General features: G+C 31.1%; 1 protein-coding gene across 3 annotated transcripts; it reads right to left on the bottom strand.

The window, feature by feature from the left end:
* Positions 1 to 24,672: 24,672 nt before the first annotated feature.
* LOC143080084 (basement membrane-specific heparan sulfate proteoglycan core protein-like) lies at positions 24,673 to 60,038 on the bottom strand. Of its 3 annotated transcripts, none has more exons than XM_076255760.1 (18): positions 59,916 to 60,038; positions 57,886 to 58,185; positions 55,258 to 55,569; positions 52,056 to 52,358; positions 50,277 to 50,579; positions 48,494 to 48,796; positions 46,880 to 47,182; positions 45,094 to 45,396; positions 43,310 to 43,612; positions 41,697 to 41,999; positions 41,193 to 41,498; positions 38,645 to 38,947; positions 38,141 to 38,446; positions 36,831 to 36,866; positions 34,558 to 34,599; positions 31,536 to 31,577; positions 30,704 to 30,794; positions 24,673 to 27,301 (listed from the first exon to the last, which is right to left on the bottom strand). In XM_076255760.1, the coding sequence occupies exons 1-18, from the start codon at positions 59,962 to 59,964 to the stop codon at positions 27,028 to 27,030; spliced, it is 4,182 nt and encodes a 1,393-aa protein (XP_076111875.1). In that variant the 5' UTR covers positions 59,965 to 60,038; the 3' UTR covers positions 24,673 to 27,027. The 3 variants fall into 3 exon arrangements, with proteins under 3 accessions (XP_076111875.1, XP_076111876.1, XP_076111877.1); XM_076255761.1 differs by having other exon boundaries at positions 50,280 to 50,579; XM_076255762.1 differs by lacking the exon at positions 41,193 to 41,498.
* Between the last annotated feature and the right edge of the window lie 1,256 nt (positions 60,039 to 61,294).

The following is a 61,294-nucleotide window of genomic DNA, read 5'->3' as shown; positions in this document are numbered from 1 at the left end:
TGCAAAACAAAAAAAAAGCCAGTGTATTAATACTGCTGTTGATCATTCTAAATTCATATAAAGATATAACAGTTGGCACTCAATTTGAAACTTTACATTTTGTAAAATAAGCCATGTTGAGATTTAACATTAGATGGTGCATTCATAAAACACGCTAGACAAGAAACTTTCTATTGATAAGTTTATAAAATTTTGCCCGTATTAAGAGATATGAAATCTATAATGCATTGAACACTGGTCATGAAATGTATTTAGAGGCTGCCTCATAACCGAATGCTTTAAAATGACGCATAGACACAATACCTAACCAATAAACTCATCATATATACCAGGATGGACGCCAGACGCGCATTGTGTCTACAAAAATATCATCAGTGACACTCAAAACAAAAGAGTTAAACAGGTCGAAAAAATAAGTGAAGAGCAAATCAGTCATAAATACACTGATGGTGTCTTAAAAGGTGTCTTTATTCATATTTTGACTAATACATTTATGATATAAAGATTATTAGAAAGCAAAATTTAAAGTTATTTCACTTTGTATCAATTCGAGTGGAAGTGTTTACCAAAACATGAACATATACATAAATGTACAAAGGGGTTTGAAAATTATAACATTGTTAGCCACTTTTTATTATCTTTGATTTTTAATGATACGAAACGCTTCCCGTTTTTGACCTTTGGAGAACATAAAATGTTGCGGATATTTTAAACTATTTTGATATTTAAGATCTTCTATTCGGAAAAACTTAAACGACTTCAAGTATATTTTATCATAATTTTATTGTTAACGTACACCTCAATACAAATTACTTTTAAGTTTTCCCAATGAGAGTCAACGATTATAGTTTTTACAAATAGTCACATTGTTTTTATAGGATTGCTATCTATTTCTGTTTCTCCACGAACTTCTCATGTTATACAAGGCGATAGCTTCAAAATTAATTGCACCGTTACTGGAACACCATCTGCCACAAACATTACCTGGTTGTTCAAAGCAGCTGATAGGACACTACAATCGGTATTAAGTACAACCAACAGTAATAAATACACAGTTGGTACAACGCAGGATCCTTATTTGATTATTCTCAACTTTCAACTTGGTGATTCTGGTACTTATGTATGTAGAGCAAGAAATCTTGCTGGATCAACATCTAGTAATCCTGGTTCAAATTTGACTTATATAAGTAAGTACATATATATATCGTTTTATTTAGCCTTGCTGATAAGTTAATGCATAGTTTATAAGGGGTCCACAATAGTTTTCAAAGGTACCAGTCTTATAATTTAGTACGCCAGACGCGCGTTTCGTCTACATAAGACTCATCAGTGACGCTCATATCAAAATATTTATAAAACCAATCAAGTACAAAGTTGAAGAGCATTGAGGATTTAAAATTCCAAAAAGTTGTGCCGAATACGGCTAAGGTAATCTATGGCTGGGATAAGAAAATCCTTAGTTTTTATAAAAATTCAAAGTTTTGTAAACAGGAAATTTATAAAAATGACCACATTATTGATATTCATGTCAACACCGAAGTGTTGACTACTGGGCTGGTGATACCATCAGGGACGACACGTTCACCAGCAGTGGCATCGACCAAGTGGTCTAAATAGTTATTAAAGGTACCAGTCTTTTAATTTAGTACGCCAGACGCGCGTTTCGTCTACATAAGACTCATCAGTGGCGCTCATATCAAAGTATTTTATAAAACCAAACAAGAGCAAAGTTGAAGAGCATTGAGGATTTAAAATTCCAAAAAGTTGCGCAAAATACGGCTAAGGTAATCTATGCCTGGGATAAGAAAATCCTTAATTTTTCGAAAAATTCAATGTTTTGTAAACAGGAAATTTATAAAAATGACCAGATTATTGATATTCATGTCGACACCGAAGTGTTGACTACTGGTTTTTATACCGCTGTTCAATAGTCATAAATAGATTAAGCTTAAACAAGTACGGATAACAAACTAAAACCGTGATGTCGGCATATATTGTCATGCAGTGACCATCTATGTAGATCTACTTAAACAACTTTAACATATATATTAATAACTGGGGATCTCTTTGTATAGCAGATAACGGTCAAGATCCTTTATGGAATATGCAAAATTGTTTGAGTAGTCCTTCATATGTAAGACTTTCTATGATAATATGGAAAATCTAGTGTTTATCATACTAACGGCTGTATTTTACCAAAACGGAATAGTATTATTTGATTCATTTCTTTTAAAATTTGCCACATTACATTTAATTACAATGAGAGGTAGGCATTGTGATTTAAATTGGGAAATGCAGAAACTCGATGAATAATGAAAAAAGAATTATTTTCCATTAAGTATCATTACTATCTTTTAGGTATACCTAGCATATCAGTTGAACCAAGTCAATTTACTGCTACGGTTGGCGATATTAGTTTCATGATTCGATGTACAGTTACTGCAATTCCCGAAGCAATTACTTGGTACTGGACATTCCAACCTGTCGATGGCATTGTACAAACCATTCCCCAAGGATCAAATAATCAGCAATATACTATTGAAAGTTCTGGCATAAACCCTCACTTGACGATAAAGAACATCGCTTTTGAAGAGGCTGGAGTGTACACGTGTCATGCTACAAATGCAGCTGGAGCAAGTGATAGTGTAAATAATCGTACTGGAAATTCTCATCTCATTTTGACAGTCACTGGAGGTAAGAGTTATAATATTAAAGTACGCCCATTATGTTTGATATAAAAGTGGAAATGGCAAGAAGTAAAATTGCAAAAAATAATAAAATGTGCTACTATTGAAATGTAACACATATCCACCAAAGGCGAAGGGAATATATAAACTGATATCGTAAAACGCCAGACCATTTAAAAAGAAAAGAAACTGGCATCACGGCCTGATGTCAAATGAAGTTCAAAGGTTTTTTACTCATTTGTAATTCCATGCTGAGTATTTTGATGTCTAAAGTTTTATAATGAAAAAGAATGTTTGCATTTGATATATTGATAGAATGCAAAGTAAAGCGAACAAAACTATACTATTACCTTCATACAAGTGTGAAGTTCAACTTGCTTTAAAACCAGGTCTTATCTACCCTTTTCTACATAAGGAAATGTATATACCAAGTCAGGAATGAGACAGTTGCTATACATTCGTTTGCTGTTTTTGAGCTTTTGATTTTGTCATACGATATATTTGAGTTTTCATCGGAGTTCAGTTTTTTTGTGATTTAAATTCTTAATAGTATCGAATTAAGTTATTTTCCATTTCATTTGAATGAGAAGAATCTATAAATTGAAAAAAAAAAATACATATAGTATAAACAAAATTATCAAAGATACCGAGCTTATGAGTTGATACATCTGTATATGAAGTTCATGAGTATACGTGTCATTGCACAACTCATATGAGTGACAGTGAAACTTATGCTAATGTTTTATTTATTAAAGCATGATATCATCTAATTTCAGTTTGGTTTATCATTGTTTAAACAGTATAACATTTGTATAAATATGCACAACAATGGTCCGACTAGAGATAGTCACGTTTAATAAAACATAGTCAAGTATTGACTAACCAAATATGTACAACTATCATTTTGAACGTTAGGTGAATATATCCTCTCTAACTTCTTCAAATATTAACAAAACAACATGCATACAAACAAGAAAATAAAGATGTAATCATAAATAGCTGTTTGCATTAAAACTTTAGATCGTTGAATAATTTGTAAGCGTTCGGCATTCACTTTGCAATCATGCATTCACTCTCTTTGATACACACATCTTGACATTATGCCATTTTGTCAGTAAAAGTACATACCACCAATTTCATGACAGATCAGTATCTAATATAAATTTACTTTGTTCTGATTGTTGTTGCTTTATCTTGACTCATTGTATTTATTCCCACCATCTTCAAAAATATATACCTGGATTCAGATTTAGAAAGCAAAACATTGTCATAATTGATTGAAGTTATATTTTGTTAATGAATATCAAAAGAAATTCTTTTTTTTCTAGACCAGAATGTACAAGTTCATAATATGATCCAATATATCATCCAAACATTTGTGTCATATTTGGTTATAAGCAATCCAATTTTCATTTTGTAGATGGAAAAAACATCTGTGAAGAACATATGGACAGATTTAACACTAAATGGGGAAAAGCTTTAGAAAAAACTTTAGCTTCTGTCCCCTGCACTGGTGAATATAACGGTAGCGTTTCCAGATACTGCAATGATGGGGGAAAGTGGGATAATCCAGACTACAGTCAGTGTATACGTAAATCAATAGAATATCTCCAAGATCAGGTAAAAAGGAGCGACACATATGGTCATGTAGCTCATTTATACAATAATACAACCTTGGCTTTCAGATTTGTGTTTGTGAGTGTATTTTGGTAATCCACTAGAGCTCTACACGCTCACATGTAAACCGTTTTTATTAATAATGTGAAACGTAATAGTCAAATGACAATGTATAAAGGCCTAAAGAAAACAAACCTTTGAGATATAACTAATTAAATACGCTAACGAAGGAATCAACTGGCATACTATGAAAAAACAATGATTGTCGTAGTAATAATTTTGTCACTACACAGAATGAGATTTTCCGGAGCTTACAGGAAGCGTTATCGTAACGATATTGTTTTCTTTAATTATGCATTTTTCAAGTTAATTGATGGATTGATTCGAATGGTATAAATTGACATATTAGATATAAGAAAGAATAAATGGTGAGTAACATCTTCTTCTTGAAATAAAATTGTACGAACATCAGAAAGCATGTATAATAAAATATGTAAAACATATTTCTATTTTATTTAGTCCGCTAAACATTTATATGGAGAGAGTGTAGATACGATTTTCCTACTGGAGAATTTAGAAAACCTTACAAAGGAGAGCAATAAATTAAGATCTGGTGATTTGGTAGCTTCAGCAGATGTATTGAATGATATTGCACTATATGACAAATATCACGCAGATAGACTTTCAGTTGATCAACTAGAGGTTAGTAAATTTGTGACCTATTCAGAAAACTAAGTCAGTGTAGCCTTTGGTGAAACAAAATGAATGTGATTGCTATCTGGAATTGAATTTGAAAAACGTAAACCACTAAACAAGGTTATGCATTCCTTCTTTGCTATTTGCCTCATTCAAAAGGAATGAATTGGATTAGTAAAGATAAAAAAAGTCCCGACAATGACACACACAATATGTACATGATGTCGATGAAGAAATTTAAAATGTCCTGGACCAAAATGTTTTAGTTTTATTCTGAATATTAGGTAAATATAAAATAAGCAAATAGAACGTCACAGGCCTTGTCGATATTAATATATTACATATTAATAACATATAGATTTATTTTGATTCTAATAGGAAAAATACGGTACTTTAAAACACTGAGGCAAAGATTACCGTGAAGTCTCTGTTACGTTCACATTTTATCCCGTGTCTGACATGTAAAATAAAGCTAAAACATTCGAACGAATGTATGTCTCTCATTGATCCTCTTTCCAAACATTTGCAATTTCAATTTAAAAAATGTTTTATTGGCTACTATTAAGCGGAAAAAAACATTTGATATTTCATGGCTACAGAGTGAGTACCTTTTTCTAAAACTTGTATTTACACTGTACAGATCATACTGCCATAAGCTTGGAACATTATATTTTAACATTTAAAAAATGGAGAAAACTTAGGTTAAAAATCGAAAATTAAGGGCCATTTTAGACATTATTCATTATTCAGCAACATGTTTGATTCTCTATCTTAATGAAGTATATCAGGGTGAAATGACATGTTTTTATTTATATCCATTCATATGCCCGACACAAGCTAGATTTTTAGATGATGGGATGTTCACCAGCAAGGAATCAAGTACAATTATTTATTATCTTCCACTGAATTTCTGTACTATTTCAATTGGTATGCAGAGTATAAATGTTTTATATATTTCACAGTAAATACCATATTTATTTGATGAAATTTTCATATGTGCGATCCATTCAATGTAATCGGCAATGAAACCATACCCACTTCTGATTCTGCATTTAATTTAATGAATTACTTTCTAAATTTGAAACATGTATGTCACTAATTCACTTTCAGCTTGGGACAATTTACACTTTTGCCCAAACCCTAATGCATTAATACTTTTTGTTATGCATTATACAACGAATAATTTCAATTTCAATTTACAAAATCAAACCACACATAGTGTGTATTTATAAAACACAAATTGTGTAGATTCACAAGGAACAGTAACAGCAATGAGTCTATGCATTTTTTAATCTGAGATAAATATCGATATACAGAAAATCATAGGGATAAAGCATGATAACCGTCGTTATTTTGGTTATCGACGTAACAACAATCCCGTCCATATTTTCCCTAAATGTTATCTACCAAATTAAACTAACCATCTGCTCTGTGCTGACATGAATAACCCGACGCCACACAGTATGATCTGCTTACCCTTTCGAAGCACATGATATCATGATCCGTTTTTTGGTTATGTTAGTGTTGCTAAGACTTAAAGGGGCACTAGCCGTCAAATCAATATTCACCGATTTTAATCAGATTCTCATATTTGATTTATAACAATGTAAAACATTTATCCAAACTATTAAAAGTCTAAAATAAACAATTAACAGAGAACTAGCCTGATAATACGTAGCTTCGTTTTATGTGTATTTCAGTCTAAACGTCATATAATTAATTATGAAGTTGACCCCTGAAGTCATACGATGACCATATAAGCGATGTAAACATAAATATAGATATTAATAGATTTAGCAAACTCGTGCTGTTGGATTATTCAAGGTTTATTTAATTTCATATTATGGATGAAAAATAAGTGTTTATAATCTTTTTTACCTGAATAAAAATGAATTTTTGTGGATCGAATCAGTCCATCAAATAATTTACCTTTGTTTCAATTTCAATGTTGACATTCTTTTCCTTTAAATAACTATACACATACGACTCACGTGTTATCCATCTCAAGTTAAGGGGTAAAAAAGGAGTTCACATGAATACAGATTAAACGAGTTCAAATTATTCACTCATAATCAATGTTATTTTCCTCAAATTTGAAAAAATCTAACCATACTGGCTGCTAAAAGCGAATTCTTATTTGACTATTTGCATTTCATATTTGATTGAACAAAACAATGATATATACGATTTGTTTTATATATCTTGGAGCTAGTGCCCCTTTAATTATTTTATTTTTTATCATGTTATTTGTTATTGCGACTTTTTTTGTCTTGTTTTAAGTTTTCATTTTATTTTTGGCTCATGAATTTGAATATCACTTTGATAAAATCTTGCTATATCAACTTTTTATTTAAAAAAAAAATGGAATTCGTAACACATTACAAGTAATATTATTTTCAGTCTTTTATTTCTATCTGCAATGATTTACTTGACGAACGCAACCATCAGTCATGGGAAGAACTTAAGAATGAGGTAACCATTTATCAAAAAATATATACTGAGGAAAAGCTATGAAAATTACTAAATACTTGTTCAAACAATCATCACCTATAAGTACACACAAAACATCGCCTCTGTTTTAAAATTAAACATTGTAAATTTAGTGTATTGAACGATTATCATATTTAAATATGTCTGTGTTAAACGATAATCCATCAGACAAAACGTTGAAAAAACAAAAAAACAAAGTTCAATGTACAATTTAAAATATGAATATCTTTGTTATCCGATATTTGAAAATCTTGCGTAATCAATTTTTAATTTATATATGGAGCATTAGCTAAGTTATGGTACATGATAGTTATAATTATAACATTAAAAATGAACAATCTAAATATTCACAAAAAGTATCAACTGTTTTCAAGGAATGTTTGCTTGACATATTAATGTTAGAACTTGAAATCAGAGATATAAGAAGATGTGGCATGATTGCCAATGAGACAACACTCCATCCCAGTCACAATTTACAAAAGTTTGACATATTCACCATTTCATTTCTCTATTTTATATATTTATAAGAAGAGAGTTTTTTTTAAACATTTTAAAACGTTTGTCTTTATGTCTTTAGGAAAATAGTGTCACTAGAGTACTAAAAGCGGTTTCAGCGTACAACAGTATATTTTATGAGATGATTCACGGGGAATTCACAATAAGTCTCAAAAAGAAAAATATCGGTACGTTAAAAAAAAAAGTTTTGTTGCTCCTTATATCATTGCGACTGACTTTTGTGTGCAATGCTTCATGTGCTTTAACAAATCAAAAATGAATGTTGAAACATATTTTTAAGTTCCAAATCATAAGACTTTTTACTATATCTGCAGCAGTTACTATATGAATGTTTTCGATGAGTATATTTTTTCTTAGATAGATGTGTTGCCATTGAGTTTAGTTTTTTTTTTGTATTTTGATTCAAAAACAACAAAAAGGATGATGACACCAATGCTGCAAATACTTATAGTTAGTGTCACTAGAAAAGGGACAAAAGAAACCAGAGGGACAGTCAAACTCATAAATCAAAATAAATTGACAACGCCATGGCTAAAAAGGAAAAAGACAAACAGACAAACAATAGAACACATTACATAACATAGAAAACTAAAGAATAAGCAACACAAACCCCACAAAAACCTTAGGGTGATCTCTGGTGCTCTGGAAGGGTAAGCAGATCCTGCTCCACATGTAGCAACCGTCGTGTTGCTGATGTGATAACAAATCCGGTAAATAGTTTAAGTCGGTAGGTCACATTTATGAAAAGTGAAGGTGATTGAAGTTACAACGTAAAGGACATACCCGATATCATCTGTGAAACGGTTATCCATAATTGTCAACCAACTCGTGATAGCGTTCGTAAAAATTACGAAGGGATGATTACAACTTCACTATTTGAAACTCTTGGTAAATAGATTTCTTTTGAGCAGCAGCCCTCTATTAAGGAAATTGAAAGTTCACAATTGGGAAGCTGAAATCATCATTTTTGCCGTAAAGTTTTGTTTTCAACCGTCCCTCATCGTTAATTTCTAGATGAGTGTCAAGATATGAGGCTGACTTAACTGTAAATGTTGTTTCCTTTATCTCTTGTGCAACATAGTCACTAAATTTATAATTATTTATTGAGAGATCACCATCTATATAGCGGAAAGTAAAGTTTAAGGATATAGCTAACTTCTTATATTTCTTCCTACGAAGTCCTTATATGAAGTCATTTAATGTTACAAAAATGATTTTTATAGTATATCCTTTAACATTTTTTTCAGTAATCGAACTAGGGAAGACTAGGTCTGTTGAGATCACTGTTCCTGGATGTTCCCAAACATCAGACTGGCTAGGCAATTTAGCGACAGAAATCAAGCTAAAAAAGAACCAAAACAGCGGTATATAAACATATGATTTCGAAAGAAGTGCACGCACAAACAATTCATGAATTACTTATTGCTGGGACTCTAGATATCAATAGAAAGTATGAGGTCTCTTTACAAGCGGAAATTGCCATGTTAATTTTAAGATGACAAAATTACATCAAAATTGTTTTATTTTTCAGGTCGTGGCTTTTTCTAGCCGACTATACATGCTATACGCCATGTGTTTTTCTTATTGTTGAATGCCGTATGGTTGCATATTTAATCGCCTATATCCAATACTTTTTAACTTTGGTTAAATGTTATCTCATTGGGAATCATACCACATCTCCTTATTATTATAATTTAGTAATTCAAAAAGGTATCTTATCCTGATTTTATTGTCTCGCTTGACGGAGTCAAAGAGCGAGACATAGGTATGCTGTTTCCGGCGTTGGCGGTATTTGGTTTGCGTTGTATCCAATCATTGTCGCATCTCATTTCCATGGGGATTTTGAAGCCATGTATTTCAGTCATTGTTAATTCACATTAGATATTTTCAAATCTTACATGTTAAAGTGTTGCTATTTTAGTTTCAACATTTGCATAATTAAATTTCAAAAAAGCGAGACATATCTCTTTAACAACAGTTTATAAAATGTTAAAATCTAAAAACAAATTAACCAAAGCACTTGCGATTAATTGCAAGCTAAAGGGTAGGATTGATTTATATAAAACAATATTTCTAAGCAACTTGGAAATTTCCGTTATTTTCAATAAACATCGAAATTGTTGTCCCTTCAAATAAATCGAAACCAAGAAATCGAAATAAATTGCTTAAAATAAGCTGCGCTTAACATCGAAGATATTCTATAAAATTGAGAATGGAAACAGAGAATATGTCAAAGAGAAAACTGCCCGACCAAAGAGCCGATAACATCCGAAGGTACCAATGGGTCTATAACGCAGCGAAAAAAACACCCTCACACGGAGATAGACGTACCTCAGCTAGCATTAAATAAAAATGCGTACTAGTTCAGTAAAAATGGACGTCATACATAGCTTCAGAGTGAATAAATAATCAAAAACTCATATAAGACTAATAAAGGATAGAGGCTGACTTTGGACAGATTGAAAAATAGGGTGCAGTTAAACATGTTTTGTGTGATCTAATTTCGAAAATCTTTATTTGTGTCATGCATTGTCTTTACATTCGAAGACCAATGATAAAGGTGAAAAAAGATGAATATCACATCATTACATTTAATCCGTAAGATATTCACTGATTACTTATTCAGTCGGAGATAACTTAATGTTAATTTTATTTTTGTAATTTTCTTTGCACCAGCTTTCATGACTTGTTTTTATGTTTCTGGATGATCTGATAATTCCAATGTTTCCGATTGATTTTTAGAAACACGTTCTAATGTTGTGCAGTTATACAATTTACCTAGATAAGACCATAGGAGACGTGAAGGAATGAGTGATCACATGCCGAACCCCGCCAAATTCTGTATATGCATTTCCAAACTAAGGATCCTGAAATTCAGATGTTGTCACTTGTTGCTGCCTGTGATATTTTCTTTGTTTAATCTGTTCTGTTTTAGTGGAAGTAAGGCCGTGTATTTTTGTTGTTTCATTTGTTCTAGAGCTTAAGTTACGGTATCGGTATCGTTTATTGTTAAATTCTAATACATAAATGTTAACTAGTTATTTCTGGTGTATTTGAATTTTTTGTATTTATTTAATACATGTAAGTTCGTGTCGTTACATTCCTAAACTCACTTCCAATTTATCACTACTAAGAAAATCAGACAAAATGCATTTTAGTAAAATTTTAATCAACAACATTTCTATTTAGAATTGACAGGATATAGCAGTACATTCTATCGAAATATTTCAAGATTATTTCCAGAGTACTTTATACTTGATGGGTGAGTCACATTTTTTGTTTTACAGATTTAGTTATTTGAAGTTATTTGAAAATAAATGTTTTTATTAAATAAGGAATAGCGTCATGTTTTTCGGGGTTGTTTTCTTAGTTTGTAAAGAAATTTATAATTATCAGAATTAGAACATTATCTTATAATGTACATGGCGAAAATTGATACAGGTTAACCCCGTTATTATATTGGGCTTGATTTATATTTTGTTGGGTCACTCAAAGTTTTAATTGTTGATTTTTCGATTATTTGCCTCTTTCCTGATTTTAGGTATATATCAGGTCGTTTGGTTTATTTTATACCCTAAAGGATAAATGTACTAACGGTAATACATTTCATTTACAGGAAAGTTCAGTCATTCAATGAAAGCTACGATGTAAATTCTATAATAACTGATTTCACAGTAGGAACAACATCTTCTCCAGATTATATCTTAAATATAAAATTCGATCATTTATCAGTAAGTTGTGCTATATGAGTTTCTTGCAATGAATCTTTCATTCTTATCTTTATTTTTTTTTAAAACTGTTTGTGTGTAAACGGAATAACTTTTTATTTCTGAAAACCTTAATTTTGTAACATAAACATCTGCAAGTTTGCATATTCCTTAAACAAAAAAAGATAATGTACTATGTATAAATGACTGATTTGATGCTTCAGCCATTTTTCCTTTTCTTTTATACACTAACGTAGATAATCAAAATTTGTACATTATGGCCGAACAGCGATGCATACAAAATTGCAATAAATACTATAGGGAATAAATGAAAATATATCATAGTGATTTTATTATTACATTAATCATGACTTTATACCATTGCAAACAAAGGTAATTCAAATGATTGTGTTATGATTATGAAAATGCTGCAATCATACCCTACGCATAGTTTATTTTGATATTTTTTTCAAAGGAGAACTATTCAAGACCATTCTGCGCGTTTTGGGATTTCCATGTTTTGTAAGTAAAACGTAATGTTTAACAACAATGTCTTCCGAAGTAAAAAAGTGAAGTCGCTTTAAATCATATATTTTACAACTTATGGACAAAAATCAGTCTCACCATTTCAGAAATACAGATTGGTATGGAAAATATATAAAGATATAGTCATTTATCTTCTGTACACACATTTTTGTTGTCGTTTAGTATGACAATTTTGGTTTTATTTTGACATGCTAACTAACAATAGAACTAAGAGTTTATTTCTGTCTTGTGCATAGATTGCCGTTTCATTACAATGATTCGAAATATTTGTTTTATAAGCTCTACAACTTCGTTTTGAGTTAGTTTTCAATAGTTGTTATTCAGTGTGTCGTCTCAAATTATTCGCATGATGTGTGTGATGAGTATTTACGTATTTTCTAAATTTTCGCTCATGGAAATTAATTGTTAACAATGGTCTGTACATCCAGTGAATTTCTATTCGTCCCAATAAGTAACTAATTGTACACACCGCAAATATAACAATTGAGAAGATTAGAAATAATTATTTGCAATGTTTTAGATGGACAACTGGCGAAAAAAATTTATATTATACTATAGGTTTAATATTTTTCTCTTTATAATATTGTAGAAATGCTGTAAAAGGCGCATGGTCATCTTTTGGTTCACGAATTGTAAAATCAACAGATTCCTACACGATATGTGAATATAACCACACAACAAATTTTGCAATACTTATGAGCCCAGGAAAGATAGTATGCTTATTTATTTATGCTAGTTAATATAATTAAGTTATAATGTTTTAACTACGAAATCGTGAACACACATTTTCACCGCAAATTAAACTACATTTGTATTTCTTTTTAGTTATGTCAGTAAGGTTGTAAACACAGCTTTACCAAAATAGCAGTCGAAATGATGTGTTTACTTTTTTAAACGATGATCAGTAAATACATCATATTAAGATACATTATTTTAAAGGGGCACTGGCTGTCAAAATCATGGTCACAGATTTGTTTCAAATTCTCATATTTGATTTATAAGAATGTAAAACATTTATCCAAACTACCAAAAGTCCAAAAGAAACAGTTTACAGAGCGTGGGGTAGAGAATATGTAGGTTCGTTTCGTGTGAATTTTAGTCCAGACGCCATCTAATTAACTATCGATTTGACCTCAAATGACCATATAAGCGATGTAAACATAATAAAGATATGAATAGATTAAACCAACACGTGCAATTAGATTTTTATAGGTCTGTTTGATTTTATTTTATAGATTAAACATATATGTTTCTCATTGTTTTTAACCGTATAAGAATGATTTTATATGGATCGAATAAGTAATCAAATGGGTTACCGTAGTTTCACTTTCATTGTTGACCTTATTTTTCTTTAAAAATAACCAGTACACGTACAATGCATGCGTTGTCAATCTCTAGCTAGGGGTTAAACTGAAGTTCACATGAATACGGATTTAATGAGGTCGACAGATTCACTTGCAAGTAAATTAGCAAATATCAATGTTTCTTCGCTTAATTTGATAAAATTGAACTATTTTGGCTTCTAAAAGCGAATTATTATTTCACTATTTCACTTTCATTATTGATTTAACAAAAAAAATCTTACTTTAGATTTTTTATATATCTCGTAGCTAGTACCCCTTTAACAATCGTAAGCACAAGGCTTTTAAACATGGTCGACATGAAGAACGTTTTCATTTATTCAGCCAAGTATGGATCAACAGCTAATATGATAAAAAATTAGACACGAACTGGTAAGATACCAACGCGGTGTCTGTCAAATCATCCGTGTTTGCGACAATTGTATTAAGCTTTTTCTGGTTATATGTCTATACAAAATATGTATCTAATAAATTGCAATTTTCTACCAATATTTCACAAATAAAACTTTAGTTTGTTTTTGGTTTGAAACAACTGTAGTATGTTCCTTTAAAAACTCATATAGCGGATAGACAAAATTCATTACAGGAAAACCAGAAAAGGAAATTTAGTTAAGCTTTCGCAAAATGTCGTTGTTCTCATTTCTGACCATGGACCTTGATTAACGAAAATTGCTTCGTACGATTGTTTTTTTTATCACAACAGTGGAAACTTTATAAAACAGATAAATATTTAAAGACGAGAAATGATATAGCCGTATGTTACAATAATCCAGTGCTCGCATGTCTTTAAATAAGGATATTTTTTAAGAATGTCTTTCATCAATATGTTCTGATTAGAAACAGCCAAAGTAATACATACTAAAGCTTGCCTTCATTATCTATTGAAACGCATCAATAAATGTCTGATATAGATTTTTTTTAAAGATGTTGTAGGTAGTATGTTTAAATATTTATCGACTGTTCAAAACTCAAAGGTGTCCGCTATGAATCTTGTGGTTATTAGTAGAGAACATTTATATTTTCTGTTTTAGCCTATGTCTCACAATTTTGCATTAAGCCTTATATCAGCAGTGGGATGTGGAATATCCATTTTCTTTCTGGTCATCACAATTTTGATTCATTATGTACTTTGGGGGTAAGTTGAAAAATGAGTAGAAAAAAAATATGCATAGTTCTTATTAACATATTGACGTCCTTAAAGTGCATGTGATATGCATTTAGTATTATCTATTGGATTTAGATTATCAATCCACTATCTGGCATTATATTTTAAGGTGAATTTTTTTAACTTCGATTATCTGAACACAGTTGGTCTTTAATTGCAAGAATAAAAAAACATCGGCATTCCCATGGAGATAACAAAAGAAGAAATGATGTCAGCTTCTTGAATTTCTACTCCAAGACGCGCATGCATGCGGAGTACAACTTTAACAGACGCCATCACGAGTTAATTGATAGTTATGGAATATCTGTTTGACAGATGCTAGCGGATTTGTTTCTAACATTGTAACTATAATCCCGTCTCTTTTTTTTTTACCGAATATGAACAACCGAATAGAACTAATAACCGAGATTGTACTTACATAAGCAACTCGACGGTACCACAAGTAAAGCATGCTTACTTTTCCGGAGCACTAGTGGTGTTCGTGTTGCTTAGTCTTTAGATTTGATGTTGTGTTTTGTGTTCTAGTGTTTGTCTATTTGTCTTCTTCTTTTTTTTCCATGGTGTTGTCAGTTTCTTTTTCGATTCATGAGTTGTATGTCACTCTGATATCGTTCACTTCTCTTTCTCCAGAAGAACCTATCACATGCAACAGTATATCGAGACATATAAGCAAATTTTAAACACTTGATTTCTGGTAAAATAGTTTTATTTTGATACATAACGATCATATAAAAAAGAAGATGTGGTATGAATGCCAATGCGACAACTCTTCACAAGAGACCAAAATGACACAGAAAGTAATAGTAAGCTATTAATTATCTAGTTTATATACATAATAACACAGCATTAAACACCAACGAAACGTTTTGACTATTCTATTTATTATGTATGTTTAGTTCACGCATTATTGTGCATATAACGGAATTTGATGCGACTGTCAACACAGTGAGAGGTTTAGCGCTATAGACCGGGGGGTTTAATCCACCATTTTCTACATTTGAAAATGGTTGTACCAAGTCCGGAATATGACAGTTCTTGTCCACTCGTTTTTGATGTGTTTTGTTATTTGATTTTGCCATGTGGTTATGGACTTTCTGATTGGATTTTTCTCTGAGTTCAGTATATTTGTGATTTTACTTTTTATCATACAAATGAATGATTGAAACAGAACAAAAAACAAAGTCCTTGCGTTTGTTATAAATATCATTATTTGTACAAAAATATTAAGTCAAGCTCTTTTCAAATTATTTCAATGTTGGATCTTCAACAATGATTTCAGATGAACATTTTTTATTGGGTAATTTCAAAAGAAGTAAACAGCTGTCTCAAATAAGAAGGTTTCTAAAAAAGTAAGTACTATTTGTACGTGGCAATAACTCGAGAGAAACCAAAAAAAATTAAAACAAATAGGAATAATATTTTAGAATTTTGCGTTTTGTTATTCAAAGTGTGTTAAAAACTGTTAAATGCTTTTGTCTCTCATTATTTTTTGTAGATATGTGAAAAATGATAAAACAAAGATATTGATGAATTTATGTGTTGCTTTAATTCTGTCATATGTCATATTCCTAGCCGGCATAACACGCACAGAAATCAGGGTAAGAAATAATAAAAAAAGGGAATACAGATTTTTATAACTTACCTACATGAACATGATGTAGTAATTATTATGTTTCTATAATGAAAGTTTTGACAGTATCCTGAATATATCACAGTTAAATATAAGTAAATTGATCACGAACGTATCATTCTGATTTCGTTACAGACGAAATAGACTAAAATAACAATGAGCAAGAACGATTGAAAAATTAGCGCTTTATTAGAGACAACACTTTAAATATTCAATAATAAAATATCAAAACTAGAAAAAATTACAATTTCGATAATCGTTGTCATTTCTAAGGAGAATAAGGGTAGAACTGGCTGTTGAAGGAAATATATAAGAGAATGGCAAACATACCAATAAAACCCCTTTCAAACTCATAAGTCAATGCCATAACAAACAAAACCAAACATAACAAAAGACAAACTACAACACACAAAACACCAATGAATGTGTAATACGAACCCCACCGAAGCTGGTGGTGATCTCGTGTGCTCCCAAAGTGTAAGCCAAACATATTTACTTCTGCAACTTCACTATCACTTGAAAAGCCTTGATAAATCACATAAGGTATAATTAATAGAAATATAGTTTTAATGACGCCTTAAATATTCATCATTCAATTCTTTGATTACGTCAATGTGATTGTAAATTTAATGTATATATTTGTTTTGCTTCGAAAGCTAATTCTCTGACCATTATAATTTATTGTATGATATTCTTTTGGTAATTGGTTTATTTTATTCAAAGGAAGTCTGTACAGCGATTGCAGTAGCCTTACACTATATGTTCCTAACCGACTTTTGTTTGATGCTAGCTGAGGGAATTCAAATAGTGAGAATGGTTGTCATAGTATTTTCAACAAGATCTATTATTCATTGGTTGTTACCTCTTTGCTGGAGTTAGTATCCTGCTTTAGATATTCATTTACTTCGTCTACTTTTGACATTTAGTTCTTATTTGAATATTGCCAAAACGGTTTCAAAACAAGTATATACATAAGCAACCATTTTTCGTTTTTTCGTTTCTCACGATTATCAATAAATGTTTGTTAGAAAACTTTTTTAGAACAACGGTTGTACAATAAACAAACAAGTTTTTCTTCATGCTTTTGCACATACTATTGTGTCAAAACGATACAAGATTTGGTCGCAAAATTAAAAACAGTAGTTGAACAGATATTCTCAAATTGAATTAAAATCAGTAGGCAATACGTGTATTTCATGTGCAAAAGATTAAATTTCTTAAAAATACATGTATATAAATTCTACACAAAATTATGTTATTATAATGCAGTTGAAATAGACGTGATACTTCCTAGACATCACCGGGACAAGTAAATAAAATAACATTGGATATGTTTGAATAAAAACTTCTATATTTCTAGTTGCACCTGTTATTATTGTTGGAATTTCGGCCGGCGTGACCCAACTAGAAGGTTATGGCAACTTTCAGTTGTACGTATCTTATGAGTATTAATTAAAATTACAATCATGTATTTCAACCCAGAAATGTTGTTGAAAGGTTTTAATTGTTTTTGTATTTATCTAATTAAAAGGATAATTTAGTTATGTCAATGAGGAATCATTCCATACAAATATGATGAGAGTTGAGTTTTTCATAAAAATAGCTTGATCAATTATGGAAAATAAACAAGAAGAATTTTGCAGATGATGGGGCAAAAATTAAAAGTGCATCCCATCTCCATACATTTATTTCTGCAACAGCCTTATCTAAAAGCAGCATGGTCATCTGATATTCTATGATTAATTCTCCAAATATTGTATATGTTCCATTGAACAAGGGACTTATTAAACCAAGAATTCGAGATGGTGCAGTTGACATTATCCCTTCGTAAATTGTACGGACGCCATCACGTGTTGGTTGACTGTTATGGAATATCCCTTTCTCAGATGATAATGGATATGTTTCTTACGTCGTAACTACAATCAGTTCTCTTTTTACGAATGTGACCTACCGATTAGACAATTTACTGGGTTTATATTAACATGAGCAACACGACGGATGCCGCATGTGGAGCAGGATCTGCTTACTCTTCTGGAGCACTTGAGATTATTCCTCCTCTGTTGGGGTTCGTTTTGCTTAGTCGTTGGTTTTCTATGTTGTGTCGTGTGTACTATTGTTTGTCGGTTTGTCTTTTTCTTTTTTAGCCATGGAATTGTTAGTTTTTTTCGAACTTTGTGTTTGGATGTCCGTCTGGTATCTTCTGCACTCTTTCATTAACAAATTTACAATAAAAGTCCTCTATTGTTATTATATAATTTGTATGTTAAAAACAATACTTTTTTATATAATACTTCTGTCCTGAGAAGGAAAAATGCAGTTAGATAAAATAAAAATTTTGTAAAGTAAAGATAATATCAATGTCTTAATAAAATATTAAAAAAAAATATTTAAAAAACCAAGTCTCATTTATCATATATTTACACTTTGGTACATTGGTCGTAAAAGAGAAACACATTTTGGTTCAAACAACACATTTTTGAAATCAATTATTCAAAAAGTTCACTTGAAAGTATTTGGATTCAAATATTAATGACGATCTGCAAAAAAATCTGCATAATACTGAAACTCATCAAATTAAACCAAGCTTTCAAGTGGTCTAATTAATTCGAATATATGACTTAATTATTTTTATTATCAATTCAGTTGCTGGTTGAGCCTTGAAACAAATCTAATATGGGCATTTATAGGACCGGCATTGCTTGTAGTTTTGGTACGTATCGAAAGTAAAGGTAGGGATTATATCTATTCGAATTCAGTTCTACTAACTTATGAATATAATTTGTCACAAACAGTCTATACCGTAGACATAAACACCTGCTTTCATTCTGTATATTGCGGACACCAAGTGGCACTTTATCATTTGCCTATTGACTTCATATAATTGTGACAACAATGCCACCCGCCTTTCTTAGAATGTGAAATATCGAGTTAAACCATGCACCGGGTTTGTACTAGCATGTACACAGGACGGGTGCCCTTCTCGAGGACCTTGATATCAATCACAGTTTTTGTTTGTGTGTTGTGTTGCTCAGTCTTTAGTTTTATATGTTGTGCTTTGCGTATCGTTATTAGTATATTCATCGTTTTTCGTTTTATTGCCATATTGTCCGCTTATTTGGTTTGATGAGTTCAAATATTCTTTTGGTATCTTTTACCTCTCTACTCTTAAAAAAACCTTGCCATAAACATGTGTGCAGTACGTGATCTCATAAATTCGGACGAAACGTGCATATCCCAACAGTACACAGGTGCTGTGTTATCTTTTTTTTTTTTAACAAAATCATTGTGTATTGCAGATTAACGTTGTTATATTTGTTATAATGGTACATAAAATGTTGACTAGTAGGGGAATAGCTGGAAAAACACTTAAGGAGAAATCTAAGTAAGTTAATACATTACTTTTCATTTTAGAGTTGTTTTAAATATTTTATAAAACGTTCCCTGGAATGAAAACAAAATGTTAACAAACCCTGCACAATAATGATAAACAGCATAGCCTATATAATAAGGAAAGAAACTTAGGAATAAACACACATAACTCATACAATATGAATATTTATTTAATTCTTGTAGTCATAATCAGTTCACCCGAAAAGTGAAAGGAGTACAGAAAAGGCTAAGAAAATTTAATAGCAATCTAGCTACATTATGTATGACTAATATTAAGATATATCGAAGGAAATATATAGAAAACTAATATGAGAATGAAATTGATATCTGCTTTTAATCTTATATTCCAAATGTGTTTGAAATGCATCGCTACTATTCAATTCAATTTAAAAACTTTTATTTCGTCTGCTCCAGGATTGGTTTGAAAAGTATTTGCATTATTTTGCCATTGTTTGGAGTAACATGGGTACTTGGTGCGGTTTCTGTGAATGATGATTTGGTCATGTTCCAATACCTATTTGCAATTTTCAACTCTCTACAGGTATTATTTATTTATCTACAAGGGTATCTTTAACAACTGCATTTTTTGTCTATAATGTCAATTTCAATTAAAAGATATTGACATATATCCCAAAAGATACATTACGGTCGTACCTGAACATGCTTTAGAGACCTCGATAAAGAATATGATAATCTAAAATAATGAAAATAAACGACTCAAATCAACAATTCACTAGTTTTAATGTCACTGTAACAATTGTGTTGTATGATACGATTTAGCTGTGTTTTAACTAACTCGCAACATGCCTTGCGCAATAAGAATAGTCGTAAGATTAAACCGATTTCGTCCTGTGTCCAATCGTTTTATATTCACGGTTGTGACATTTCGACAAGTGTCGATTCGTATTGCAGGAGATCCACGGGTAGCAGGTAATGCTCTTTCGTCTCGCTCCTGTAAGAGTTAAAAGAATTACGTCAGTTTTTGTTGCTTTCCTTGATTTGTATCTGCTCGATCGATGATGAGATTTAGATATACACACAACTGTTGACAATTACAATTGATGTAACCTGCTAAAAATCCAACTCAATGTTAAACATCATTTTTGCTTTTGTATAATCATCAGTCATCGCGGAACATTTAAAGTTAGAATAATTATTTAATTCAGAATGAAAATAGATGTATTAAACGGAGATTTATATTTTTAAAACAGGGTTTCTTTATTTGTTTGTTCCACTGTTTTTATAATAAGCAGGTGAGTGTAACATAGAAGAAATACTTTAATGGAAAATAACTATTTAAGTTTTTTGTACCAATAGTCGAATGACCGCAATCAAAACAAGCTTATTCACATCATTATATCGTCGTGTTTGTAGCCTCATTTGTTAACTTCCCATTACTATTGATATACTTCGAAATGACGTGTTAAATCATTCATGAACAAGACACAAGACGAATCCGTGAAACTTGTATTAACATTGTACATGTGTTGTAATTTGTTTTATCTGTCACTCTTATCGGAGTAGTCAGGGATGAGGTACTGAAATGACGATGATTTCTTAAAAAGCAAGTGCAAATTAAATGTTAAAAAATTAGTATCACATCTTTATTTACGAACATAAAGTCTCACAACTACATAACAATTAAATAAAAGAAAAATACATTTGATTACACATATATCCTTATTTTACTATTACGTTTATACATAAGAGTGATCTCTAATTATAAGATTAATTGGCAAATGTCTTCAAATGGAAATGTTTGAATTAAAAAAAACCTGTACAAAAAAGAAAATAGAAAAATGACATAAATGATGATTAGCATTTAAAGTAAAGTATACTAAAACTTACAATAATGGTGAGTGTTTCTATTTCATATTGCACTTATCTCTTCTAAAGATAAATTTCTCTACGTGTGCATATATGTGTGTTAGTCAAGTTGTTGTTCACGTTTATTTGCAACCGAATGGTTGCTAACTGTAATGGTTCAACAACATTAACACTTACCATTTATGTATTGAATATTCGTCTGATATTAACATTGAACGATTATATTCCTTATTTTGAATATTTGAGTGATCCTGGATTTGAATGCAGATAGGGTGATGCATGCATTTAAGGACGCACTATTCATTTTGAAGTAAATTGAATCGTTTCTCTTGGAGTCATTGAATTAGTTTTATTTGGTTATTATACATGAACAAGAGCATTCAAGTGGATATTTCTGTGATCTAATTCTATTTGCGGACAAAATTAAAAATGGAATTCTCATTTATACCAAAAAGCAACGCCAAAAAAAATTGTTAAAAAAAAATTGGTTAAAAAACATTAATATTGCAGGCCTAGAAAATATCTTGATATTTATATATCATTGAAAAATGACAAAAATGCAATAATCTAATGAGCTTTCAGTAGATTTTTTTTAATGTTTTTATACTATCTTTTATTCTCATTGTTTCCATGTTGTACTTTGTGTAAATAAAATCTTTGCAAGCTTATATTCATTTAACACTTCAAATATTTTTATGTTATACTGTGCTTAGGTCAGACAAGGTTACAATCATTTTCAGAGACGTCGAAAATCAAACCGTCTGGATTCTAAACTATCTACCAATTTAACTAATACTGTGAGTATATGAATATCTGAATAAGCAAAATTTAAAAACAGACATGAAGATTTATGCTGATTCAATAACAAATCACCATACTATAATCAACAAGGATATTTTCACATATTCAAACAAAATTAAAAAAATGTTTTTTTTTGTCTGATTAATGCCATTTACGGTAAATAACGATTATATTTTTATCTTTTTTTCTCATTTATCACATGCAGATTTATTTTCGATTTATGAGTTTGACTGTCCCTTTGGTATCTTTCGTCCCTCTTTTCTCTCACTACACAAAAGATAATAAAAAGAAAAACCGAAAACCACGGTTAATTAAAAAAGAAGTCCATTTAAAGAGTGACGAAAGGTATCAGAGGGACAGGCAAACTCATTAATCGAAAATAAACTGACAACGTCATGGCTAAAAATGAATAAAGACAATCAGACAAACAATAGTACATATGACATAACATAGGAAACTAAAGAATAAGCAACACGAACCGCCACAAAAAAATCTAGGGGTGATCTCAGGTGCTCTGGAAGGGTAAGCAGATCCTGCTCCACATGTGGCACCCGTCGTGTTGCTTATGTGATTACAAATCCGGTAAATAGTCTTATTCCTTAAGATCACATTCATGAAAGGGAAGGGGAGTGTAAATACGACGTAAGGAACATATCCGATATCATTTGTGAAACGGTTATTCCATAACGGTCAACCAACTCGTGATGGCGTCCGTGAAATTTACGAAGAGGTGATTTCAACTTCACCACTTGAAATTCTTGGTTTAATAGCTTTCTTGTGAGCAGCAACCCTCTATCGAGAAAATCATGATAGAAACAGCAACCCTCTATTAAGAAAATCATGTAAGGAAAATGCAAGCACAATGTTTCACTATATCAACCAACGAAACGAACGAACAACAAATATCATATTCTTGACTTGGTCCGATATTTTCCGAAAACTGGGATAAACCCGGTAATATAACTTATGTACCTCTTACTTGTATGGCAGTTGTTTAAACTAAGTATGTTTGTTCTACCATTTAAATTCAGACATTGTCCAATTGTCAACTTAGGACATCCTTTGAAATAGTACGATCACAATTATGAAACACAAGTCTGCTCTGTTTTTTTCTCTCGTTTATATATTTATTTCCACTTGAAACGCATGAGGTTGAACATTTTCCAAAATAGTTCGGTATCGAGAATCACTGAAAATACATTATTTGTCAAAAATGCGGAACTGAGGAAGTGAATTGTTTTCCGATTAAAACGTCTTAGTATACGGATAATCGGAAATGATAAAAAAACTGCATTCTAAACTAGCAATAAGATTCAGGGATAATGTTCAATTAGAAAATAAAAAAATATTAGACATTTGATAACATGGGAAAGTGAGCATTGATATAAAACATCATTAAAAATGACATGAATGTTAATGTGCCTTCATGGGCTCCGGGAGTACCGATTTTTTTTTATCCTAGACCATTGTGCATCGTTATCCTGTCTTATAAGCTGTAACTTAGATAACCAAATTATAATAAAAGAAAGCGAATATTTAAATCTGCAACAGATCGTGTAAACTGTCAACCGAAAGCTGCGGAAACCGTTAGCTACATCAAAGAAATAAAAGAAGATAGAAAACAATTACTTAATGTATTACCAGTATACGTATGTCTGGCTTATTGAAAATATAGACACGTTTCTTCAATTTTTTGGTTTATTGTCTAAAAGTTTTTCATTCCGTCTTTTTGCTATCAATTATAATTTCTATGATTTTTTTTAATATAGGACAACACAAAAAGGACAACAAAATATTAACAACAATATATGTGCTCGAAGGAAGAATCACAGGAAAGAATGTAACAAACCATTTCAATCCCATCAGGTGCTACTTGGAAAGTACACACCAATTGTATTACATGTAATTCATACTTTGATGATTGAATTGGTTATTTGAATAAGTTGTACACTTCTGGTCGTTTTTTTAATATGCCTACTGTAATGTTGTTCATTTTTTATTATTGATAAGGGTGTGTTTATGTTTGTGTGTTTTGTGTATGTTGTGTGTTTGTGTGTGTGTTGTTTGAATCGTTTTATTTTCACACAAACTAATGAATAAGGGCAGCAGTAGAGTTATCACTGTTTGAAATTCATTAATCGATTGAGAAAAAGACCAAATCTAGGTTATCATATTATAAACCAAAACTGTGGGAAACACATCAAATATAAGAGAACTACTACACAACAGAAAAAAAAAAATAAAATGTAACACACACATATAAACGAACTTTAATATAACCATTGCCATTTTCTTGACTTGATACAGGACAATGTGATAAAACAAAATTGTGGATTGAACCTCGTTTTGTGGCATGCAAAACCTCCCGCTTTTATGGCAATGTTAAATATAACAATAAAATGACAACATTACATGATAGGACTACACTACATATGTATGGGAAAACATATAGGTCAGAGAAACACGTGAATAATAGCTAAAAAACATGCCAGGTTAACAATTTAACACGCCAAACGCGCGTTTCGTCCACCCAAGACTAACCAGTGACGCTCTGATAAAAAAGTTCAAAAACCCCCCAAAAAAGGGTACAAAGTTGAAGAGCATTGAGGACCTAAAGGCCCAAAATGTTGTGCCCAATACGGCTATGATTTTCTGCTTGGGATAAGAACATCTTTATTATTTGTTATTATCTTACTTTGGCAAAAATTTTTTTTTATAGAATTGACTGAATAACAGATATAAAGATATCTAAGTGTAAATATTGTATATGCATTTTAGATAGTCTCTCATAACTCTTTTGAGAGTGGCTCTTGTATGTTTTGTGCTGTTGTTTTATTAACTATTTGTATGTTTTATATAATAAAGAGGTGATACTTTAATGAAATATTGTCTTGTCTATAAATTATAAAACCGCTGACTAACTACAAAATGAAAACAGATAATGAAAACTTTTCATATATACATTCAATTATTCTTCTTATGATGCAATGGCGACAACTTGTTTTGAAATCCGGAGGCATCTAAAATCAGTACACCGTACACAAAGTAATCAGTACAACATGTAACGCCTAATTTACCTCAGCTTAAAGGAGAAGATATACATTTGATCACGATTGAATAGTTAAAACGGATTTTTTTTTATCTATATCAGTGCTTATCTGCTATATATTTTTAATTATTTTCCATAGTATTCGATAACAAACACGTTTTCAAATGCAAAAACATAACATCATTAATAGGATACAAAATGTATTGGTCGGTAAAGGTTTGTCTAAAGGAGTGGCAAATTTTAATAACGATTGCAACATTATACACATGTTTAGATTATACCAGTGCAAATCTGTACAAATATTGAATGGTTACTAGCTTCACAGGATGAAAGCAAGTACTTACTCCGTTCTGCCAAAATAATTAGCAGCAACTGTGAAACTAAATCTGTAAAATGTACACTTTGTGTCAAAAATCTGATGTTTTAACACGAAATTTCATTTTTATAAAATAAATACATTCTTTTTAATTATTCATTTTATAAACACTGTATAAAATGTTGTAAAACTTTTGATTTGAAATGATTATCTTATAAAAAAAATGTTAAGCATGCTTTTCTCAGTTTTTCACTATTTTTGACAAATTACTTGTCTTTAAATAATAAAGAGAGGCGACAAACAGTAGAATTATACTTAAACGCATTAATCAAAGTTTACGGCAACGCCATGGCGATAAACGAAAAACGACATCAAAGACAGACAACATTATATGAAACACAACACATGAAACTAAAGGCAGAGCAGCAAGAGTTCTACCTAAAACGGATAATACCATTTTGAAATTAATGTTGCGTTTAAATTGTTTTGTTACACTGTCCTTCCCTTGATTACGATACAAAAGTATAACAATAGATACTGTGTACAAAAATATATGTAAAAAGGAATGATTTCTCTTTTCAAATTATGCATTTTTAATGGACAGTGATATTAATTACTTTGGAACCGTGTTACAGCGTTTTCATATACAAAACTAATTAGCTACGTCTCTCTGTGTTGGTGTGTAGGTAAGCTAAGTACAATACAACATAATTGTAACCATGCCGGGCTTTGTTGTGTTATTATATATATTATACAGTCAATCACCCTCTGAAATGAAATATTGTAAATATACAATTTATAATCGTACCGTGGGTTCTTTAAATTCCGAAAACAGCAACATGAACAGAGCTTCCCACGATTAGAATATTTTCACTGGGAACATATCTAGCAATTTTATTTATGGCATTATGCAGTTAATACCTTCTGATTTACCCTTCATTTAATTATTTTAAAGCCAAACTTCAATGCGTTTAAACTAGATAAGTCCAAAAATTCAATGTCAGCTATAGAATACTAGTATTTAACTTGTAAATAACGAATTGTTGTAAAGCATTTGACAAATGTTGTCACCCTTTCTGATTATGTTTACATATTCTATTCCTATATAATTCTTGATTTATGATATAAGAAAAATAACATATACACTCGAAACAACACACACATATTACGAAACATAGAATGTAACACAAGTTTCCAAAATATATTGGTCCTTGAGTTCAATCGAGGCATCACACATTAAGGTCAGAAACTTTCCCGATAGGTAATAACTTTGGTCTGCCAAGTAAATATGTGTCGGTTGTAAATTGTCGGTTATCTATCGGTGGTAGCAATTGAAACTGTTTTGTTTCACCGCTTTCAAGCTCTCTGGGAAATGCATAACCCTCTTCGATGGTATCTTGCTCAACAGGAAGATTATTCATTTGTGTAACGTTCGATTCTTTCAACGTTGGATGGACCACACTAGAGCGTCTCGAAACTTTGTCAATTGATCGAGAATACCTTCTGTAAAAATCCAGGAGAATATATTATAATTTTTACAACATTATTGTCAATTACAATGTTAAAGAGAACAAGAACGATATATACGAATATCATCTGTTTTTGAATTAATCAGTTCTCTATAATTGTCCTCGGATCTCGGTACTTAAGTTATTTTACTTTAAAGTTATTCTAAAAACTATCCAAGTTCACTTTCTCGGTTCATAAAAATACACGTTTTCAACTGTAAATAAAACATAGCTTCAAAAGTACACAAATGGCACACACAACCGGAAATGTATGTGTGACCGTAGAATGCAAACAATTTACATGAAAGAATGCAAAAGAGTAAATGCGTGCTAATATTGGTCAATAAGTCGCAATATATAAAAATTGTAGTCTAGCTTCAAAACAAAATTGAGAATGGAAATGAGGAATGTGTCAAAGAAACAACAACCCGACGATAGAACAGACAACAGCAGCAGGTCAGGTATAAGTCTTCAATGCAGCGAAAAAATCCCGCATCCGGAGGCGTCCTTCATCCGGCCATCAAAACAAATATATATACTAGTTCAGTGATGATGAACGCGATTCTTAACTGCAAATTATACACAAGAAACTAAACTGAAAATAATAAAAGCATACCTGACGTCACGTATACCTAGTAACCTCCTCTTTTCATTCAAGCGTACTGCAATTCACTTGTTTAATCCACAAAGTGTTTGATATATTTTTGAAGAAATACTTAAACATTAAAATACTGACTATTGAACCGCAGCCTTTAATCTTGGAATTAAACTATGCTGAAACTAGCATGTCTGATGACAATCTAGACAAATCAGTTGTTACAACAATAGAATAAGCTACCAAGTTGAAATTAGACATGCTCATAAGGAAGTTGAAAATGACAACCCTTACGAAACCAAAACGAATTCTTCACAAAACGTATGTCGATAGTACGACCGACCAAAATCACCAAAACTTAAGAACATTTTTATAAAAATGCAAGTGGAAGGGCAGTAAACGAATATGAAACTTGCATTAACAACACTGAATGCGTACAGCAGCGACAACTCAAAAAGAAAAATCTGTCAACACTAGAAAGAACGCAACAACAAAAAAGTAACAGCAAAACCAAAAGAAGTAAAAAAAAATTGAACGTGAAAAGAAAATTGTTAGTCAGAAACATTCAAAACCAGGAATTACTACAGGTGTTTATGGGTCACTCGAAATTTAAGACAGCTGTAAACTAACTGATTTTGATGATGACGGGTATAACATTCCATGTTGCATCTGCAATCGAAGATATCAAAAAAAAGATCACTGGACAAATCCTCGCTTCAGTAACTGGAAAGTACATGATACATCGCTATTTATATAGGTATCCGATTCGACCCTGCTATTTGATACGTGAAAAATAAAATTGACTGGAATGATATAATTTTTAATCTTAACCATTATCCCATATTATTTATATATCAATTTAAATTATTTAATTCGTCGTTTATACGTCATACCGGCTTATGAATAGGACCTCGTAATTTTTGGACTATAGATGTCACCTCTATGTATAGATAGTTACAGCATATGTTTAAACTAATACTTCGTCCTTGTTCATACACCAACAATGTGAAACATGCCAACCATAGACTTTTGAAACCTATAGGGAACTGATGACGTAGTACTTAGCATTACATAAACGTGTAAAATTACAAAATGTAGGGTTTCAAGGGGACAGCAGGTTTTGGGAAAATGAAGTTTTAATAATCGACAATCGTATTCTTATTGAAGTTCTTTCTTTTTAATAGCAATGTCTACCATTATTTTTTGTTGTTCTATCTATTTCATTCTTTATAACTATAACGGAATTTTCATGGGGACTAACTGTGCACTACGAATTTTATCTGTAATTTTATGAGTTTTAAAACAATTAGCCAAGACCCATCTTAACAACATCTGATTCAACAATTAATAATTGATATTTAGATGATTTATTAGCTCTCAATAATGACGACTTTATTATGTACACTGAAGAGATTTATTCTGCAGAACTGACTTTAAATAAAGCTAGGACAATGTAGTAACAATGAACACTGCCCTTTCCTTTATCTTGATATCTATATCTTTGAGGTGAAGCTTTATACCAAAATTTTTGATAAAAAATATGATTTTTAGATGTAGACGTTCCTTTGTCACGATCGTATGGTGTTTATATATCTCAACTTGTACGAAAAATTCGTACACCTGGAGTTTAGATATCACAAACTAGTCTACACATTTAGTGAAAGTACAAGGACATTATTCGTAAATATAAATCAACATGCAGACATCTTATGCTTTCAGGTATTTCACATCCAAAATGTATGGTTATATTCTTTACAAAGCACAAACATTTCGGCATAAACTTCAAAAGCTTACCAAACCTTTAAACAGACTTATTCGGAAAGGAAAAAGTTACAATACTATGGTCAAATCATTCAAGATTGCATATTTTGGTATGTACATTGATTTAATCATAGGGTGTTTTCATCAGAAACAAACACATTTATTCTAAAGTGAGTTGTACGCATGAACTGGTTATGTTCTCAATTATGATATACTGGTATGATACTAAACCCCTAACGGGAGGTATTGTACTTGCTTGTCATATGATGAAGACATAATCTTTAAATCCGATTAATTTAGGTGCGTAGCTGTCATGTCAGTCGCTGCTAGAAATCCCTTGTTAATCATATGTATCATCGTCGTTTTGCTCAGTTTCTTTTGTAACTTATTCTGAATTCGGACTCGAACTCCTTTTAAACTGAGTTTTACTTTGCGTTTTGCTATTTTATTTTCCATTCTACATTGGCTAAAGGTATAGGGAAGGGTTGAGAACTCACAAAACATGTTTACTCCTGCAGCATTTTGGGCTTGCTTCAAAAGCCTCTGATCTGACTAACTATTGTATATTTTAAGTTAATTTTTATGTTTTAGAGTTTAGAGTGACGTCCATTACTATTTGATTAGTACACAATTTTATTTAGAAGCCTCTGAGAACCTCCTCCGAGTGCGGAATTTTATGGTTGCATTGAGAACCCATTGTGTCTTTTCTTTAGTCGGGTTATTGTCTCTAACAAATTCCCAATTTTCATTTTCAATTGTGTTACTAAATGCAAATTCTACTGAGCTTTCAGTAGATGGGGATTTTTTTTGTACTGGAATCTTAAACTTCATTATCTGCATCAATCCGATCTGCATTTGGAATATTTGTGTACAGGGAGGTGACTTCCATAGAGACAAACTGTGGTGTCTGCAGGAATAGAATTTGGGACCTGTATTTTTCTAAGGTAATCTTTCATGTGAGATGGCAAGCCTTTAACGTGAATGTATTGAAAAATAATATGCCGATCACAGACAATACGCTTGTCGGTTCTTCATACTTACTTATATTTATCTCTTACAAGTTGTGCTGTAAAAGTAACCATCATCAAGCCAATTATAGTTCCAAGAACAGCAGGTACAATAACTTGATTGCCTAGAGCATATAAAGAATAACTCTTGTAACATGAAATTGAATACTCCTCTTTGATCATCGAGTGAGTTAACTGTAGTAAAGTTATATATAGAGGAGTGCAGTGATTGGACGTTTTTGTTTTCAGTTATTGAACTATAGGTGCAATACATGTAGCTGATTAAGAAAAAGTCGCTTATTTTTTTAGAGTAAACGAGATGAACAATTTATCTCATGACCACACTAAACAGAAATATTAACCTGGATCAAAATTTATATATTAAGCATTTTAGCACTGTTGTATCGTTTTAACATTCAAAATGCAGATTTAAGTAAAAACGCAATTAAATGCGACTTTAAATGCAAAAGATCAGCTTTGAACTAATGTCAGTTACTTCGTGCCATCTTAGAGATTAGGGACTTTCGATTTTGATTTTTTTCGGAGTTAATTTTTTTTGTGATTTTTATTTCTGAACTGTGTCTTTTTTCTTTATGTTAATATTTTTTATCGTGTATTCTTATGTTGTTCTATGTCAACCTTATTCCAAGTGAAGAAAGTGAAGTCTTCTTCCTCCGACATTTGAACCTCCCCCACCTCCCCACAAAAAAACCCCTGTAAATCCAGATTTGAGTGTATTCATCATTTGACTCTGAATAATAGATAACAATGCGACATTAACTAATTGTACATCACTAACAACAAAAAAGATTTAACGTAAACAGAAAACATACAACTTATCAAATAATGAGGAAATGAGAATTTACCTGAACATTCTTTCATCGTAGTATCTTGAAAGGCGTTTCTTACTAAAATATACATTCGAAAATAACTGATAAAAGATTTAATCGCAGAGCTCATAAAAATGCTGTGTAAGGTTTAATATGAGGCAGGCACTACCTGTGAAAGGGGACGAAGTCTGTATGATTTTTTTTTAATTCAAACATATTAAAAAAAAAAAGAAACGGAAATACCATAACGTTCCCATTTTGGTTCTGTTGTTATAGATTTTAGTTGTGATGTTAATTTCAGTAATGACGTCATATTCAATGTGAACAAAGAAATCCTGTCATCAGGTAACGTTTTGTTTTCATTTCAAACAATTATTTTAAATGAATTTGTTTTGAGTTCTTTCCTATATTACTGATAAATAAATATTCTATTAAAAGTCTCAGGCAAACAGAACAGGAAAAAGGTAGCAGAGTTCTGCGCAGATGCAGGGAATTGGAAAAGTCTGAAAAAATGTTCACGATTTTAAGGTCATCAGAAAAATGAAAATTTCGGGATTCTAAAATTATGCTTTTTTTTTTTTTTTTTTTTTTTTTTTTTTTCTACCGTAATTTGGGACTAAAAAGTGTTATTAAGGTTAAATAGGATGCTGTAGAACTATGTGTAGGTAATACAAATGTCATATTATTAAATCAATTCTTTAAATATAAATAGGAAATATTAAAATAAATTTATCGTTGACCTAGGGTCAATATCTGCGTGTACTCTTTGATCTGCACTTTAGTGTCTTTCTGTCTCTGTTAATGGTTTTGTGCTACATGCCGAATTGCCAAATCAATAATTTTTCAATAAATTTTATAGTTTATCAATATGTTGCGCTGTTTTTCAGTTAACAAAATGATCTTTTTCTTTTGTAATTATATCATCATTTACTACTTCCCCAGTCACACTAGACCACGATTGCACCACGCTTACCGCGATCTAAAAAAATCATATCGGGGTAAAGTCGCGATATGAGTAGCATGAAAATGTAGATTTATGTTGTTTTCACGTCGCTACTACTTCCGCATAACGCTTCTGCAACAATCCCGCAGCGATAATTCCACGATCTGATCACGTTTTTCTAAGACCTAATTACGATTATCACGACCGTACTACGCTCATCACGTTCTCACTACGATTTATCTGATTGCAACACGATCTTACCAGGCTTCTTCTGCGATTATATCAAGCTCTTACTACGATCATTATACGATCTTAGCACGTTCATACTGCAAATTAACTACGCTCTCATCAATAATGTCATCATCATTTTCCACATAGTAGTTTTCCTTTCCATATAATTGTCATTAATACACAGAACTCTCGAAAACAACACACTTGACACAGGCATGCCATCGAAGTCTACCAAAACTCGTGGACGTGGTGGTCGGGATAGAGTCAGAGTCAGATGGGACTCTGAGACAAATTCTGATCCAAAAGAGATGTCGGGTAAACCAATCAAACCTGAATCACAAAGTATTTCAGATCAATGACGCGCAATTGACGATATTTTATTGAAAAATAGTTGGAATGAAACAGATGTGTCAAGTTGGAAATAATGGACATAAGTTCTAAATTACATACAGATCATGATCATTCATACAAGACCACGATTGCACCACGCTTACCACGTTCTTAAATTCATTCAGATCGTGATGATGGCACGAGTTTTCACGATGCTTTTACGTCCTAACTACGCTTCTACGACGACACGGCTACTTTTATACCACATTCTCACCATGCCTCTTCTGCGCCCTCATAACCATTATCACGATCTCACTACAATCATCACGTTCCCACTTCGACCATATTTGATTGCAACACGATCTTAGCACGATTCTACCGCAAATATAGCAAGCTCTTACCACGATCATACTAAGATCATACGTTCATACCGCCTTATTGTCCACATTATTTCAAACATTATGATTTGAGAATAAAGAATGTTTTCTTCAAAGACAATTAATACCAGTTTATTCTCTGGTAAAAGATTAGTGTAAAAAATACTAACATCCCTAACAGGATACGACACCACTTTTTTTCTTAGACATCGGCAACAGAAGATATCGTGTTTTACGATCTTATTGAGTGCATTCATTATTGCGTCTTTGAATAAAGGACAACAACGACAGATTAGTTATTTTTACATCGCCACGATATAGCCTTTTTGTGCTAATGCGCCGTAAAGCAACCAACAATCAATCAATCAATCAATCAAAGTTATTTTTACATTCTAAACAACAAAAAGCCATGGAACCATACATATTTAAGTGCGGTAAAATCGCAAATACTAGTAGATATTGAGCTCCAATTAGACAAAAGCAGTTTTTGCGTTATTAGTTAAGATAATATCTAAAAATATCATTGCCAACAATGGGGTCAACATTTTGTACTTTATATTCTTCAACTTCACCACTAAAACTCTTGGTTTGATAGTATCAACATGAACAACCCATGTAGATGTCTTGAATAAATTACGATATTGGATTGACCTTGATTAATGTTGGTGGCCGTACGTTGAATGATATTTGTTAAAATCCGCTTCAGTTAGACTCGTTTTGCAATAATAAATAATCTAATGGTGTTAAGCACACAGGAAATGGCAATGCACTTTTCACAGTTTGTGTGTGCTAATAAACTTTGTTTTGATTTTAGTAAACACTATGATGTTTTTTTGTCATTATGTCAGCAATTACTAAAGTTTGATTACTAGGTACAGATCTAGATTATTTTCCACAATATGTCAAAATTTCTGATTTTAAATTGGTAACATTTTTTAACACTAGACACATGACCGGTTTATACCCATATGAATGAGTAGTGTAAAAAGTACTAACATCTTCCAACTGATTATGCCATTACATCTACTTTTGTTTACGTTGAAAGATACTGCGAATTTAGATCTTATGGCGTTTAGTCATCATTGCGACTTGAATAATGGATAATATGAGATTAAAAAAAATCAAACCAAACGGCATCCAAAACTATTAACAAAGTATTGAGAAAATGAGAATTTACCTGTGGTTGCTGTCATCGTTGTATCTGGAACAGCGTTATTTACTAAAATATACATTCGAAATTAAATCCAATTAGAAGATTTAACAGAGGTTACAAATAATGTCTTGTCATGTCTTGTCTGTTATTTAATAAGGAAAGCTTTAACAATTAAAATAGAGGTGTACATAAGCATTATAAAATTATGAAGATAGTGAGAAAATTACAAAAAATTGTAATCGTATTTCAAATTAGGGTCATTATGCTATTAAACTATTTATAGGTAATAATAACAATGTCATATCAATAAAACAATCCATGGAAATATATGCCCCGTATTCAGGCGCTGGTGAAATGTTGTTACATAGACAGGAATTGTTCACTATTGAAAATACTGAAATAACTTCTTTTGTTGTTGCTTTCAACCTACGCTCATGTCATTTTTAGTATAGGACAAGATATTTGGCAATTTTAGCGGTATCTTATGTATCCGTTATCTCTGTTGATGGGATAGATACGTTCAACACAGAAACCAAACTTTGATCTGATAAATCAATCAATTTTTAATATTTTTTTATAGTACATTCTTAAGTTGTGCTGTTTTAAAATTGTGCCGGGTAAAGGATTTGTTTAGCGCGAAACAAACAAGCGTATCCCCACATCCTCTTAGTGCCAGTTTCAATATATTCGCCTATAATTTGGTGGTCATCATTGTTTGTTGTCTGTCATATGTTTTTCGTTATAAGCTGTATCAATAATGAAGCAATTGTAAATTCTTTTATGTTTTAGAGGTCTAAAACAAATGACGATATTGGATTGAGCTTGATAAAAAAGGAGGCCAAACGTTGAATGTTATAAATCTGTTGCATTTAGAGACATTTGACAACCAGAAATAATCTCATGGTGTTTAATATACAGGAAATGGCAGAATCAATACACTTTTTACAGTTTCTGTGGGTTAGTAAACCTTGTTTTTTAATTAGTTCATTAATTACAAACGTTTTATAACTATAGTGGCTTACAATATTTTGTGAGGACTACGAATTGACCTTTAAACGATCGTATTGAATCTTGATGTTCAAACATAGGCAGATCGGACATATTTTAATTTTATTTAATGACTACATTAGTTTGGGAATAATTGTTATTAATTTATTCAAATGAGACTGAAAAATGTTCAGATAAACAACAATTTTACCGTTTTTTAAAATGCGTAAAATGTATTTCGGTGTTTCTTTTAGAAAAATTACTTGTTTCGTTGAATAAAACGTCTTAATTGTAAACTTTCTCATCTTTCATCGCAAAAGGCTTTTTAAAATAATTTATCAAGTGTGCATTCGAAAAATATTGTGGAAATAGACGAAGGGGAAATTTGACCTTTCATAACTTTTCTTTCATCTATAAAACATAAAATTGACTCGTCCAGTTTCCAGTTTGATGGTAATTTAAGTTACTATACACATTCGTGCACGTTCTGATTTAATCAATAGTCATGTGTGTAAAGCATACACAGTTTGAAGGTAAACTAAAAAATAACTTTAAGCAATGAAATTGTATAAATTTCAATAACAATGACCGGTCCACACCATAACAAGTGATAGGAGTAAATAAGGTAGGGAGAAACTGTCAGATATTTTAAGTTCATTATTTTGAAATAATTAATAAAAATTAGTCAACCAAAAGTTTTGCTATAATTTCGTAAACTTGTTCTCTATTGGTATAGTTTTTGAACTTTCACTTTAGCATGTTTAAGGCAATAGAAAGGTTGGGCTTCAAAAGTCTACATAATTATTGATGTTATACAGAAAATTCGCCCTTTTAAAACATTAAATGTGCAATAAATAATACATGCATTCAAAGTTAAATCATTTCTTAAAACAATTAAAAAAAATTCATTCTGTTTGATATTATGGTATTGCGCTGGAATAAACAGTGGGATAGCAAACATCGAATTCACACACTAATGGTGCATAGAATTTATACCACTTTGTCCGACTTCCGATTTTAAAGATCTGATATGTTTTCACACAAGATACAACACCGGTTAATACGCATGTCAATGAGTAGGGAAAAACATACTAACATCTCCGACAGGATACCTCATGACATTCTTCTTTATCAGACATTGGAAAATTGATACTGTAATTTCAGATCTTTTTGCTTTCAGTAATTATTGCGTCTTTGAATAATGGATAACAATGTGAGATTAACAATTTGTACGCCCATTACATCAAAACATATTTAAGTCCAACAGTAGACAAACTATTAAACAAAAAAATCAGGAAATGATAAATTACCTGAGGTTTCTGTGATCGTAGTATCTGCGTAGTTCACTAAAAAAAACAATCGAAATCATATTCAAGTCGAAGTACAAGCAGAGATTACAAATAATGATATGTCTAACCTTTTATCTACGTAGGAAAGCTTAAACAATTATTCTGAATAAAAGGAATGTGTACAACAGTATGATACAACAATTAATATTGTGAGACAAATATTTCAAAAATAGGTTTATGATGCTTTTCAACTATTTAAAGGTATTATAAACATAAAAAAACACCGAAAAGACAAACAGATAAATAACAGTAAACAGAACAAAGACTAAACAACACGAAATCCAACAAGACCGGGGTTTATCTCTTGTACTCAAGAATAATAAGCAGATACTGCTCCACATGTGACAACCATCATTTCAATACAAATCCAGTGATAAGTCTGCTTCAATCGATCATTTTTTTGTAATAGAAGACATGAATTATAGTTAAAATATTTGGAACATATCCGTCCGCATCTAGGATACAAATATTCCATGACGGAATATGATATGTTGTGCGGACCAAATCAACTTCACCATATAAAACTTGTGGTTTAAAAGTGTCCCTATGAGCAGCAACCAACTACATAGGAAATCATGATCGAAAGGAATCGCCTGAATTTCTTCCGGGAAATAAATGCTCTATATGCAGATGTTGTTGGAATGTCATTACATAGAAATTAAAAGTTTACAATTTGAAATGCTGAAATCATCTCATCTGCGTAACATTTTGTGTTCAACCTACCTTCATTGTGAATTTTAATATGACCTGCATTTTTTGCTTTATAAATAAACCCATACTCTAAATATAATAACATGTGTTTGCGCATGCATACACTGATTTATTTAACTCTTGGAAATGCAATTTTCTAAATACAAGTTTTAGACAAGATTAGTTCCAACATTTTTTAACAGCTGACCCTTAAAAATGATAAATCTATATTTCTATTTCAAATAAATGTGCATGAAAACTTATATTGTCATTTTGCAAACCATTTAAAAATAGCAAACAATTTTATGCTTTCAAGTTAAACATTTAACAATTGGATGTAATTAGAATCTCGGGGATAAAAATAAAAAAAAAACCTCAAATACAACTTAATGCTACACTTAATTCAATCTACAAAAGAACGCTGACATAAAAAGCATCAGGGAGTGGTCGGTTTTACATTAAATGATGTTATACTAACAACTAAATAATGGAAATAAATGTGCAATCAACAATTAGTATAATCAGTTTACAAACACGTTAATTTGATAAATCTGATATTCAAAAGTTGAAATAATACTCACTCCATGTACCAGTGACAGCTAATATGATCTTAGTACTAGATCCCACTCCCAACATATTTCTTGCATAACAGTAGTATGATCCAGCGTCACTAAACTGAGTATTTGAAATAGTAAGATTAGGATTGCTCACTGATGATCCGTTGTATTTTCCACCATTTATAGTTAAAGTTTCTGTATTGTTTCCTATAACTTTCTGCCAATATACTGAACTATGAGTTGGGTCTGCAGTAACTTGACACTCTAGAGTGATAGAGCTGTCAACATTGACCATGTACGCTGATGTTGTTACAGTGACAACTGGTATTACTGAAACGGTACCAAGGAGTAATAAACAGCAAAAATTACAGTATAAGTGTAGGAATTCAAAAAATAAATATACACCTCTTCTACAACTTTACAAGTGTCTGGAAAACATGTTTCCTGCTATACTCTGAGTTTCAAGATACTTTAAAATATTCTTAAAAAGCTATTAACTAAGTGCCCACAATAATTGAAATAACTTACTTCCTTGAACAGTTAGAGTTCCTTGACTACTTTGACCAGTTCCAAAAGAGTTGGTAGCAAAACAGATATAATCAGCAGCATCACTTGTATCAGCGCTGATTATATAAAGTGATGGTGACGCCAATGTTCCACCACCATATTTGTTTGTGTTTGTCATGTCAATAGTTATCGCTTGTACTCCCGAAATCTTCTTCCAATAAACAGAAGTGTGAGATGGATTAGCAGAGATAACACACCCAATGGTCACATTATTTCCGAAGTCTACATTCATTGCATTATGGATCAAACTGACACTCGGAGCGTCTGAGAAGAGAATTGATAAGCATGTTATATAAGACTTAATTGTATTTCATATATACAAATCTAACATGTCTGATACATTTATGCTAACAAAAACATTCAGCAGTTAAATGATTGTCGTAATTCATATCAGTCACATCTTTTTTCGTAAATTGACTTTTTTTTTTTTTAAATTATGCCCTCCATTTTCTTTATTGATTTTTTTTCTTTTTCGCATGCCGTGACATTTTATACGATATCAGTTTTTCACATTGTGGAGCTAATATTTAGTTGTCTTTTTTTCAAATTCACAATGAAAAATTAAGTTATTTCAGAGCATATATTTGCATAAGAAAAAGTGTGCTTTGCTATGAACAAATAAAGTAAAGAATACCTATAAAATCTATAGTAATGATATATTGTAGCAATTTTACCTGACTATATCGGGAAATAGGTATTTAGTCGGATCTTAACACGTACTTGTGATTTGGTTAAAACCGGTTTTTATATAAATATACGATGAAATGTAGAAATGTTCAGGACTTAATTAAATCCGTATTTCTGTAGGAAGGTGCAAGTATACGATTTTTATTGCGTCTTACACTTTGAGCAGCGAATAATCTTTGACTTTTTTATTCAAACATTGTGTAAAAACGTTAATTTTGAGCTTTGAAAGTCAAGTGGCTCGAGCATTTGTCTGAGGAAGTTTTAAAAAATTGCAAAAAAATATTTTTACAGTGGGTTAGCTTTCATTAGTCTTCACTATCTATAGATTAACAACTTTTGGTTATATTTATAATTTAGAATCATCATTGAAGGTGGCGGACGATTGCGCAGTAAAAATATTCTATTGTTGTGCCATTTGTATGCAAGAGTGACATTTCGTTGTATTATATGTCAATTCGAAAAAGTTATGCGAGTATTCTCTCCCCTTAACAGGTTCATTATTTTATAATGAAGTTTATGTTTCTGATATAATTTCGAATAATTGCAAAATGTATCGATTCAATATATTTCAGTTTTTGTTATTGGTGTATCAAAAACATTGATGTACGAATATAATTTCATAAATTTGAAACGTTTAAAATGATTACATACCAATATAAAGAACAGTTCATCATTTTTGAAAAAGACTATGAATGAAAATCGAATTAATTATCTTCTCTTGATGATAGATTGATTGGGAAATGAACCAGCGATATCTCACGGTAATCACAGAGAGGGACGGCAAGCAATTTTTAATTGTAGCTGAATCAACGTTAAAACTATTTCCCACTATAAACGAATGTTACTTTATACAAATATAAGGACTTAGTTAGCTAAATCTACAAATTTTATTAGATATTATGATTTTTTATTGCAATAGATTAATATGCTATATCATGTATATATTGTATAACTTTAATTTATCTTTATAATTCCCTTTTATATGTTCATCAGTATCAACATTCGTAAATGTATCTTACATAGGCAAATGTATCTGTTATTACTCCTGGATTATCGATATTCACATAACCACCTTTTTCGCACGTTCCAGTCTTTTTAAGATTCAGGCAATACAAAAAGTGTCAAAACATGACAGAAAAATATCACCGCCCTAATCACACTACCGTAGATTCATTACAATTTTTGTTTGATACAACTTTTCGTGGATTTCGTGGGTTTACAATTTGAAATGCTGAAATTATCTCATCTGCGTAAAATTTTGTGTTCAACCTACCTTCATTGTGAATTTTAATATGACCTGCATTTTTTGCTTTATAAATAAACCCATACTCTAAATAAAATAACATGTGTTTGCGCATGCATACACTGATTTATTTAACTCTTGGAAATGCAATTTTCTAAATACAAGTTTTAGACAAGATTAGTTCCAACATTTGTTAACAGCTGACCCTTAAAAATGATAAATCTATATTTCTATTTCAAATAAATGTGCATGAAAACTTATATTGTCATTTTGCAAACCATTTAAAAATAGCAAACAATTTTATGCTTTCAAGTTAAACATTTAACAATTGGATGTAATTAGAATCTCGGGGATAAAAATAAAAAAAAACCCCTCAAATACAACTTAATGCTACACTTAATTCAATCTACAAAAGAACGCTGACATAAAAAGCATCAGGTAGTGGTCGGTTTTACATTAAATGATGTTATACTAACAACTAAATAATGGAAATAAATGTGCAATCAACAATTAGTATAATCAGTTTCCAAACACGTTAATTTGATAAATCTGATATTCAAAAGTTGAAATAATACTCACTCCATGTACCAGTGACAGCTAAGATGATTTGAGTACTAGATCCCACTCCCAACATATTTCTTGCATAACAGTAGTATGATCCAGCGTCACTAAACTGAGTATTTGAAATAGTAAGATTAGGATTGCTCACTGATGATCCGTTGTATTTTCCACCATTTATAGTTAAAGTTTCTGTATTGTTTCCTATAACTTTCTGCCAATATACTGAACTATGAGTTGGGTCTGCAGTAACTTGACACTCTAGAGTGATAGAGCTGTCAACATTGACCATGTACGCTGATGTTGTTACAGTGACAACTGGTATTACTGAAACGGTACCAAGGAGTAATAAACAGCAAAAATTACAGTATAAGTGTAGGAATTCAAAAAATAAATATACACCTCTTCTACAACTTTACAAGTGTCTGGAAAACATGTTTCCTGCTATACTCTGAGTTTCAAGATACTTTAAAATATTCTTAAAAAGCTATTAACTAAGTGCCCACAATAATTGAAATAACTTACTTCCTTGAACAGTTAGAGTTCCCTGACTACTTTGACCAGTTCCAAAAGAGTTGGTAGCAAAACAGATATAATCAGCAGCATCACTTGTATCAGCGCTGATTATATAAAGTGATGGTGACGCCAATGTTCCACCACCATATTTGTTTGTGTTTGTCATGTCAATAGTTATCGCTTGTACTCCAGAAATCTTCTTCCAATAAACAGAAGTGTGAGATGGATTAGCAGAGATAACACACCCAATGGACACATTATTTCCGAAGTCTACATTCATTGCATTATGGATCAAACTGACACTCGGAGCGTCTGAGAAGAGAATTGATAAGCATGTTATATAAGACTTAATTGTATTTCATATATACAAATCTAACATGTCTGATACATTTATGCTAACAAAAACATTCAGCAGTTAAATGATTGTCGTAATTCATATCAGTCACATCTTTTTTCGTAAATTGACTTTTTTTTTTTTTAAATTAGGCCCTCCTTTTTCTTTATTGATTTTTTTTTCTTTTTCGCATGCCGTGGCATTTTATACGATATCAGTTTTTCACATTGTGGAGCTAATATTTAGTTGTCTTTTTTTCAAATTCACAATGAAAAATTAAGTTATTTCAGAGCATATATTTGCATAAGAAAAAGTGTGTTTTGCTATGAACAAATAAAGTAAAGAATACCTATAAAATCTATAGTAATGATATATTGTAGCAATTTTACCTGACTATATCGGGAAATAGGTATTTAGTCGGATCTTAACAAGTACTTGTGATTTGGTTAAAACCGGTTTTTATATAAATATACGATGAAATGTCGAAATGTTCAGGACTTAATTAAATCCGTATTTCTGTAGGAAGGTGCAAGCATACGATTTTTATTGCGTTTTACACTTTGAGCAGCGAATAATATTTGACTATTTTATTCAAACATTGTGTAAAAACGTTAATTTTGAGCTTTGAAAGTCAAGTGGCTCGAGCATTTTTCTGAGGAAGTTTTAAAAAATTGCAAAAAAATATTTTTACAGTGGGTTAGCTTTCATTAGTCTTCACTATTTATAGATTAACAACTTTTGGTTATATTTATAATTTAGAATCATCATTGAAGGTGGCGGACGATTGCGAAGTAAAAATATTCTATTGTTGTGCCATTTGTATGCAAGAGTGACATTTCGTTGTATTATGTGTCAATTCGAAAAAGTTATGCGAGTATTCTCTCCCCTTAACAGGTTCATTATTTTTGAAAAAGACTATGAATGAAAATCGAATTAATTATCTTCTCTTGATGATAGATTGATTGGGAAATGAACCAGCGATATCTCACGGTAATCACAGAGAGGGACCGGCAAGCAATTTTTAATTGAAGCTGAATGAACGTTAAAACTATTTTCCACTATAAACGAATGTTACTTTATACAAATATAAGGACTTAGTTAGCTAAATCTACAAATTTTATTAGATATTATGATTTTTTATTGCAATAGATTAATAAATATACACCACTTCTACAACTTTACAAGTGTCTGGAAAACATGTTTCCTGCTATACTCTGAGTTTCAACATACTTTAAAATATTCTTAAAAAGCTATTAACTAAGTGCCCACAATAATTGAAATAACTTACTTCCTTGAACAGTTAGAGTTCCTTGACTACTTTGACCAGTTCCAAAAGAGTTGGTAGCAAAACAGATATAATCAGCAGCATCACTTGTATCAGCGCTGATTATATAAAGTGATGGTGACGCCACTGTTCCACCACCATATTTGTTTATGTTTGTCATGTCAATAGTTATCGCTTGTACTCCAGAAATCTTCTTCCAATAAACAGAAGTGTGAGATGGATTAGCTGAGATAACACACCCAATGGTCACATTATTTCCGAAGTCTACATTCATTGCATTATGGATCAAACTGACACTCGGAGCGTCTGAGAAGAGAATTGATAAGCATGTTATATAAGACTTAATTGTATTTCATATATACAAATCTAACATGTCTGATACATTTATGCTAACAAAAATATTCAGCAGTTAAATGATTGTCGTAATTCATATATTCACATCTTTTTTCGTAAATTGACTTTTTTTTTTTTTAAATTAGGCCCTCCTTTTTCTTTATTGATTTTTTTCTTTTTCGCATGCCGTGGCATTTTATACGATATCAGTTTTTCACATTGTGGAGCTAATATTGAGTTGTCTTTTTTTTCAAATTCACAATGAAAAATTAAGTTATTTCAGAGCATATATTTGCATAAGAAAAAGTGTGTTTTGCTATGAACAAATAAAGTAAAGAATACCTATAAAATCTGTAGTAATGATATATTGTAGCAATTTTACCTGACTATATCGGGAAATAGGTATTTAGTCGGATCTTAACAAGTACTTGTGATTTGGTTAAAACCGGTTTTTATATAAGTATACGATGAAATGTCGAAATGTTCAGGACTTAATTAAATCCGTATTTCTGTAGGAAGGTGCAAGCATACGATTTTTATTGCGTTTTACACTTTGAGCAGCGAATAATATTTGACTATTTAATTCAAACATTGTGTAAAAACGTTAATTTTGAGCTTTGAAAGTCAAGTGGCTCGAGCATTTTTCTGAGGAAGTTTTAAAAAATTGCAAAAAAATATTTGTACAGTGGGTTAGCTTTCATTAGTCTTCACTATCTATAGATTAACAACTTTTGGTTATATTTATAATTTAGAATCATCATTGAAGGTGGCGGACGATTGCGAAGTAAAAATATTCTATTGTTGTGCCATTTGTATGCAAGAGTGACATTTCGTTGTATTATGTGTCAATTCGAAAAAGTTATGCGAGTATTCTCTCCCCTTAACAGGTTCATTATTTTATAATTAAGTTTATGTTTCTGATATAATTTCGAATAATTGCAAAATTGATCGATTCAATATATTTCAGTTTTTGTTATTGGTGTATCAAAAACATTGATGTACGAATATGATTTCATAAATTTGAAACGTTTAAAATGATTACATACCAATATAAAGAACAGTTCATCATTTTTGAAAAAGACTATGAATGAAAATCGAATTAATTATCTTCTCTTGATGATAGATTGATTGGGAAATGAACCAGCGATATCTCACGGTAATCACAGAGAGGGACCGGCAAGCAATTTTTAATTGAAGCTGAATGAACGTTAAAACTATTTTCCACTATAAACGAATGTTACTTTATACAAATATAAGGACTTAGTTAGCTAAATCTACAAATTTTATTAGATATTATGATTTTTTATTGCAATAGATTAATAAATATACACCTCTTCTACAACTTTACAAGTGTCTGGAAAACATGTTTCCTGCTATACTCTGAGTTTCAAGATACTTTAAAATATTCTTAAAAAGCTATTAACTAAGTGCCCACAATAATTGAAATAACTTACTTCCTTGAACAGTTAGAGTTCCCTGACTACTTTGACCAGTTCCAAAAGAGTTGGTAGCAAAACAGATATAATCAGCAGCATCACTTGTATCAGCGCTGATTATATAAAGTGATGGTGACGCCAATGTTCCACCACCATATTTGTTTGTGTTTGTCATGTCAATAGTTATCGCTTGTACTCCAGAAATCTTCTTCCAATAAACAGAAGTGTGAGATGGATTAGCAGAGATAACACACCCAATGGACACATTATTTCCGAAGTCTACATTCATTGCATTATGGATCAAACTGACACTCGGAGCGTCTGAGAAGAGAATTGATAAGCATGTTATATAAGACTTAATTGTATTTCATATATACAAATCTAACATGTCTGATACATTTATGCTAACAAAAACATTCAGCAGTTAAATGATTGTCGTAATTCATATCAGTCACATCTTTTTTCGTAAATTGACTTTTTTTTTTTTTTAAATTAGGCCCTCCTTTTTCTTTATTGATTTTTTTTCTTTTTCGCATGCCGTGGCATTTTATACGATATCAGTTTTTCACATTGTGGAGCTAATATTTAGTTGTCTTTTTTTCAAATTCACAATGAAAAATTAAGTTATTTCAGAGCATATATTTGCATAAGAAAAAGTGTGTTTTGCTATGAACAAATAAAGTAAAGAATACCTATAAAATCTATAGTAATGATATATTGTAGCAATTTTACCTGACTATATCGGGAAATAGGTATTTAGTCGGATCTTAACAAGTACTTGTGATTTGGTTAAAACCGGTTTTTATATAAATATACGATGAAATGTCGAAATGTTCAGGACTTAATTAAATCCGTATTTCTGTAGGAAGGTGCAAGCATACGATTTTTATTGCGTTTTACACTTTGAGCAGCGAATAATATTTGACTATTTTATTCAAACATTGTGTAAAAACGTTAATTTTGAGCTTTGAAAGTCAAGTGGCTCGAGCATTTTTCTGAGGAAGTTTTAAAAAATTGCAAAAAAAAATTTTTACAGTGGGTTAGCTTTCATTAGTCTTCACTATCTATAGATTAACAACTTTTGGTTATATTTATAATTTAGAATCATCATTGAAGGTGGCGGACGATTGCGAAGTAAAAATATTCTATTGTTGTGCCATTTGTATGCAAGAGTGACATTTCGTTGTATTATGTGTCAATTCGAAAAAGTTATGCGAGTATTCTCTCCCCTTAACAGGTTCATTATTTTATAATTAAGTTTATGTTTCTGATATAATTTCGAATAATTGCAAAATTGATCGATTCAATATATTTCAGTTTTTGTTATTGGTGTATCAAAAACATTGATGTACGAATATGATTTCATAAATTTGAAACGTTTAAAATGATTACATACCAATATAAAGAACAGTTCATCATTTTTGAAAAAGACTATGAATGAAAATCGAATTAATTATCTTCTCTTGATGATAGATTGATTGGGAAATGAACCAGCGATATCTCACGGTAATCACAGAGAGGGACCGGCAAGCAATTTTTAATTGAAGCTGAATGAACGTTAAAACTATTTTCCACTATAAACGAATGTTACTTTATACAAATATAAGGACTTAGTTAGCTAAATCTACAAATTTTATTAGATATTATGATTTTTTATTGCAATAGATTAATAAATATACACCTCTTCTACAACTTTACAAGTGTCTGGAAAACATGTTTCCTGCTATACTCTGAGTTTCAAGATACTTTAAAATATTCTTAAAAAGCTATTAACTAAGTGCCCACAATAATTGAAATAACTTACTTCCTTGAACAGTTAGAGTTCCCTGACTACTTTGACCAGTTCCAAAAGAGTTGGTAGCAAAACAGATATAATCAGCAGCATCACTTGTATCAGCGCTGATTATATAAAGAGATGGTGACGCCAATGTTCCACCACCATATTTGTTTGTGTTTGTCATGTCAATAGTTATCGCTTGTACTCCAGAAATCTTCTTCCAATAAACAGAAGTGTGAGATGGATTAGCAGAGATAACACACCCAATGGACACATTATTTCCGAAGTCTACATTCATTGCATTATGGATCAAACTGACACTCGGAGCGTCTGAGAAGAGAATTGATAAGCATGTTATATAAGACTTAATTGTATTTCATATATACAAATCTAACATGTCTGATACATTTATGCTAACAAAAACATTCAGCAGTTAAATGATTGTCGTAATTCATATCAGTCACATCTTTTTTCGTAAATTGACTTTTTTTTTTTTTTTAAATTAGGCCCTCCTTTTTCTTTATTGATTTTTTTTCTTTTTCGCATGCCGTGGCATTTTATACGATATCAGTTTTTCACATTGTGGAGCTAATATTTAGTTGTCTTTTTTTCAAATTCACAATGAAAAATTAAGTTATTTCAGAGCATATATTTGCATAAGAAAAAGTGTGTTTTGCTATGAACAAATAAAGTAAAGAATACCTATAAAATCTATAGTAATGATATATTGTAGCAATTTTACCTGACTATATCGGGAAATAGGTATTTAGTCGGATCTTAACAAGTACTTGTGATTTGGTTAAAACCGGTTTTTATATAAATATACGATGAAATGTCGAAATGTTCAGGACTTAATTAAATCCGTATTTCTGTAGGAAGGTGCAAGCATACGATTTTTATTGCGTTTTACACTTTGAGCAGCGAATAATATTTGACTATTTTATTCAAACATTGTGTAAAAACGTTAATTTTGAGCTTTGAAAGTCAAGTGGCTCGAGCATTTTTCTGAGGAAGTTTTAAAAAATTGCAAAAAAATATTTTTACAGTGGGTTAGCTTTCATTAGTCTTCACTATTTATAGATTAACAACTTTTGGTTATATTTATAATTTAGAATCATCATTGAAGGTGGCGGACGATTGCGAAGTAAAAATATTCTATTGTTGTGCCATTTGTATGCAAGAGTGACATTTCGTTGTATTATGTGTCAATTCGAAAAAGTTATGCGAGTATTCTCTCCCCTTAACAGGTTCATTATTTTTGAAAAAGACTATGAATGAAAATCGAATTAATTATCTTCTCTTGATGATAGATTGATTGGGAAATGAACCAGCGATATCTCACGGTAATCACAGAGAGGGACCGGCAAGCAATTTTTAATTGAAGCTGAATGAACGTTAAAACTATTTTCCACTATAAACGAATGTTACTTTATACAAATATAAGGACTTAGTTAGCTAAATCTACAAATTTTATTAGATATTATGATTTTTTATTGCAATAGATTAATAAATATACACCACTTCTACAACTTTACAAGTGTCTGGAAAACATGTTTCCTGCTGTACTCTGAGTTTCAAGATACTTTAAAATATTCTTAAAAAGCTATTAACTAAGTGCCCACAATAATTGAAATAACTTACTTCCTTGAACAGTTAGAGTTCCTTGACTACTTTGACCAGTTCCAAAAGAGTTGGTAGCAAAACAGATATAATCAGCAGCATCACTTGTATCAGCGCTGATTATATAAAGTGATGGTGACGCCACTGTTCCACCACCATATTTGTTTATGTTTGTCATGTCAATAGTTATCGCTTGTACTCCCGAAATCTTCTTCCAATAAACAGAAGTGTGAGATGGATTAGCTGAGATAACACACCCAATGGTCACATTATTTCCGAAGTCTACATTCATTGCATTATGGATCAAACTGACACTCGGAGCGTCTGAGAAGAGAATTGATAAGCATGTTATATAAGACTTAATTGTATTTCATATATACAAATCTAACATGTCTGATACATTTATGCTAACAAAAACATTCAGCAGTTAAATGATTGTCGTAATTCATATCAGTCACATCTTTTTTCGTAAATTTACTTTTTTTTTTCAAATTAGGCCCTCCTTTTTCTTTATTGATTTTTTTTTCTTTTTCGCATGCCGTGGCATTTTATACGATATCAGTTTTTCACATTGTGGAGCTAATATTGAGTTGTCTTTTTTTCAAATTCACAATGAAAAATTAAGTTATTTCAGAGCATATATTTGCATAAGAAAAAGTGTGCTTTGCTATGAACAAATAAAGTAAAGAATACCTATAAAATCTATAGTAATGATATATTGTAGCAATTTTACCTGACTATATCGGGAAATAGGTATTTAGTCGGATCTTAACACGTACTTGTGATTTGGTTAAAACCGGTTTTTATATAAATATACGATGAAATGTCGAAATGTTCAGGACTTAATTAAATCCGTATTTCTGTAGGAAGGTGCAAGCATACGATTTTTATTGCGTTTTACACTTTGAGCAGCGAATAAAATTTGACTATTTTGTTCAAACATTGTGTAAAAAAGTTAATTTTGAGCTTTGAAAGTCAAGTGACTCGAGCATTTGTCTGAGGAAGTTTTAAAAAATTGCAAAAAAATATTTTTACAGTGGGTTAGCTTTCATTAGTCTTCACTATCTATAGATTAACAACTTTTGGTTATATTTATAATTTAGAATCATCATTAAAGGTGGCGGACGACTGCACAGTAAAAATATTCTATTGTTGTGCCATTTGTATGCAAGAGTGACATTTCGTTGTATTATATGTCAATTCGAAAAAGTTATGCGAGTATTCTCTCCCCTTAACAGGTTCATTATTTTATAATGAAGTTTATGTTTCTGATATAATTTCGAATAATTGCAAAATGTATCGATTCAATATATTTCAGTTTTTGTTATTGGTGTATCAAAAACATTGATGTACGAATATGATTTCATAAATTTGAAACGTTTAAAATGATTACATACCAATATAAAGAACAGTTCATCATTTTTGAAAAAGACTATGAATGAAAATCGAATTAATTATCTTCTCTTGATGATAGATTGATTGGGAAATGAACCAGCGATATCTCACGGTAATCACAGAGAGGGACGGCAAGCAATTTTTAATTGTAGCTGAATCAACGTTAAAACTATTTCCCACTATAAACGAATGTTACTTTATACAAATATAAGGACTTAGTTAGCTAAATCTACAAATTTTATTAGATATTATGATTTTTTATTGCAATAGATTAATAAATATACACCTCTTCTACAACTTTACAAGTGTCTGGAAAACATGTTTCCTGCTATACTCTGAGTTTCAAGATACTTTAAAATATTCTTAAAAAGCTATTAACTAAGTGCCCACAATAATTGAAATAACTTACTACCTTGAACAGTTAGAGTTCCTTGACTACTTTGACCAGTTCCAAAAGAGTTGGTAGCAAAACAGATATAATCAGCAGCATCACTTGTATCAGCGCTGATTATATAAAGTGATGGTGACGCCACTGTTCCACCACCATATTTGTTTATGTTTGTCATGTCAATAGTTATCGCTTGTACTCCCGAAATCTTCTTCCAATAAACAGAAGTGTGAGATGGATTAGCTGAGATAACACACCCAATGGTCACATTATTTCCGAAGTCTACATTCATTGCATTAAGGATCAAACTGACACTCGGAGCGTCTGAGAAGAGAATTGATAAGCATGTTATATAAGACTTAATTGTATTTCATATATACAAATCTAACATGTCTGATACATTTATGCTAACAAAAACATTCAGCAGTTAAATGATTGTCGTAATTCATATCAGTCACATCTTTTTTCGTAAATTGACTTTTTTTTTTTAAATTAGGCCCTCCTTTTTCTTTATTGATTTTTTTTCTTTTTCGCATGCCGTGGCATTTTATACGATATCAGTTTTTCACATTGTGGAGCTAATATTGAGTTGTCTTTTTTTCAAATTCACAATGAAAAATTAAGTTATTTCAGAGCATATATTTGCATAAGAAAAGTGTGTTTTGCTATGAACAAATAAAGTAAAGAATACCTATAAAATCTATAGTAATGATATATTGTAGCAATTTTACCTGACTATATCGGGAAATAGGTATTTAGTCGGATCTTAACACGTACTTGTGATTTGGTTAAAACCGGTTTTTATATAAATATACGATGAAATGTCGAAATGTTCAGGACTTAATTAAATCCGTATTTCTGTAGGAAGGTGCAAGCATACGATTTTTATTGCGTTTTACACTTTGAGCAGCGAATAATATTTGACTATTTTGTTCAAACATTGTGTAAAAAAGTTAATTTTGAGCTTTGAAAGTCAAGTGGCTCGAGCATTTGTCTGAGGAAGTTTAAAAAAATTGCAAAAATTTTTTTTCATTGGGTTAGCTTTCATTAGTCTTCACTATCTATAGATTAACAACTTTTGGTTATATTTATAATTTAGAATCATCATTGAAGGTGGCGGACGATTGCACAGTAAAAATATTCTATTGTTGTGCCATTTGTATGCAAGAGTGACATTTCGTTGTATTATATGTCAATTCGAAAAAGTTATGCGAGTATTCTCTCCCCTTAACAGGTTCATTATTTTATAATGAAGTTTATGTTTCTGATATAATTTCGAATAATTGCAAAATGTATCGATTCAATATATTTCAGTTTTTGTTAATGGTGTATCAAAAACATTGATGTACGAATATGATTTCATAAATTTGAAACGCTTAAAATGATTACATACCAATATAAAGAACCGTTCATCATTTTTGAAAAAGACTATGAATGAAAATCGAATTAATTATCTTCTCTTGATGATAGATTGATTGGGAAATGAACCAGCGATATCTCACGGTAATCACAGAGAGGGACGGCAAGCAATTTTTAATTGTAGCTGAATCAACGTTAAAACTATTTCCCACTATAAACGAATGTTACTTTATACAAATATAAGGACTTAGTTAGCTAAATCTACAAATTTTATTAGATATTATGATTTTTTATTGCAATAGATTAATAAATATACACCTCTTCTACAACTTTACAAGTGTCTGGAAAACATGTTTCCTGCTATACTCTGAGTTTCAAGATACTTTAAAATATTCTTAAAAAGCTATTAACTAAGTGCCCACAATAATTGAAATAACTTACTTCCTTGAACAGTTAGAGTTCCTTGACTACTTTGACCAGTTCCAAAAGAGTTGGTAGCAAAACAGATATAATCAGCAGCATCACTTGTATCAGCGCTGATTATATAAAGTGATGGTGACGCCACTGTTCCACCACCATATTTGTTTATGTTTGTCATGTCAATAGTTATCGCTTGTACTCCAGAAATCTTCTTCCAATAAACAGAAGTGTGAGATGGATTAGCTGAGATAACACACCCAATGGTCACATTATTTCCGAAGTCTACATTCATTGCATTATGGATCAAACTGACACTCGGAGCGTCTGAGAAGAGAATTGATAAGCATGTTATATAAGACTTAATTGTATTTCATATATACAAATCTAACATGTCTGATACATTTATGCTAACAAAAACATTCAGCAGTTAAATGATTGTCGTAATTCATATCAGTCACAAAAAGTTCGTAAATTTACTTTTTTTTTTTCAAATTAGGCCCTCCTTTTTCTTTATTGATTTTTTTTCTTTTTCGCATGCCGTGGCATTTTATACGATATCAGTTTTTCACATTGTGGAGCTAATATTGAGTTGTCTTTTTTTCAAATTCACAATGAAAAATTAAGTTATTTCAGAGCATATATTTGCATAAGAAAAAGTGTGCTTTGCTATGAACAAATAAAGTAAAGAATACCTATAAAATCTATAGTAATGATATATTGTAGCAATTTTACCTGACTATATCGGGAAATAGGTATTTAGTCGGATCTTAACACGTACTTGTGATTTGGTTAAAACCGGTTTTTATATAAATATACGATGAAATGTCGAAATGTTCAGGACTTAATTAAATCCGTATTTCTGTAGGAAGGTGCAAGCATACGATTTTTATTGCGTTTTACACTTTGAGCAGCGAATAATATTTGACTATTTTGTTCAAACATTGTGTAAAAAAGTTAATTTTGAGCTTTGAAAGTCAAGTGACTCGAGCATTTGTCTGAGGAAGTTTTAAAAAATTGCAAAAAAATATTTTTACAGTGGGTTAGCTTTCATTAGTCTTCACTATCTATAGATTAACAACTTTTGGTTATATTTATAATTTAGAATCATCATTGAAGGTGGCGGACGACTGCACAGTAAAAATATTCTATTGTTGTGCCATTTGTATGCAAGAGTGACATTTCGTTGTATTATATGTCAATTCGAAAAAGTTATGCGAGTATTCTCTCCCCTTAACAGGTTCATTATTTTATAATGAAGTTTATGTTTCTGATATAATTTCGAATAATTGCAAATTGTATCGATTCAATATATTTCAGTTTTTGTTAATGGTGTATCAAAAACATTGATGTACGAATATGATTTCATAAATTTGAAACGCTTAAAATGATTACATACCAATATAAAGAACCGTTCATCATTTTTGAAAAAGACTATGAATGAAAATCGAATTAATTATCTTCTCTTGATGATAGATTGATTGGGAAATGAACCAGCGATATCTCACGGTAATCACAGAGAGGGACGGCAAGCAATTTTTAATTGTAGCTGAATCAACGTTAAAACTATTTCCCACTATAAACGAATGTTACTTTATACAAATATAAGGACTTAGTAAGCTAAATCTACAAATTTTATTAGATATTATGATTTTTTATTGCAATAGATTAATATGCTATAGATTGTATAACTTTAATTTATCTTTATAATTCCCTTTTATATGTTCATCAGTATCAACATTCGTAAATGTATCTTACATAGGCAAATGTATCTGTTATTACTCCTGGATTATCGATATTCACATAACCACCTTTTTCGCACGTTCCAGTCTTTTTAAGATTCAGGCAATACAAAAAGTGTCAAAACATGACAGAAAAATATCAGCTGTGAACATGCAGATAAGTTCCCAATAGATTTTATTTTACCCTTCTTTAGCTTATGATATTACTCCAGGTTTTTGGGACGGTTTGTGTTGTTCATTACTTTTTCTGTATGGTGTTATCTATATACTTTTTTGTTTGTTTTTAGTTACTTGCTGTGGCATTGTCAATAGATATGAGAAGATGTAAAAGTAAACTATTATAGGTAAAAAAAATGGCCTTCAACACTGGAGCGTTGACTCACACTGTGTAAAACCTCTCAAAGAGGAAACTAACAGTAAAATCTATATTTAAAAAAACGAGAAACACTGGTGAACCACAGCAACAGACGATAAACCTCTGAACAACAGTTTCATCACTTATAACTAATAGAACGAAACAAATGCAGCGGATTTTAATGTTATTACAGACACCAACCTTCATCCCAACCTGTTTTCGATGATGAGTTTGCATATCCTGTTTGATACCTCACCATCGACCCCATTTTGTGATTGCTCCAGTCTAAAAGATAGGCTAGGAACTCGTGTAACAAACGTCATGAATAATAATAAGCTTAAAGGGAAGATAATAAAAAAACTAAAAGTTTACTCTGTTTCAATCAATAATGTGTTTGAAATTGTATCATAAAGTTCTCATTGATGATTAGATCCATTCACTTGTATGTAAATATAGTTTTTCTCACTGTCGTAAGTACTACAAATGTGGCATGTATTTGTGATTACGAGTGTTAAAAAATTAAAAAATATGCGAGAGTAATCAATACAGTTTCAGATAATTCTCAGTCAAATGATGGTATTTAGATTAAGACATGTAAGACTGCAAAAATTTAATTTTGCGAAACCTATCCTTTCACATATTTTCGTAAATATAAAACATTTTTTTAATGTGTCTGTTTTTTTAAACAGTAACTATAAAGTGTTAACACGTGTTTATCTTAACTTGTTATACTATTTGAGTGTCTGATAATTTAAGCTTGCAGACTTGGTTGGAGAACCATACATTCTTATCAATGATTGAGAATGTAGAAAAATAACCATTTAAACTATAACTTCCACTGCATATTGATTTTTTTTTGTTATGTGATACTGCTGTGTTTATAATTGTCAGTGTTAGTCTAGTTCGCCTGTAATTTTGAAGAAAAAAGTATTGAATTTTTACAATGTCTTACAGTGACTTTTATTTTTAGTAAATTATGAATACTAGTAGCCAATTTTAAATGAAAATGTGTTAAAATACATTAGAATAATGCCATCGTCTAACGTGCTGACGGTCAATACTAGTCTTAATTTATTCATGTATTCTCTGCAATAAATAAGCAGTTATTATTGAAATAAAAAATACTCACGAGCGACAGTAATTTGTCTGCAGACTGTCTGTGGAGTACTTCCTAGTGTAGTTGTATGTGTTACATCACAGCAAATGGTATCTCCATTGTTAACAATTACGGGGCTCCAGGTAAGGGTACCAGTAACATCAAAGGATTTTTGATCTAATACACTGGAAGATGTAAACTCAGTAGTAAACTGAGTATTTTTATTTTTATTTCTCATGGTCATTATACCAGCTGGATAACCATTTGCAGAAATACATGTCCATCTGCCTTGTTGTCCTAATGTCAAAGTGGATGGTCCAGTCAAAGTTGGTGAGTCTGGTGAAACTATTCAACATATGTATACGAAATCAATATAACATGTATAACACGATTGCATATAATATTGAACAGATGGAATGAGAAAAAATGATTGAATAGTCGTTCCTGTAAGACACATGCACTTAAACATGTTTAACAAAAGTAACTGTTGCAAATAATAATCTGATGAGAATGTTTAAAATACGAGAGAAAGTTCAATATTTCTTCAACGCATGTTTCTGGTTCTTGTCCCCATATATCTGTTTCAACCATGTCAGTTTATCAGCTTTTACTTATGTACACTATCATGGTTGTGTACTCGTTCTATCCATTAGAAGATGTCATGTCACACCTTTCCACTGGATGTTATATTATTCTGGCCATTAGTTGATTATATCGCTTTTATAAATCACTGAATTTCAATGAAAAGATACTAACATTATGTTTGCACTGCTTAGCAATGCAAATATTTCTTTTTTTAAAGTAATAATGCAATGTCAGTTGCAATCTGTCATTATACAATGTCGTCGTCTTCTTCCTAGTACATGAAAGATTCTGATGCCGCAGTGTGAAATATCTTCGAACAGTAGTGCTATGTAAATGAAAATGGAGGTCGAAAATTGTGATATATATACTTATATATATATATATATATATATATAAGTACGTCTGAGTCAGTGACAACCCTACAACAGATGTATCCATCGGATCGCCATCAATGATGGTGATACATGGCTGTGTACATAATGTATATACAACTCGTCTAAACATCAACCCAACAATGTTAGATCTGTAAATTTGCTTTCGCAAATTTAGATCTGCGAAAGCAAATTTACAGATCTAACATTGTTGGGTTGATGTTTAGACGAGTTATATATATATATATATATATATATATATATATATATATAAACGAGTCTAAATTGAAAACTACGTTCAAACCTATGATTGCGTTGGATAAAAACCGCAATTTTTATACGTGTGCATGTCAAACAAATTTCGTTGTAGAAGGGTCTAAAAACAGCACAAACAACATTTTCCAAAAGACCAACATTTATACATCTCTTATTAAGCAAGTCTTGAAAATTGATATAAACCAAAATCTCTGGCGCAGGGATCCAATATTTATTCCGTTCAATACTATGTAACACTACACTCAATATTAAGTGTAGTATTGCGGAGCATGTATCGAACGGAAATGAACTCAGCGCCGGAGATTGATAAAACCCTTTTTGTAAAAAAAAAAAAAAACAAAAAAATAGCAGTCCACAAACTTAACATTGATTAACAAAAGCACAACCCAAAACTAGGTGCTATGTAAGGGTAGGCAGATCTTACCCCACATTTAAGGCGATTGATGAATTTGCGTCATCAAGCTAAAATAAATCACAACATGTATATATACAAACAACGCGAGCATTATGATGCAAATGCAAACAATGAAAAACGAAGTGAAAGTATTTTAATTTATCAGATATAATTAACAATCAGAGAGAACTTTTACATGCAAAATGTCAGACGTCACAAGTCATTTACTTTCGGTCAAAACGGAAACCTGAATAAACCGACTCACTGTCCAAACCGGCCCTTTTTCATAGTCCCGTAGCCGGCCGGTTTATACAGGTTTTACTGTACTTGTTATAAAACACACATTTTCAACATATATATTAAATTCTTTTAAACTTGTTAGATCAGACAAGAAGATGCAAGGAATACGGCAAATTAATTTAACTTTTATCATATTGATCAGTGTATTATAATTATATTATGGTAATCATTCGAAAAAGGATAAATGGTTTCATTTCCCTATATTCACGAGTAGTGCTTATATAACAATCCCAATAATTTTCAGTTTCTTCAAATAAATTAAATATAACTTCAATTCATGTAAGTAAACGTTAATTGATGCTATAATTCTATGAATCTGTTTTTTCTAGATTATCGCGAAGTTTGTTTTTTGAGTTTCCACTCTCATTTAAAAAATAGTGAAAATAGAACTGCCGCAGTAACACCTATTAGCCATCAATTTTGTCATGCTTCGTTATTCTAAATACGAAATGAAAAGGAAAATGACGCTTTTGTATTCATTGAGGTTAAATCCTCCTATTATTTGTTTTTGTATTTATTTAAACATCAACATGAAAGCTTGTGATAAAACCGTTTTCCCGAGATTCCAAAATAGAGTAAATACGTAATTGCAAACGAAACGTGTAGTTAAAATGTCCCTATTGATCACTTAAAAAAATAATTTTGCAAAATCAAAAATAAGATGGCTGGAATAATTATGTTTTTATTCAAGAGGTAGTTTTGTAATCCAGAATTTGATTCCAGAAATAAACTTACAGTGAACTTCGATGAATTTAGTGGTAGAAAGTGGGTTTTGTAGTACACCATTTTCTGCACGGCACTCAAAAATCCCTAAATGATCGTCTTTGGTAACATTAAATCTTAATGATGTTGTCACCGCTGTACCGGATATTGTTGTAATAATTCCAGTTGTTAGTTCCATGTTGTCCCTGAACCATGTCAAAGTGGGTGTTGGATCACCTCTACCAGACGTACAATGTAAAGTTGTCTGAGAATTCAAAACAATGATCTGAGGTCCGTCGATGGATGGTGGTCCGGGAGGAATCTGAGATGAAGCTATAAATATGTATATATAGTTAGTTGTTTTAATATGAAGTGTAATTAGTTTGAAAATATACCGATATACAATAACATTTTAATTATAACAAACTTTTTTAACATTTTGAATAAATGCTCAAACATTTAGTTCAATATTATTTCGGTGATCGTAACACATGTCATATGTGAAATATATATAAACATAACGGTCAGCTAGTGATGGCATTCAAGAAATAACTAAGGAACGGTTTAAACTCATGGTTTGAAAGCTTTCTTTTGAGGAGCAACCATCTTTCTTGGAAATCATAATGAGAAGTAATAGACCTAGAATATGGTTTTAACTTTGAAATATATGCTTGATAAGCAGGCATTGTGGAAATGTTGTTACATAAACATATAAAAGTTCACAATTGGGGAGCTGAATTCAGCTTTTTATTATGTGTTTATTTACGTTCAATTGGAATGATGATTTTGGGAATCGACGTGATGATGACTTTGATTACAATAAGAAAAAACACTCCAAAAGACGATTGTTCTGTAAAAAGACATGCGGGAGGGTTGAGATCCCGCTAACATGTTTAACCCCGCCTCATAATGTATGTATGTGCCTGTCCCGAGTCAGGAGCCTGTAAATCAGTGGTTGTCGTTAGTTTTCGCATTTGAATTGTTTTACATTGTCATTTCGGTGCCCTTTATAGCTTACTATGCGGTATGGGCTTTGCTGATTGTTTAAAGCCATACGGTGACATATAGATGTTAATTTCTATGTCATTTTGGTCTCTTGTGAAGAGTTGTCTCATTGGCTATCATACCACAACGTTTTGTTCTTATATGTAATACTTACATAAATTGTTTTATTGGAATTGAAATGACATGTGAAAAAAAAACCTGTTCGACCAACTATTACAGGATCTGAATATTTTGAAACGGCCTTAAATAAAAGCAAGTGGACACACTACATATATCTGATAAACTTGATCTGAACATAAAATAAATCAGATAATGAAAAATATACAGAACAGTTGTATAGTTTTTATTTATTCATGATATTTGACAAACATTAACCATAATCATTTGAAAAACATGGAAAGAGCTCAAGTCGTGATTTTTGGCATATAATGATATCGTCAGTAAGGGCACGATAATTTCATTTACTGGTACATAGTAATGTTAACGTAGCGAGTACATGTTTTAATTTATATTTCCGACGATATACATATATTTTATTTATCCTGAAATGTTTCCCAAAACTTGAAACTGTAGTTATTAATCCAAATCATTTTCTTTAATTTTTCAAAGAAATCGTTGAAACGCGGACCGCGAAGAGGTCACCAAAATGAACTGGTTAGGAAACAGCAATATTCATATAACGGTTTTCTCAACATGACTGTTGGGTAACAGGAGACTTTAGTTGTACAAGTACAAATAAAGCAAAACTGTATTTATTTACCTGCTATTTGTACAGTAGTTGGAAATTGCATGATAAAGTATTTTATCTATTCTACACTTTAATTGTCATGATTCGAAATCACGCATTATATCTGAAAATATCAAACTGTAAAAGTAATGAAAATGTCTTAAAATATTACAATAAAAAACAATGTCATTCTTAATTTTGTTAGCCCGTCCTTGTAAATGTCGATCTTTCACAAAGAGATTTAACGGCCGTTCGAATGAAAACTATACTAACAAAGTACAATATAATTTACGAGGTATTTTAAGTTCTGTTGTAAATATGGAATACTAACCCATCATCAGGAACATATAGATTATTACCAATAAACACAAATAGTCCATTTCAAAACACTAGGCCGTAAATTACTTATACTTCTGTGAAAATTGTAATGACTAAAGAATCAGGTACAAGTTTTTTGGTAACCAAACGCAGTTATCTGAATATTTGTTGATTGCTAAACATTCTTTATAAATATTTATTGAAATGATAGGTTAATGATAAGGATTAGATAATTAAAATAATTTTGTTGTTGTTAAATTTGATTCACTGATCATTGTTAAATTTAAAGGATGAAAGAATAGAATTTCTTGTTCTCGTTCGGAGCTAACCAGACCTTTTGTCTTATTAAATATTTCTATCGTAATTAATATATAACTTGTGTGAGAACATGAATTTTGAGAAATAATCTGTTTACAAACTTTGATATATTGTAAAATTTAAACCACCACTAGTTTACCTGTTTGCTTTGTTCGAATCATCAACATGGCTTGCTCATGCAACTTTTCGTATCAAAAGTTATTAAAGGTACCAGGATTATAATTTAGTACACCAGACGCGCGTTTCGTCTAAATAAGACTTATTAGTGACGCTCATATCAAAACGTTAAAAAAAAACCAAACAAATTCAAAGTTAAAGAGCATTGAGGATCGAAAATTCCAAAAAGGTGTGCTCAATACTGTTAAGGTTATCTATTCCCGGGATAAGACAATCTTTAGTTTTTCGAAAATTTGAAAGTTTTGTAAACAAAAAAGTATAAAAAATGACCACATAATTGATATTCATGTCAACACAACAAAGGAGTAGGTCTGGTAAGAGCACTTTTTGGCCCCAAAATATAGCAGTTTTACAAAATTGTTAAAATGTAAACTTTTAGTTATTAATTGGATAGTAAAATGGTTCTGCTACATAAATATGGGCTGTTTTTGACAATACAATGCACATATATTGGGTACAACCACCATTAAGCCATGCTAAATTACTGAAATCTTCACAATTCCAGCATTTTAGTTAAATTTTAGACGGTTTCCGTGTAAAACGAAAGTGGCCGCATTCGTGTTCATCCAAAATATTGAAATATAAGTTGTATTTGATGATAATACATAACATATATAAAGATTGACAAAAACCATCTTAAAGGGACATTTTTTTCGCATATTTGGTAGATTTTTCATATTTTAGCTTGAATCGGATCGTTTTTAATGACTAAATGAGTTAAAATCTTTCACAAAAAATAATTGAATCAATTGAAATAGACGCTTTAAAAGTGTTCAAAAAGTGGTCGAAATCTTTCGTTCGATGAAACTGAAATTTGAGGCCAAAATCGGTCCTTACCGGACATTCTCCTTTGTTTTAAATTATAATTATATACACAACAAGGACAAAGGTTTTCTC

Source organism: Mytilus galloprovincialis, chromosome 6, assembly GCF_965363235.1.
Source record: "Mytilus galloprovincialis chromosome 6, xbMytGall1.hap1.1, whole genome shotgun sequence".
Lineage (NCBI taxonomy): Eukaryota > Metazoa > Mollusca > Bivalvia > Mytilida > Mytilidae > Mytilus > Mytilus galloprovincialis.
The sequence above is the reverse complement of the archived record's forward strand: the minus strand, read 5'-3'. Positions and strand labels throughout refer to the sequence as shown.

Excerpts from the sequence above, each read along its gene's own strand:
- LOC143080084 (XM_076255760.1), bottom strand. The coding sequence starts at position 59,964 with ATGGACTATTTGTGTTTATTGGTAATAATCTATATGTTCCTGATGATG. Across the intron at positions 50,580-52,055 it reads AACTCTAACTGTTCAAGGAA|ACGCTCCGAGTGTCAGTTTG; the intron begins GTAAGTTATTTC and ends TTCTCTTCTCAG. Across the intron at positions 27,302-30,703 it reads CTTGTAAGAGATAAATATAA|AAGGTATTCTCGATCAATTG; the intron begins GTAAGTATGAAG and ends GGATTTTTACAG.